The sequence below is a fragment of the Rhinatrema bivittatum genome, chromosome 13 (assembly GCF_901001135.1).
Source record: "Rhinatrema bivittatum chromosome 13, aRhiBiv1.1, whole genome shotgun sequence".
Lineage (NCBI taxonomy): Eukaryota > Metazoa > Chordata > Amphibia > Gymnophiona > Rhinatrematidae > Rhinatrema > Rhinatrema bivittatum.
Genome location: NC_042627.1, coordinates 28,897,651 through 28,969,739, shown reverse-complemented (window position 1 = coordinate 28,969,739; position 72,089 = coordinate 28,897,651). Strand labels below are relative to the sequence as shown.

The 72,089-nt window shown below is 43.3% G+C and overlaps 1 protein-coding gene across 1 annotated transcript; it reads left to right on the top strand.

The window, feature by feature from the left end:
- The first annotated feature begins 47,908 nt into the window (after positions 1-47,908).
- Positions 47,909-52,125, top strand: LOC115075383 (C2 calcium-dependent domain-containing protein 4C-like). Its single transcript, XM_029575716.1, has 2 exons — positions 47,909-48,149; positions 50,654-52,125. The coding sequence occupies exon 2, from the start codon at positions 50,715-50,717 to the stop codon at positions 52,056-52,058; it is 1,344 nt and encodes a 447-aa protein (XP_029431576.1). The 5' UTR covers positions 47,909-48,149; positions 50,654-50,714; the 3' UTR covers positions 52,059-52,125.
- Positions 52,126-72,089: the final 19,964 nt, after the last annotated feature.

Sequence of the window (72,089 nt, the reverse complement as noted above, 5' to 3'; positions counted from 1 at the left end):
AGGGGAGCTGTTCCATTCCCCTTATCATTTTGGTCGCCCTTCTCTGTACCTTCTCCATCGCAATTATATCTTTTTTGAGATGCGGCGACCAGAACTGTCACAGTATTCAAGGTGCGGTCTCACCATGGAGCGATACAGAGGCATTATGACATTTTCCGTTTTATTCACCATTCCCTTTCTAATAATTCCCAACATTCTATTTGCTTTTTGACTGCCGCAGCACACTGTACCGACGATTTCAATGTGTTATCCACACATAGGTGGTAGCTCCTAATATGGAACCCAACATTGTGTAACTATAGCATGGGTTATTTTTCCCTATATGCATCACCTTGCACTTATTCACATTAAATTTCATCTGCCATTTCGATGCCCAATTTTCCAGTCTCACAAGGTCTTCCTGCAATTTATCACAATCTGCTTATGATTTAACTACTCTGAACAATTTTGTATCATCTGCAGATTTGATTACCTCACTTGTCTTATTTCTTTTCAGATCATTTATAAATATATTGAAAAGTACGGGTCCCAATACAGATCTCTGAGGCACTCCACTGTTTAACCTTTTCCACTGAGAAAATTGTCCATTTAATCCTACTCTGTTTCCTGTCTTTTAGCCAGTTTGTAATCCAAGAAAGGACATCGCCACCTATCCCATGACTTTTTACTTTTCCTAGAAGCCTCTCATGAGGAACTTTGTCAAACGCCTTCTGAAAATCCAAGTACACTACACTTTACTTGACTAAATGGCTTTTGAAAATTGCTACAATAGTATATTACATTTACATAATAATTCTTTTGAAAATTAGCCTCTTAGTAATGCAGGCTTACAGTCTGTTGCGTTCGTGCCTGTTCTCGCCCTCGCTCCACCCTTTCTACCTTTGTGGCAACTCCCTTCGGGTCTGACGGACAGATGCTGCCTCGGCTTCTCCTCGCCTCTTTGCCCCAGAATCCCCGGGCTGGCCTGACACTGAACCAGGGGGTTCACACATTAAGGAATCCTGACGGGATAGGGCAACTAGGGACTCCAGTAGACAGAGTAGAGAGAGGTTTTTTTTTACCTTACTCCTACCTTTTTCGGTTCCTTCAACTTAATACCTCCACAATATTAAGTTGGAGGAATCACAGAAAAGCAGTAACTTCTGCTTTTCTGTTAACTTTGGAGGCTCCTCAAGACTTAACATCTGCTCCAGGGCAGATGTTAATTTTTGAGAGTGAAAATGTGCATGTTGGGCGCACCTTTTTTTTTTTTTTTTTTTTGCATAAGTGGGTAATAGCTCATAGCCTCTTCAACATGAATCTATATGTGATGAGCACTATTAGCTACGCACATTTTGGCCATGCTAATCCTCGTATTGCATTGAGGGTTATAGATGCATGTCCAAAACGCATATCCAATCGCGGGGGATTAATGCCGTGCCCTACACCTAGCATACAATATTGCATAAGCCCGACAGTGTGTAAACAATTGACATCTTTTTTTAGATGATGTATGGGGGTTGTAGGATTGCCAATCTAGCTTTAGTAAAGGTTATGGTCTGGAGACAGCAGTAGTATCTGTAATGACTTGTTGCTATAGATAAGGGATCAAGATAACTCAGCTTTTTGATCTTATGGGACTTGACCAGTGCCTTTGACCTGGTGGACCACTGCCTGCTGTTAGAACAATATAGAGCTTTAGGTATAGAAGGTCAGGCATTGAAAGAATTAAATTGTTTCTTTCTGATAGAGTGGCAGGAGTGAAAGAGAAATAAATTTTCAAGGCCGTTCCCCTTTCAGTATGTTGTTCCATAGGGTTCACCATTGGTACCCTTACTTTTCAATATTTTTTTATATGTGTTGGATAAATGTATTTGTTTGTTGGGGTTTGAAGTTTTTATTTACACCAACGATGTACAGCTGATCTGGACAATGGGACCTGACCTTAATCTTCAATTAATCTTGTTCAAGAAAGTATCAAAATGATTGTGACTTGGTTAGAACAGAGAAAACTCATTTTAAATGCTTCCAAGACAGAATGAGTTTTTATTCAAGGGAAGGATTCTCTACTTTCATTAATACCTCTTTGTTGTGTCCGTCGGTGCCCGACGCCCTCTCTCCGCCCTCCTTACCTCTCTGGCGCCTCCCTCTCCGTCCGCGGGAAGATTGGCTGCCGCAGCGTTCTCCTGCCACTTGTCCTCGAGCGTTCCCTGACCGGCTCGACGCTGCAACCGCCATGTTTCCTGGAGGCCTAGGAGCGCACGCGCGGCGCGGCCCCAATTGAAGTACCGGCATTGGCGCGAACCTCGGGGGCGTCCCCCGAAGATGACGTCACCCATGACGGATATTTAAGGTCTCAGAATTTGCTAACACATCGAGTTAGCAAGGGTTTCGCTACCTAAGCTACTCTGTCTCCTCGGACGTACCAGAGATACCCACTCCTCGGGGGCCCTCGCTCTCTCTTTGTTTTTTCAGGTGACAATCTGGAACCGGTACTTGCTCCTCGAGGGCCCTGTTCCCAGACTTGCTTCGTATACTCTTCACTACTGCCATCTCTGATGGTTCAGTATACTGTCTAAATAAAAGAACTAGTATGTGTTTGTCTCCTAACTTTGAGCCTGACCGGTGGTCCCTCTCGGGATCTTCCCCCGGGAGCGTGGTCATCTGCCACCGGCCCAAGGATCCACCCACTACTCTCCTGAATAAATCCCAGAAAATAACACTCTTAAAATTGAGAATACCATTGTGGATCAAGTGCATAAGGTTAGAAATTGGGAGTTTTTTTGATGAAAATTTGAGTTCCATATTTCAAATGTGATTAAAAAGGTATTTTTTAAATTGTGACAACTTTGTAGAGTGAGAAGTTTTTTAAGTTTGCCAGTATTTCGAACTATGGTACAGGTATTAATATCTCCAGTATTTGATTATTGTAATGGGGTGTTGATGGGCCTTCCTGAGAAAAGTTTGTCTCCGTTACAGATTATGCAGAACTGGATGGCGAGGGTAGTTTTTTCATGGCCTCGACGTATCAGTGCAAGACCGTTGTCAATACAGCTACATAAGCTCTCAATTGAGGAAGGCATAAAATGTAAGTTCTTGACATTGTTTAAAATCAATCAAGGATCGGGTGCAACTTATCTAAGGTTAATCCATCAGTATGTCCCTAAGTGGAATCTGTGGTCAGCATAAAGGGCACTGTTTGAGGGTCTCTCTTATAAGAAGATATGTACAGCAGCCTGTAGGAAATGAGCATTTTCAGTGATAGGTCCCAAACTGTGGAATTCAGTGCCATTATCTATTAGGTTGGAGAGAAATTATGTAACTTTTAGAAAGAAAGTTAAAGGATAGTTATTCCTGAGTTTGGAGTGTTAAAGATTCTGATAGGGGGGTAGCTAATGGATTTGGCTGGATGTGGTTCCTCTAGAACAGCGCTTCCCAACCGGTGTGTCGCCAAGCACCGGCAGGTGTGTCGCGTGTTTCTGGTCTCTCCCACTGGTCTTCCTTCCCTGCTGCCGTTGCCTCTGAGCTATCAGCACATTCAAGCCCAGCGGGAACGGCAGCGGCGCTAGAAGAAGCTCTGGCACCCGCGGCTGGCCTCTTCTTCTTACCGCGCCTGCCCCTCCCCCCCGTGACCTGGAACAGAAAGTCATACGCGGTGCGCGGGAAGGAGAAAGGCCATGCTGCGTGGAAAAGTAGCAGCGGCAGCAGCAGCATCGGCCCCCCGAGCAATCAAAGTAGACAGTAATCGGGAAAGAAGACCGCAGCATGAGCCTCCCGCGACTGATGGGATTCTTCTTTCTTGGCCCGCGGGGGCTGGAGGAGGAGGCTGCTGCAGTAACATTTGTGCTCTGGGGGGGGGGGGGAGAGAAAGAGAGAGAAGCAGCCAGCCAGCCTGTGTGTAAGTGAGAGCCTGTGTGTGATTGAGAGAAACTGGTCAGAGAGCTGATGTGTGTGTATATGTGAGAGACATTGAAAGTGACTGCTTAGAGAGATGACTGATGTGTATGTGAGTGTGTGAGAGAGAAAAAGCATGGAAGTGAGAAATCTGGGTATGTGAGAAAGCATGGGAATGGGAAGCCTGTGTGTGTGCATGAGAGAGAGACTGGTTGGTAAGGTGACGGTGTGTGTGAGAGAAAGAGACTGGTGTGTGTGAATGTGAGAGAAAGAATGTGATTCAGGGAATGAGAAGCCTGTGCACGTAGAGAGCGAGTATGGAAATGAGAGAGAGACTGGTGTGTGTGTGTGTGTGTGTGTGTAACAGAGAGAGTGATTATTGGAATGAGAAGCCTGTGCATGTGAAGAGAGTGAGCATGGGAGTGAGAAACCTGGGTGTGTGAGACACAGCATGGGAGTGAGAAGCCTGCATATCTGAAAAAGAACATGGGAGTGGGAAGCCTGTGTGTGTGTGTATGCATGAGAGAGATTAGGTGACTGGTGTGTGTATGTGTGTGTGTGTGAGAGAGAGAAAGAAAGTGATTATGGGAATGAGAAGCCTGTGCATGTGAAGAGTGAGCATGGGAGTGAGAAACCTGGGTGTGTGTGAGACACAGCATGGGAGAGAGAAGCCTGTATATCTGAAAAAGAACATGGGAGTGGGAAGCCTGTGTGTGTGTGTATGCATGAGAGAGATCAGGTGACTGGTGTATGTTTGTATGTGTGTGAGAGAGAAAGAAAGTGATTATGGGAATGAGAAGCCTGTTCATGTGGAGAGTACAAGCATGGGAGTGAGAGACTGGTGTGTGTGTGAGACAGAGAAAGTGATTATGAGAGTGAGAAGCCCGTATATGTAAGTAGAACACGGGAGTGGAAAGCCTGTGTGTGTGTATGGCCTGAGAGAAACTGTTCAGGAAGGTGACTGGTGTGTGTGTCAAAGTCTGTTTGGGAAATGATTGGTGTGTGAGAGACAGAAACTGGTCATGGGGGTATGACTGGTATGGTGTGTGTGAGAGAGACATGGGCCCTAAGGAAGAGGACCATGAGTATAGAGCTTAGCCACTACTGCTACTTCTGGTGTGTGCTACGGCCTGCATGGAAGAGGAGTAGGAGAGCTGCTGGAGGGGGTAAGTAAAGGTGGCTTTTTAAGTTTATTTTTCTTGATTGACTGCCATTTTAATTATTTAATATTATGTGATGTGTCTGCTTTTTTAAAATATTTTATTGGTGTTTGGAGAATTTTTAATAGTTTTTATGAGGTTTTACTTGTTGGATGTTATTCTGTTCATAGCTGTTTTGAAACATTTATTCTGTTTATTAGTATAGTTTTACAATTATTTCTGTGTGGGGATCTATAGCAGCTTGGCTTGTTCTGTTTTCCTAATAGGAGGTGTATTGGTTTTTAGGGCCTGATTTAATATTTGTAGTGTTGCCTTTTCATAGATAGGGTTGCTCCTGTTTGAGTGTATTCCATAATACAGGTGTAACTGTGTGCAGATTAGTTTATGTGCATTACTGCAGATCCTGGGAGCATGTTAGGTCGGTTCTGTGTCTGTTACTGAGATGAGGTATTTTACTAGCATGTAAGCGTTTGTATCAGTATTATTTGTTGTATTTTCTCAAGAGGACATGCATTGGTGGTAAACTGCTGTCTTTTCATAAGTAGGGCTATTGAGCCTGGAAGTAGAAGGAGTTTGAGTTGCTGTTACTGAGATGACACCAGAACATCTTTTTTGTAGGGTGAGTTGTATGGGGAATGTCATAATTCTGCTTTACATGCATTATGTGGGTCAGGGGGGTTCCCGTGGATGCAAACTATACTTTTACATCTAGCCCCGTGATGATCATGAGTCAGTGTGTCATGCACACTGTGTCATGCACACTGACACACAGAGGTGTGTCCCGACAGAAAAAAGGTTGAGAACCACTGCTCTAGAAGTATGGCCAGACAGTTTTATGATAAAGTATTGGTAATTTGTTTTATTGATTTTATTGCATATTTTGATTTATTTTTTATTGTTGTACACCATTCTGGTCAGTCTGGTCAAGGGTGAACAGTATAGTAAAAATTTGAAATAAAGAAACAAAATGCTGTGAAGGCTCAAGTTGGATATCCAAATTAAATCTTTTCTGTAAAAACTCATAGAAAGAAATGGCACTGTACACAACAGATCTTGGAATAATGGTTTGCAATCACAGTTCTCTACGCTTTCTTTAATCAGTGCAAGTGTCTCTCAATAATGGGCCAGAGAAACTTCTCACCCTCCAGGGCTTGGCAAAGTAAGGTTTCCAAGGTAGAAAGGGGTATCCTAGATGGAAGGAAAAAAATCCAAGATACTGATATGAAAATATAAAAGGTCTCAATCTTTGCACAGTTCTCAAAGGTACCTTGCCCCAGGGTAAAAACTCTGAATGGGTGTTCTCAGAATGTAACAATAGGTCTTACAGTTCTCCACTTCAGATAGAAAAAGGTCTAGATAGCAGGAAACACAGCAGATCTCTCAGATGTCCCCTCTTCAGGGTAGGAAGGGTGGCCACAAAATTTCTCCCCAGGGCGCAATCTGGAATCCTGCAGAGAGTAATCCGCCGACGGGTTTTGGGATGGAGATTAGCAGAATCTTCCCTACCTCCTGTTGCGTCCATCGCTGCTCGACGCCCTCACTCCGCCTTCTTTACCTCTGTGGCGACTCCCTCCTGGTCTGATGGACGGTTAGCTGCCGCGGCGTCTTCTTGCCGCCTCCCTCCGGCATCCCCAGACTGGCTCGATGCTGCAGATCTGCCATGTTGCCTGATGACATAGGGCACGCATGCGTGCTCCAATTGATGTACCAGCAAGGGCGTGAACCTCGGGGGCATTCCCCTGAAATGACGTCATCCGTTTCCAATATAAAAGGTCTCAGTATTCGCTAACGAATCAAGTTAGCAAGAGGATTGCTTCGGCTTTACTCCCAAGCTACTCTGCCTCCTTGGACTTACCAGGGGTACCCGCTCCTCGGGGGCCTCGCTCTCTTTTCTTTATTTCAGATTGCAGATAGGAACCGGTACTCGCTCCTCGAGGGCCCATGTTCCTGAACACTCTGAAGATTCTCTACTGCCTGGAAGCTATCGCAGATACAGACTTTTGTGAGTTACCATCGCTCTCTCAGAGCTTTCCCTGGAACCAGGTACTCGCTCCTCAAGGGCCTAACCCTTTCCAGCTACTGAGCTTCCTTAAAGACCTTATATGAGTTTTGTCATCCAGTTCTGGCTATGAACACAGCATACTATCTATAGTTTCTCTATAGCTCAGCAACCCTGGGATCGCTGTTCCAGTACTGCGGGACTTCAGCCCTGCCAGGCATATCAGCTCACTACTGCCATCTCTGGTGGTTCTACTAACCTGTCTAATAAAAAAATTATCTGTGTCTGTCTCCATACCCAAGCCTAGCCGGTGGTCCCTCTCAGGATATCCTCCTGGGGGCGCAGTCATCTGCCATCGGCCCAAGAATCCACCTATCTACGTTCCTCTACAGCTGAGTGCCCTCTCCAAGCACTCTGCTGGTAACAGATTGCTACTCCTTCCCCATCAGGAGTCTTCAGCAACAGATTTATAACAGATTGCTACTCCGTAGTCTAAAACCTAACAGACTGTTTACTACTCCCTCTACAGGAGCTGATCAAAACAGATTGCTAACTCCTCCCTTCTTGAGGAGTAGAGCACAACAGATTGCTAACTCCTCCCTCCACAGGAGCCAATTCATAACAGATTGCTCCCTCCACAGGAGCCAATTCTTAACACCTCCTGATCTAACTTAGCTATTGAATGCCCCAAAATCCTCCAACCAGGGGTATCAGGGCTCTCACAGGAAGGAAACATCAAAAGTCCAAGTCCAAAAATCAGCAACCAAACTTACAGAATTAGCACCCAGATGGTGCTGGTCCCCTTCCCACTCTAGATGGTGTTCAGAGCCGTGAGACCTAGCACCAAGAGCAGGGGAACAAACTCTAACCCTTCTGCTCTCTAACTCAAAATGACACAGTTGCTATGCTGTTGGTGGCATTTATAAACAGTAGGAGGCTGGCCATTCCAGCAAACTCAATGGAGGACCTGTTCCAAAATGGTGCACCCATCCCTCTGCTACTTCTTCCTATCCTAGCTCAAGAAGGGATTAGAACTAATGCCAATTTTGTAAAGAATCTCACAGGGTCATTACAGTACGTACAGCATGTGACCACTATTGTCTGCTTTGGCTGGAGAAAGGCAGCTGAGGGTGAAACACAGAATCCCCAGGAGACAGAAGAGAAGGCGGAACTGTAACCTTCAGGTGCAGCTGGCATATCTCAGAGAGACTGGATTATAAATCAGTGCTTCAACTGAGTTCTGGCATGTAAATGTGAAGTAGTGTGGCCAGCTAGTTTGGTTATGTGAGATGGATTGTGTGTGTGAGTAATTTTTCCTGTGACGTTTTGATGCACTAAAGGCTGAAAATGACTATTGAGGCAGTTGAGCATCCCTTTCCCTATCTCCCTCCCCTTCCTATGCTAGGTTGGATCTATGTAGTTCAGAATTATCAGGGAATACAATCCTAGGAAGAGTAAAGTGAAGAATAAGGCTTCAAAGTAGTAAAAAGCTGCCATGTAGTGTTTTTTGGGGTTTTTTTTGAAGGGTTTGTTCCTCTTTGATGTTTATGCTGCTAATAGCACAGTGACAGCAAGGCAAAACCTAAAAATGAGACAACACATTTTATTACCTGTTATTATTGTTCTGCTTACATGTGAGCCTTCTCTGCCTTTTGTATTGTATTTAATTTCTTTTCAGTTATCATGGTGGCTTTCCCACCAGAAATAATCATTTATATTTTTCTGTTCCTATTTCATCAATGTTTCCTATGGATCAGACCCATATACTTAACTTTAAAAAAAATTATTTTAATAATATTTTTTAAGTGTTAAACAGAGGCCTTATGGGTAACCAGTTAAGAATAGATAATTTTGTAGTCCCAGTTTTGATAGAGTAATAGATATGGGGATTTGGATGGACTCAGGGAAGGTAGTTTTCCAAGGGACTTCTGTGGGTAAATTAGTACTTTTGGTCATGCAGTTTTTGAATATGTGTGTAGTATTGCATGCATGCACGTTTATGTACATAGGGGAAAGGTATTCCAGTGGGTGGAGTCTAGGCAGAGTGCGGACTTACTGTATGTGCATATGTTTATTTTATTTTACAGAGTATTGAGTAAATTTTCAAAGGGGTTACGTGCAGAAAATTAGTTATGTGCATAAGTACGCTGTTTTATAAAGAAAAATACGTGTATTTTCAGTTTCATGAGTACATTTAACTGCGCAAAAAAGGGTCAGTCTGGAGCACTTCAGGGTAGGGCCAAGAGATACACAGGGAAATTGCTATTTTGTAACGGGCCGATACAGTAAAGTCCGCAGGAGAGCGGACGAACGCCCGCTCTCCCGGCGCACGCGATTCACTATGCAAATTAGGCGGCGCGGTAGAAATGGGGGAAAAGGAGGCGCTAGGGACACTATCGCGTCCCTAGCGCTTCCTTTTTGACAGGAGGTGGCGGCTGTCAGCGGGTTTGACAGCCGACGCTCAATTTTGCCGGCGTCGGTTCTCGAGCCCACTGACAGCTACGTGCTTGGAAACCGGACGCCGGCAAAATTGAGCGTCCAGTTTTCGGCCTGACAGCTGCGGGCCGAATTCAGATTTTTTTTTTTACTTTTTTTTACTCTTCGGGTCCTCTGACTTAATATCGCCATGATATTAAGTCGGAGGGTACACAGAAAAGCAATTTTTACTGCTTTTCTTTGCACTTTCCCGGCGCCGGAAGAAATTAGCGCCAACCTTTGGGTCGGCGCTAATTTCTGAAAGTAAAATGTGCGGCTTGGCTGCACATTTTACTTACTGTATCCCGCGCACCTACCTAATAGGGCCCTCAACATGCAAATGCATGTTGAGGGCCCTATTAGGTATGCCCACGCGATACAGTAAGTAAAATGTGCAGCCAAGCCGCACATTTTACTTTAAGAAATTAGCGCCTACCCAAAGGTAGGCACTAGTTTCTGCCGGCACCAGGAAAGTGCACAGAAAAGCAGTAAAAACTGCTTTTCTGTGCACCCTCCGACTTAATATCATGGCGATATTAAGTCAGAGGTCTCGAAGAGTAAAAAAAGTTAAAAAAAAAATTTTAAATGGGCCGGCGGCTGTCGGGCCGAAAACCGGACACTCAATTTTGCCGGCGTCCGGTTTCCGAGCCCGTGGCTGTCAGCGGGCTTGAGAACCGATGCCGGCAAAATTGAGCGTCGGCTGTCAAACCCACTGACAGCCGCCGCTCCGGGCTAAAAGGAGGTGCTATAAACGTGCTAGTGTCCCTGCGCCTCCTTTTACCTGTTTCTACCGGGAGAGCGGGCATTCGTCTGCTCTCCCGCGGACTTTACTGAATCGGCCTGCAAGTAAGGTATTTCATGTGTGCGGAGTCCATAGGTTCGAACAGGGGAAACATGAGTTGTTCAAGGACTATGTTGAGGTTCCATGGAACTAAAGGTTTTGAATTTGGAGGACGAAGGTGAGTTAATCCCTTGATGAAACGAGAAAGTAGAGGGTGATTGGATATAGGGATATCATTTATTGGCCTATGATATGCCCCTATGGCACTGAGGTGAACTCTAATGGAAGATGTGGCTAGTCCAGCTGTGTACAGTGTATGTAAATAATCCATGAGTATTTCCGGTGGACAATCCAATGGTGGTACACCCTTGGATATGCACCAAGTAGAATATCGTTTCCATTTGTAGTTTCTTCTCGTTGAGTTTCCTGGATTCTAACAAAATGAATTGTGTCGAAGCAGAAACTCCTTGTTCTGTTAAAATGAGCCGTTCAACCTCCATGCTGTCAAATGGAGAGATGAGTGTAGTGGGTGTAGAAGTGTCCCCTGATCCTGGAGCAGGAGATCTGGACGGTTCGGTAGTCGAATTGGGTCGTTGATAGAGAGCCGGAGAAGGAAACTGTACCATGGTTGCCTGGACCAGGCAGGAGCTACTAGTATCATTTGAGCTTTGTCTGCTATGCACTTTTGAATTGTCCTTGTTATAAGTGGGATTGGAGGAAAGGCATTCAGAAGACCTGCGTCCAGGGAATGAGGAACGCATCCTGAGCGACTCTGAGCGGGCTGGGATGTATCGAGCAGAAGTTTGGAACTTGAGCGTTGATCTCTGTTGCAAAGAGATCTATCGTAGGTGTTCCCCATTGTATGAATATGTTTTGGGCTATCTTTGCATTGAGTGTCCATTCGTGAGGATGAAAGATTCGACTAAACCTGTCCGCTCTTGTGTTTGCCACTCCCGGAAGGTAAGTTGCTTGCAAATGTATGCAATGTTGATGAGCATGTTCGAAGATGATCAATGTCTCTTTGCACAGGGACCATGAACCGGACCGTCCTTGTTTGTGATGTAAAACATCGCTACTTGATTGTCTGTGCAGATCATGACTCTGCGGCCCCTGAGGTAGTCTTGAAAAACTTGTAATGCCTTTCGAATCGCTCTGAGTTCTAATAAATTTATCTGTAGGGTCTGCTCTGCGATTAAGAACATAAGAACATAAGAAAATGCCATACTGGGTCAGACCAAGGGTCCATCAAGCCCAGCATCCTGTTTCCAACAGTGGCCAATCCAGGCCACAAGAACCTGGCAAGTACCCAAAAACTAAGTCTATTCCATGTAACCATTGCCAATGGCAGTGGCTATTCTCTAAGTGAACTTAATAGCAGGTAATGGACTTCTCCTCCAAGAACTTATCCAATCCTTTTTTAAACACAGCTATACTAACTGCACGAACCACATTCTCTGGCAACAAATTCCAGAGTTTAATTGTGCGTTGAGTAAAAAAGAACTTTCTCCGATTAGTTTTAAATGTGCCCCATGCTAACTTCATGGAGTGCCCCCTAGTCTTTCTACTATCCGAAAGAGTAAATAACCGATTTACATCTACCCGTTCTAGACCTCTCATGATTTTAAACACCTCTTTCATATCCCCCCTCAGTCGTCTCTTCTCCATAATCCTTGTGTTTCGTAAATCTCGAGATGTGCTCCCCATCCCTTGCGAGACGCATCTGTGGTTAAGACTGCGTTGTGAGGAGGGGAACTGAATAGTGCTCCCTTGGAAAGGGTGGAGTGTAAGAGCCACCATGCTATGTCTTTTCTCATTTCGACTGTTAGCGATATTTTCTGTGTCAACGGTTGTGAATGTTGTTTCCATTGTCGTTTCAGTCCCCACTGTAGGCATCTCATGTGTAGTCTGGTATTGGGAACCATGAAAATGGCTGCCGCCATGTGACCTAAGACTACTAGAACTTGCCTCGCTGAAGGTCTTTGAGTGTGGTTCAATAGATAGAGAAGTTGACGCAGTTGTGTTATTCGTTTGGTTGGGAGGTATGCCCTGTTTCAAGTGGAGTCCAGGCATGCTCCTATAAACTGTAGTTTTTATGTTGCTTGTAGATGTGATTTCTGAAAATTGATCACTAGCCCCAATTCTTGTAAGCACTGTATCACCCGTCGGAGGTGGTCAATCAAGATGTCCGGAGTCGAGGCTATTATCAACCAATCGTCCAGATATGGAAAGATTGTCATACCCTGTTGTCTGAGATGAGCCACCACCACAACCATGCATTTGGTGAAAACCCTGAGGGCCGCCGATAGACCAAAGGGGAGAACCTTGTATTGGTAATGTTGATGCTTGTAACGAAAGCATAGGTAATGCCAAGAGGATGGATGGATTGGAATGTGTGTGTATGCATTCTTCAGATCGATGGAGCACATCCAGTCATTGGGTTGAATCAGAGGTAGGATCGATTTCAAGGATACCATCTTGAATTTCTCTTTGGTCAGGAATTTGTTGAGCTCTCGAAGATCCAGGATAGGGCGAAGGCCACCTGATTTCTTGGGTATGAGGAAATATGGGGAATAGAACCCCGAGTTCTGGCTTTTTGGCTAAATCAATGCAATGGCATTTTGTTTGTGAAGGAGAGCAATTTCCTTCCCTAGTTGTAACTGAGATCTTTGAACCTTTAGAGTGGGGAGGTGAGGTAATGTGGGTTTTGTGGTGAATTTAAGCTGGTAACCCTGACATACTATTTCCAAAACCCATTGATCGGAAGTTATTTTTTCCCAAACTGGTAGGCAAGAGTGGATTCTTCCCAGTGGTGTTAAGTGTTGTGGTGGTGGCTGTATGATGAAAAAGATGGGGTTGCTTTCACTGCGGTTGCTGGTTTGTCTCTGGTTCCGTGGTTTGCCCCTGCGTTGAAGAGGAGCATGTTGTTGTTGTTGTGGACGTTGGTAAGACGGATATGTTTGTGGGCGAAAAGATTGGTAAGACCTATATGGCCGACGGGTATAGGATGAGTGACGATTAGATGCGAAATAGCGTCGTATGCTTGAGTAGGCAGGTTGTGATTGTAAGGATTGCACTGCTAGAGCTTCGTCCTTCAATTTGCCTACTGTCTCTTGAAAATAATCGCTGAACAGGTTGTCCCCTGTACACGGGAGGTTTGCCAGTTTTTCGTGTAAATCCTTTCTGATAGTGCTAGAGTGTAGCCATGTCATCCTGCGGGTTGCTATGGCTGTTGCCGACACCCTAGAAGATGTTTCGAATCCTTCGTAAACTGAATGGAGGAGGTGTTGGGAACACTCCTCCATGTCATGGAGTGGCGGTGAAGTCTGGTCTGCTGTCGAGGAAAGCATACCTTCATGGCCTGAATGCATTCATATAGGTACTGTACCATATAGAATTGGTGGTGCATAATTCTGGCATTTAGCATTGCGTTCTGGTACATTTTCCTCCCAAATTCGTCCAAGTATCTGTTATCCTTGGTCGGTGGGTATGAAGTATGTGTTTTTGATTTTTTGAATCATTGCATCGCCGATTCTACCACAATTGAAGCATGTGGTAACTGTGGCACAGAGTACGGTGATGTTTTCCGCATACGAAACTTAATGTCAGTTGTTCTTGAAACCACCGTGAGAGAATGAGGTATTTCCCAGGATTTTTGTAAAACACTATGGAGTACCTCTTGCAGTGGTAGAGATGTGGGTTCTCCTGGGACATCAAATATTTTGAGGAGACCTAAGGTCTCTGATCTAGGATCTGACTCCTTTTGCACCTCTAGCTGTAAGATAGTACTCAACTTTTCTAAGAATTTTGGGTATGAAAGGTCTTCTGGAGGGGAGTATGGTTCCTGCGGTTGTTCCTGCGAATCCGAAAGAAATCCCGTAGATGATGAAGGAGATGTTTGTGGAGATATGGAATCTACGGGTGTGTCTTGTTTTGTAATTGGTGAGGTTGGTCGATCTGGTACTGGTGATGAAGGACGTTCGACAGATGGTTCTATAGAAAGATGAACACTTGGTTCTCTGGAACTTACAGATGGTTCATTAGTTATCTTGAAGGATGTTTCCAGGGTTTCATAGAAACCTGCTAGAGACTGAGATAGTTGCCAAAATACCTGTTTCGTTTTAGGAGGCATTTCCGATCGACCCGTTTGTTTTGGTAAATGATGTGGTCTCGGCTCCACCAGGGTTGGTTGAGGCAGTGTAGCTGAGACGTCGTGTGTCTTTCGGAACTCACCCTCTACAATCTTGGAAGAGTTGCTTGAAGACGTGGATGCATTAAAAGAAGTAACCTGCATAACTGCTTTATGTGATAAGGTTTTAATACGTTTACTCTGAGAAGAGATGGAAGTAGAGGGGCTAACATCCCACGCTGTATCTTTATGGCAACCTTTTAATGATGTGAATGATGCTTATGACGATGGGTCGGTACGGATCCCATGTGTACCCTATCCCCAGATGGTGACCGTCTCTTATGTTTTGGTCGGGATCCTCTCAAGGATGGTGAAATATCTGAGCGATGTGGCATAGAATCATGAGAGGTCGAGCGAGATAATTCTGGGGATTCAAGTCATCGCTTTAGGCCATGTCAGCTAGAGTGTTTTGACTTATGTAATATTTGTGTTGGAGGACTTAGTATATTCACTCCTTGCCCTGGCGTTGGGCTCCTTGATGCCGTCCAGTATTCTTGTTCAGTGTGAACTGATGTTCTTAGCGCCGTGTACATGCTTCGAAGTCTTCGGTGCCCCGGCCTGTAATTGAGATGGCGGCGCCAATCTCGGCGCTGTCGGTCCCGGCGCCGTTGACGGTAGCGCCCGCCCCCTTGGTGCCATCTTCTGCGCCAGTCACGGCCGATCGTATGGCGCCTTCTGTTTTAACAAGGCCGATTGATCCCGATCTGTCAGACCAGATCCCTGATCCGATGGCCTCGAACATCGTGGTACCTCCCTACCTCCAGGCCTGGAGGGACGAGGATCCCACAATGCTGCTCTTCTCTGTGAGGGAACCGGTGTCGTCAAAGGTCCCGGCAAAGAATGAGCCTCTGATGGCTCCGACAGGCTCACGAGTTCCCTCATTTTGTAGGCCCGTTGTCTCTGGGCCCTCTGGGACATGCGAGCACAAAACTCGCAGTCCGTTTGGTTATGGTTGGTGCCGAGGCAACGGTAACATCGGTCATGGCCGTCCGTGACCAACATTACCTTGCTGCAGCGACAAAGCTTAAACCCTGATTTCTTCGACATCTTCTGAGGATGAGGATGTACTACCCCTAACTAATCAAGCTTGATATTTCACTTGGATGCAGCTCCATCACTGCTCTCTACATTAATGGTGGGGGTGGAAGGGAAATAGAACCAAAGAGCTAAGAGAAACAGATAAGTATGAGAAAAAATGTGTGAAGCTTGCTGGGCAGACTGGATGGGCCGTTTGGTCTTCTTCTGCCGTCATTTCTATGTTTCTATAAGTCAGCTCCGCGTGCGGAAAGAACAGACTGAGGAAAATCTGTTACTCTCCTGTGCGGGAACACGCGCAGCTGCAGAGACTAAAAACCAAATCTCTGCTTAGAAAAGCTCCGCCTCCCGGACCTGATTGACAGATCCCATGACAGCATGGCTAATTCAGCCCTGCTATCAACGGGAAACGTGTGTATGTATGTTCAGAGCTGAACTACGCTATTTTATAAACTGTGCGGCAACACGCTGCACGATTTATTAAATATTAAGCTAAATCTCTGCGCATTCACTTACACACACAAATTCAGTAATGCAAATAGATTTCAAAGCTATCCTCTTTGAAAGTAATTTTCAAAAGGATTTACACATAGAAAACTGGGTTTTACGTGCGTAATAGACTTTTGAAAATTGCTACTTTTACTTGCGTAACTCCTTTGAAATTTCACTGGATTTTCAAAAGGTTTTATACACACAAATGAACTTTTACGCACATAACGTCTTTGAAAATTCACTCCTATGTGCATAAATTCTTTCAGTAAAACTATGCGCATCAATTAGCAGATATAATTGTGTGTGCATACTTTTGCCAGGATAATTTTCAAATAGGACTTATGCACGTACCATAAGTGCACTTTGAAAATTGATGTGATGCACATATTTGCCAGCCAACTTATACATGATGTTACAAAATTACTCACAAAATTTATTGATAAAACCCTAAATCAAATCTATTGCAAAAATGGCTTTTTTTCAAGCTACATATGGTGTACCACCTGAAAACATTTTTAGAAGCAGATGATCTGAGGTTTTTTATATAGGTCTTTGTTTTATCCAGTATAGATTATTGCAAGTGTTTATTTGGATCTCCCTGCTAAATTAAATAAAATTATGCAGCTCATATCATTTCTGACTGTAACCTTCATGATCACATTTCACCTGTACTAAGGAATCTTCACTGGCTACAGGTCCCTTAGAGGATGACATCTAAAGGCCTTATGCTTATGTTTAAAGCTACCAGGTATGGTGGTCCAAGTTTTTTGAAGCCCTTAGTAAATGGGTATGTACTGAGACAGTCTTTAAGATCTGCAAATGAAGCCAAGTTATGCATACCCTCGGTTAAAGACATGCTTTTAACAGAATCTCAAAATAGATGATTTTCTTTTATTGTGCCCAGACTATAGAATTCACTTCCTCTGGAGGCCTATGTTGACTTTGATTTTTTATATTTTAGGAAATTAATTAGGACCCCATTTTTAATCAGACATTTTCTGATATTGGTTAGGTAGGCTTAAACATTGTAGTGCTAGCTTTTGACTGTTCATTCATACATTGCATCTTGTTTTATGATGGCAATAGTAGGTAGGATTGATGTGATACCAAGACTGATGCTAGCTCTGTGGGATGATCTCAGGCAAGTCTTAGATAAGTGTGTGTGGGGGACGACGACACAGGCTTTCTTGCACAATTGGTTCTTTCATCCATATTCAGACTGGTGATCATGTTACTATTGATAAAAAGATTGGATAATTTAGGAATCGGTAGCATGGTGGTCAGATGGTTTGCTACTGACAGCCTGGCAGGCAACAGAAAGTAAAACTGGGTTTCTGTTTCTTGGAGCCATGGTCTTTATTATGTGGTGTACCCCAGGGGTCCCCATTATGACCTATTCTTTTCAATGATTTTTGAAGTTGCAGGGTGCTATTAAGAATCTAGGATTCACTAAATATAAGATGATGAGCAGATTTTCTTTCCAATGACTGGTTCCTTGGAATGTACATATCCTATACTGAATGCCTTTTTTTCATTGGTTGACAATTGAATGCAAGCTGGTCAGCTAAAACAACCCAGATAAAACTGAATTACTGTAGGTGGGCAAATCTGGTCTCCTTGTCACTAATTCTTCCTTGTTATGGGTAATGTAAACACCATTGGGCACCAAACTATCTCGGGCAGTGTCACATGGGTAGCCAGATGGTAAGGATATTAATGTTTCTGCTTTTAAAGCTGGTATGAAGACAGTTTGCACACCCAGAGTGTCTTCACCAGAAAATAAATCAAAACAGAAAAATGATTTCAGAAGCACTTTTATAATTAAATTAAAAGATTTTCTTTTGCTGGCAAAAGGATAATTTTCTAGGTTCTTCACTTCTAGAAACAAGTATAATTACTGAACATAAGAACATGCCATACTGGGTCAGGCCAAGGGTCCATCAAGCCCAGCATCCTGTTTCCAACAGTGGCCATTCCAGGCCATAAGAAACTGGCAAGTACCCAAAAACTAAGTCTATTCCATGTAACCATTGCTAGTAATAGCAGTGGCTATTTTCTAAGTCAACTCGATTAATAGCAGATAATGGACTTCTCCTCCAAGAACTTATCCAATTCTTTTTTAAACACAGCTATACTGACTGCACTAACCACATACTCTGGCGACAAATTCCAGAGTTTAATTGTGCGTTGAGTGAAAAAGAACTTTCTCCGATTAGTTTTAAATGTGCCATACGCTAACTTCATGGAGTGCCCCCTAGTCTTTTTATTATCCAAAAGAGTAAATAACCGATTCACATCTACCCGTTCTAGACCTCTCATGATTTTAAACACCTCTATCATATCCCCCCTCAGCCGTCTCTTCTCCAAGCTGAAAAGTCCTAACCTCTTTAGTCTTTCCTCATAGGGGAGCTGTTCCATTCCCCTTATCATTTTGGTAGCCCTTCTCTGTACCTTCTCCATCGTAATTATATCTTTTTTGAGATGCAGCGACCAGAATTGTACACAGTATTCAAGGTGCGGTCTCACCATGGAGCGAAACAGAGGCATTATGACATTTTCCGTTTTATTCACCATTCCCTTTCTAATAATTCCCAACATTCTGTTTGCTTTTTTGACTGCTGCAGCATACTGAACCGACGATTTCAATGTGTTATCCACTATGACGCCTAGATCTCTTTCTTGGGTTGTAGCACCTAATATGGAACCTAACATTGTGTAACTATAGCATGGGTAATTTTTCCCTATATGCATCACCTTATACTTATCCACATTAAATTTCATCTGCCATTTTGATGCCCAATTTTCCAGTCTCACAAGGTCTTCCTGCAATTTATCACAGTCTGCTTGTGATTTAACTACTCTGAACAATAATGTCAATAATTTCAATAAATAATTTCCTTCTGGTGCACAAAAACAAATTTTCCATATGTGACTCTCACTCCAACTCTTAACACAGTTTGGAATAGAAACAGGTTCCTGTACAAAGATTACTTCTTAATGAGAACTAATATTGAATTTCAACTTTAATTCAATAAATCTATGTTAACTTGTTATGACAAGCTCTTTAGGAAATTCTGGAAATCTCCAGGTAAGTATTAACAACTTTTATCTTTAACCCTTTGAACCCTAGGTTCCTATGGCGATAAACCCGTCAACCCTAATTTCCTCGGGAAAACCAATAATTTTTGTCAATGTGCTATTTTTAATATTAGTATTGGTTATTCAGTATGTGATTATACCGGTTTACCGGGATAACGGATATTGATATTAGGCCATCTGTGAATTCAGGGACAATGGGTTCAAAGGGTTAACCTGTTTTAACTCAATGACTTTGACCTCTTGTATGTCCATGTGTGTTGCACTAGTGCAGTTTATTAAAATTGTGTCACAGTTTGTTGGTGCGCTCTTATCTTTGATAGCTGGGTAATACATTTTGAGAAAGCTGCTTGTGAAAGGTGGGTAGAGAGCACTGACCCAGGAATAACGTGAAGCTTTGGTGGCTTGTGATCGAGGAATAGCTCATGCTGCTTGATGGCGCAGACTGGACCTGATCTACCACACTTAACCATGAAGTCTCAGGTTACAGTGGTTCACCTACTATACTATCTCAAACCAAATCAATAATAAAGACTGACTGTTTCACACCGCCAGTCTTCTGCAGTCTATAATGTTGCTAGCATGTGTGTCTAAATGAGACTGGAGTTCTTGCTAATAGAAATCAAAAAAATAATTATTTCAGCTCTGTCTAAGGATGCTTGCTTTGAGAGAGCTCACAAACTAACTCACCTCAAGTCAGAGATCTGGGTGTACTACTTGACGACAAACTCAGCCTCAATAAATTCATAACACCACAAAAGAATGCTTCTTTAAACTACAAGTGCTAAAGAAACTAAAGCCCCTTTTACTCTATAGGGATTTCCGCACAGTACTCCAAGCCATCATTCTAACTAAATTAGACTACTGTAATTCACTCCTGCAGGGCCTTCCAGCATACACTACCAAGCCACTCCAGATGGTTCTGAATGCCACTGCAAGGATCCTTACCAATGCCAAAAAAAGGGACCATATCACCCCAATCCTACAGCACCTCCACTGGCTCCCCATCAAATATAGGATCCAGTTCAAGACCTGCATGATGGTTCACAAGGCACTACATAACATCTCCCCCCTCAACCTAACTTTCCAGCTTCAACTACACTCTTCTAACAAACCAACCAGAAGGGCATACCAGAACAGAATGATCACCCAACCTGCAAAATCTACCCTGAGGAAACGCGCTCTATCCACAGCGGGCCCGTCACTCTGGAACTCACTACCACCGGACCTCCGCCTAGAACCGTGCCATACAACGTTCAAGGTGAAACTCAAGACTTGGCTCTTCCTTCAAGCTTTCCCAGAGAGCTAAAGCAGGAAGAACAAACTTCCAGCCTTGTCTTACCACAATAATGTAATGCTCACATTGAGTCAGTTTTTTGTTCCAAGTTGTTACCTAAGTTGATCTTAGTTGTTTCTTAATATAATATATTACACTGTATTATAGTTCTTCTGTTCATTATATTATATTTGATATGTTCCATGTAAACCGCCTACCCGGCGATAGCTATATCTGTTAAATGTGAACCGGAGTGATATGTATTGTATACAGGAACTTCCGGTATATAAAAACCAATAAATAAATAAATAAATAAATAAAATTTTCAATCACACTCTCTCTCACTCACATTCCACACTTATTTGCCAATAAAGACAGGAACAAGTTGTAGGACTTCTATATTCCAAGTTGTTTCAAAGATTTTTTTTTTCCCTCCAAGGAATCAACACATAAATACCTTTATTTACAGGTCCTGTGATTAAAGACTTTAGCATCTTTATCTATAGGTGGAGTAAACACAATCTGAAGTCTGAAGGACTTGAAGCAAATTTTCTTATGTACTTCAATTAAATCAGCTCAGAATCAGACCAATCATCCACTTTTCTCACATCCACTTACCTATCAAAGCTAGCAAACAAAAACACCACGGACCAGCTATAAGAAGTCATCCTTAATTTTAACTAATTTCTTACCTCAAAAAGGATTAGAATTACAAGAAGCACACTGTCACAACAGCTCTGCCAGCAGTCTATAACACACAGCCCTCTCTCAGACTGCACGGGCTTTCTCTCCCTCAGACTGCAACACACAGCCCTGCCTCGGGCTCCACGTGCTTTCTCTCAGACTGCACTGGCTTTCTTTGTAATTTCCAGCAGCCCTGCTTCAGATTTCCAGCACATCAGCTCTCCCTGCAGCCGCCAGACACACAGCTGTCTCTTAGCCTCTGGCACACAGATCTGCCTCATGCTCCAGCCAGTTCTCTCTACAGTCTCCATGTGCATTCTGATAAAATCCTCAAAAGAGATCCTTACTCTTCTGACATCTCAAGAAATAGTTCTCATCTACTTAAAAAAAAAAAAAAAATGTATCCACCAAGAAACCTATTAAAAACACCTTGACTAAGGAACATAGCTTTCAAAATAATTTTTAGTATGTTCAAAACATTCTTTAAAGGCAAATTGCTTCTCAGATCTTTCTGTGCTTTGCCTCAGCTTGGTATTATTACGCAGACCTAATCACTCAGCTGCCTTGCATAGACTCTGGGGTGGGCTAGTGTTACCATGGCATTGTCTATGGATGGCAGAGTTTGTTTGTTTTTTTCTCTCTGAGAGATGGAAACTGAAACCAATAAGAAAACTCTTCTTGCACAGTTCACAATCACACCAAACTTTCAGGTTAGCTACTAAATAAATGTAACAGTAGTCCTGTGTCTTGTTATGACCATAACAGCTATTTTGACATTTTTACAGCTATTTATATTTCTAACTTACATATTAAACATTTTCCCCAAACCAAGGGTTAAATCCATATTTATATGATCTCACCTGGTGACCACCACCAACAAACCTCAGTTTCTGACAGGTTTTAATTAATTTTTAAACTTTCATTTTCCTACAGGCACTGTGTAAGCAGCCTCTTGCTGACATCACTGTCTCAAGTCTGTTTGTTTGGACACCTTGGCCTGCACTGTAATCATGCTGGGGCTTTGATTATAGCACTGACACTGTCTGTTGGCTTAAGCTGGCCGAAGCAGCATTCCCAGTGCTGCTACTGCAGTGAGTGGCATTTATTAAAAAAAAAAAAAACAAAACTCAGCACAGCACTTCTGGGCTCTCTCTGGCTGTCAGGAGTTCCCCAGGCTTCCATGGCCTCAGCAACAATTGGGCAGGTATTTATTTTATTTTAATTTGACCCCTTTACAGTAATGCCAAGGTAATGTAACAGTTAAATACACGGCTGTTCTGTGGCCAAAGAGAGAGAGAGCTTTGCATGGGCTCTAACAGAGAGAGTCTGGTTTTTTTGTTTTTGTTTTTTTTTTTTTTAATTAATTGCTGACCCCCAGAGCCATCTGCAGAACCGTAATGTAAACAAAGCAGCACACAGCCAGCAGAGAAAAAAAAAAAAGCATGTGAACAAAGCCAGAGGACAAGGCAGAAAAGTCAACAAGCAGTTGAGCTGGGATATAGCTCAACCAGGAAAACTCTGCCAGAAGCAGGAAATAGCAGAAAGCCTTAGGAGACCATTGGGGACAAATGGATAGAGAGACAGGGGAAAACAAATTGTTGGAAAGAGGTAAAAACCTGTAATTTTAGCAGATGAGGGTTGTATTCTAACCCTGTGGTACACCCTACTAGAAGAAGGCTTTAAGAAAGGGTAAACAAAAGGAGAAATTTGTGTGAAAGGAAATTTAGTTAAAATTTAAATATATCAGCAGGTATGCCCAGAACAATAGACTTCTCATTTGCAACATTTTTGGTTTCATAATTAGAAATTGTTTTCTTCTCTTTTGAGTGTCTTTAGTGACATCAGAAAACATCTGGACTTTCAATTGGCAAACATTTTCTTTTCAATTCCTAAAATATAACTTTAATACCCACTCCTTATCAATATTCAGCAGGAAAGACACAATCATAGTAGCTGGTTGAGCTAATAAAGAGCTATTACTAGCAACGGTAACTTGAAATAGACTTAGTTTTTGGGTACTTGCCAGGTTCTTATGGCCTGGATTGGCCACGTTGGAAACAAGATCCTGGGCTTGATGGACCCTTGGTCTGACCCAGTATGGCATGTTCTTATGAATCTAAAATCTCAGACACATTTAAAGGAGATAGGACATGCAGTTCTTGGTCTTTTTTAGAACTTATCTTCCATGAGGGAACATAGTAAATTTGCTTTAATGGCGGAAGAGCTTGTTGAGGAATTTTTAAGACTTCCATAGCATATTTATTCCACATCTCTTTTGCAGAAATTGCTGGTAATTTCAGGAAATTAACCAGTCTCAAATTTTTCCCACGTATCTGATTTTCAAAATTCTCCATTTTTCTTGTTAAATACTAATTCTCTTTTATCATAGTTACATTTTGCTCACTTATTTTCAATATATCTAATCTAGTAGTAATCTTATACCCAGTCCCTCCTTATATCCTCCTCCATTATCTTATTAACTTTGGTTTCCATATCCACAATTTGTTTAGACAAAGGCTTCAACTGAGATACAAGATTATTATTAAGTACTACCAGTGTCTTCTAAATTGTTTCTAGTGAGAATACCGGAGGTCTTACTATAGGTAGTATGCCCATCTCATATCCCACTAGATCTTCAGAAATATTAACAGTGGCATGGGGCTGTGGCAGTCCTTCTGTTATAATTCCTTTGGAGATGCCAATTGAATTGGCCTCTACTGCAGAAGTTACCAAAGTTGTTCCTGGGTTTCCTTCTACATCTCTAATCTCTACAGAAAGCGGCGGGGTTGCCAACATAGATACAGTTCTTATTGCTGCAGGATTCTCCAGAGGTGTTCTCTGTTCCGAGGACAAAGAGATTACAGAGTCAAGGAGAGATATCATGCCTTCCTGATTCCCTTCTAGCGACACCTCACCCGGATTAATAACACCTCGCCTGATGTGGGCATCCATCAGCCCCAACACCAGGCCTGCTAAAGGGCTTTCAGTAATTGGCCTCTCACGAGCCCTATATTTACAGCCCGAGTGAGACATTAAATTTAATATAGGGAAACCAAATCAAACAAAAGGTATTTAAAATGCACTTAGCTCAGTAGGATCATGCCTTTCTGGATTCCTCCTCTTGGAGACTTCAAAGGATCGAGAGGAGCAATTAGATGTAACTAAAGAATGCAGATAATATGGCCAGATGAAATGTGCAGCTTCGGCGACGCACCAGCGGTGGCTGCGCATCGCTGAAGGGCAGATTTTAAATCCCTTCCGATGTCACTCGCCTGGTAACGTCAGGACGCTGGGCTGTGTCCTCGGCGTGCCCTGTTGGAGCCGACAGCTCTCTCCGCTCCTGGTAAGGCTGCTGGATCCTCCTCCTTTCTCCTTCCCAGCCTCCGATGGTAACAGTGTTGAAGGGCAGATTTTAAATCCCCTCCGATGTCACTTGCCTGGTAACGTCAGGACGCTGGGCTGTGTCCTCGGCGTGCCCTGTCGGAGCCGACAGCTCTCTCCGCTCCTGGTAAGGCCGCTGGATCCTCCTCCTTTCTCCTTCCCAGCCTCCGATGGTAACAGTGCTGAAGGGCAGATTTTAAATCCCCTCCGACATTACCCGCCTGGTGACGTCAGGACACTGGGCTGTGTCCTCGGCGTGCCCCATCAGAGTCGACAGCAATCTCCGCTCCCGGTAAGGCTGCCAGATCCTCCTTCTCTCTCCTTCCCAGCCTCCCAGAACAATAGACTTCTGTTGTAGTTTAAAGTTCAACTTGAATCTGTTTTGCAAATGTGGACATTTGATCAAAGGATCTGTTCAGTTAGAAGCAGGTGTTAAAAACCAGAAGCTGAAAGAACTGACTGGTAGAGATGTGCTTCGGGTAAAACTTTTGTGTCGGGCTTCATTTCGGGGGGCCCCCACGTGAATTTCATTTTTCCTGTGGTTCGGGGGTTTTTTTTCGGGGCCCCCAATTTTTGGGTTAGCACGCACTAACTCAAAAATGAATTTTTCTGAAATTTCGGAAAAAGTTAAATCATTTTTCTGTTCTTCCAAACCTTTCTGAATTAGGCAATTTCGTTGACATTGCCTAATTTGGGAAAAACAATTGCACATCCCTACTGAATGGGTCAGAGGCTTCAAGTGCTAGCTCTGCACAAGAGCCCTGGCAGAGTGAACTGCTGTTATAAAGGGGCAGATACTTTTTATAGCTGTACAGTTTTTGATTGAAATTAAATCTTCAAATTAATACTTGGGGAGATAAAATTAGGGAAGATTTCTCCGCTAACTAAGACTCATCTGTACTAGAACTGTATACCAGTGAGACTGACATACATATAATCAATGAAAGAAAAGTAAATTTGAGTAACTGACAAAACTAGATAAGGACATGTGCTTACTCATTACTTATTTATTTTTATTAATTTGTTCACAAATCAGTCCAGTGCTTCCAGCAAATGAGGCATATCCATTCTTAGACTCTCCTATGGAAAGTAACTTGAGTAAAGTGTAGATAGTTACTCTTTGATTGTGTAAAGCCTAAACTAGTAGGTGCTGTGCCAAGGACCAAAAAACTCAAGAAGGTGCACCTACACGCTCCAGCATCACCAGCAAAGACTGCAGAGCTGTGAGCCATATTGTGCACACCTGTTACAAAGGCAGGAAATTTTTAGCTAGAAACAAATCACAGGAGCACATGCAGGGATGATCAAGGAACACAGTAAGACACAAGAAAAGACTGACAGAATATACTGTTCTCACATGTTGAGGAATATTCATCTATTCTTACCTGAGTGATTTTCTGAGGAAAGAACTAGACTCCAGTCTATCAATAGAAGACCAGATTAACACAGTAATTAAGATGGCATATGTCAACCTGCAATTAGGCAACTGCATCCATTCCTATGGCACTCTAATCTTATATCGGTGATGCAACCAATGGTTCTTTCCCATCTGGATCATTGCCATCTAGTGTACCTAAGGCTTCCTGGCCCAGTTGTAATTAGTATAAAATACCACTGCTCAAGTCAAAACTGAATGGAAAAAATGGAACAAAACCATACCACTTTTGATTGCCTTGCATTGATTACCAATTCAACTGTGTATTACTAGGAATGTGCAGGGGCGAAAATGCTTAGTGCATTTGACCCATTATTTCTTGTAGGAACAATATTGACATTTTGGTTCAATTCATTTGCTGAACTGAAATAAACATTGAAAAGAAACAGAACCTCCCCTCCACTTCTGCTGCCAGGATCTCAAGAAAACCAGGGCATCCCCAAGCTCCCCTTGCTCCCCCTCACACTCTGCAAGTGAGCCAGAGAGGCCACTACTTACCCCCTTCCATGGGGTCTTCAGTGTAGAAAGGGCCAGAAACAACTGGAAGTCATTCTTGTCCCTTTTACACTGAAGACCCTGAATGGGGACATAGAGGCCCTATTTCAGTTCTGAAGGAAGAGACAATGAAGTCCACTAAGCACCGTTTTTTAATCATTAACAAATTGAAAATATCAGAAAAATATTTTTTTATATTTTTGGGGGAGGTCAAATTTCTGTTTGTTCCATTTGTAACAAACCAAAAAGTTGCAAATCCCTAGTGTGCAATTTAAAATCCTCTCAATTATATTTAGAATATATTGAAGGGATGTGCCTCAGACTCCTAAGCCAGTCATATTGAGCAATATCTTCCAGGATGGTCCTTAAGTTCTAGTCAAGACTATCATCTAGTCAAAAATGAAGGCTTGCCAGGTCACGGGAAAAATCTTTTACTAGCAAGGCTCCACAGTTGTAGAATCTGTTGCCAGCTGATTTAAGATGTGAGATAAACTTTCCGTTTTTGGAAAGAGGTAAAAACCACCTTATTTAGCAAATTTCTGAGCTCATAGGAACTTCGAGTCTCCTAGTCCTTTGATGTTTTAAATGTTAATCTTTTTAATTCAGTGTATTTACACTGTTGTTTCTTTGGTACTTTGAAATCTTGGTCACCTGTTCTGACTCTTGTAGAGTCATTATCTTGACCGATTCAGAATAGTTTATATCCCTTTGTGCTTTGGCATATATATATTGTCTTACACTTGTTTACTTTACTTAGTCAGGCCTAGCTCCTGAAGCAATTACCCTTAAATGAATTTGCTCTGGGCTAGGTCTGACTGTTCATTTTTAGGTTACTGGGCTGAGCCTGAACATTGTTGTTTTTCTTTTCTTTTTTTTTTTTTTTTTATTTTACTGTTCATTATTATGCTTATGATGTAATCTTGAATCTGGTTGTCTTTTATCTTATAAAGTTGGTTCACTTGAATAATATATTTTACTTTGTGGGTTTAAAAGTCTCAGAGAGAAATACTTCTCTATGGGACATACTCTGGTGTTGCAGTCCACCTTGAACTTGGGGTGCTTCTGTGTAGCCCTCCTTCTTAGTGTGGCAATTATCTGGGGAGCACATTCGATTCCAGGACTAAGTCCTGCAATCCTGGTGTGGGTTCTTCAAAAGGGGAAAAGGATTAACTTCCAAGACCCAATGAATTTTGCTGATAAATACCCAAAGAGAGACTTGTCACAGGTATGTTGCAAAATTAAACATCTTTACTGAAAAATAGTGCAAGTTGAAACAAGTGCTAATTTAAAGTCTTTGGCATGATGAATCTATTTATAGATACTGAGATATCAAGGGGGTGTCAGGGTCCTATCTAGTCTGCCTATCCATAACAAATATTCCACTTTACAATCCCTTCTATGTTTATGCCTTTCTTTCCTGATTCAGATACTGTCCTTGTCTTGTGTTTAAGGATTCCCATGGACAGTTGCTGGGTTCTCTGATGCCCAGGGACCAATGCCTGAATCTGTCATGCACTCTCCCCCCCCCCCCCCCCCCCCTTCTCCCTTCCTGAACCTTTTTGGATCCTGGATCATTGGCACTGAATGGGCAGCTCTTACCTTCTCTCCTCCTCTCCTTCCACACTGATGATTACCTCTAGACAGGCTCCTGATGCTCACTTTTCACTGTCTCTGTGCAGATTTGTTCACATAATCTTGGATCAGGGCCTCCTGTCCCCTATATAAAGACAGACCCAAGGTGAGAGGTTTACTCATTCAGAACAAGGATACTTCCCACCCCACTGCTGGTATCAACAGGAACCAAGTGCTTACCGTACGATGTCGGAAGCACCACCCCAGGCATCTGTCTGTATGGCTCTGTATTCTCACTGCAAACTATGGAGCAACTGCATGGAGAAATGAGACTGGATTTCTCGCTTCCCTCAACTCTTTGTTTATGAATAGAAAGTTCTTGGGCTGCTCTAACCCAGCCCAAGACTGCACCACTATGGCCATTCCCAAAAGGGAATGCCATAGCAAATAGTTTAGTCCAAGTTAGTGTTCTGCCACTCTCAATATATCCTCCATGGAAGGAGCATAAACCTACTGAAGGGATTATAGGCCCCTTTACATGTGCAAAAGCAGAATATAAATGTTTATTCTTTTTGTTTATATAGTTTAATTTTGTTACATGCTTGATATATATATACATTTTTTTAAAATATTTTTATGCATTGCTGGTGCAATTTCCAAAACTGTGTGGACAGGTGCAAAGTCAGCAGGTACATTTCTACTCAAATTTTGCACCAGTTGTCAAGGGCAGAGTACACATTTACTTTCCTTCTGAAAAAAAGTCCTTGAACCTTCTTTTTCTGTGGATACTTTTTCCAGCCAAAACAACATGCATAGTTTTCAAAATTCGTAACTATGAACATCGTTGCATCCCCCACATTAATCCCACCCACAGAAACACTTCTGCTCAATGCAAGTCCATGCATTATGGAACAACATGTGTACGTTTGCCTGCAAATATATTGAGCAATTTTCAAAAAGCCATTTTATCTGTGTAATTAGCCATTTACATAATAAATGACTTTTGAAAATTGCCCGCTGCTTTTATATTATATTGTAATCAGTCATGAGCAGGCTTTCCAGAATAGCAGGCTAAAAGTGCTCAAAAATAAATTAAATAAATAATAGTTTGTGTATGCTTAATGAGACAATGTGATGATTGATGTGGGAACGCATTTTTGGGTTCTTTTGTTTGAGCTGACATCATGCAGAGAGAATAATTGGAGTTAACAGATGTTGGAGATAGCAAGAAAACAACTGCATATCAGAAAAGGAATAATGAAGGTCATGCATATTGTAATGAAGCCCAGTAATGCTTATTTAACTTTTTAGAGAGATGCGGGCCCTCTAATATAGAAGGTGATTATTTTTTATTCAGCAAATGGCTCCCTGCCAGAGGTTTTTCTAAGTCCTGAATTCAGAAGTGAGTCTTCAGGGATTGTCTAACCGGTTTAGATTAAATATTTGCATCTGCAGTCTCATGGTTTAAAAAAAGAAAAAAAAAAGAGGCCAAAGCATATAACCACAAGTTACTGAAAACAGCAACCCGTGACCTCTCTGGTTGTCTTGTCTTAAAAATAGTTTATATTTGTCCCTAATATAATGTAGCTAGTGTCTGTAATACAGAGGCCTGGTTGTTAAAACTCTGCCCCTTAATAAAATAAAGAAAAAAAATTCATTTGCTATAATAAACTTGTTTTGCCTCACAAGGTGTCGCGGTTCTGGCCGCGAGCACCGCGGCCAGGCCCTTACCTTCGGGTTCTCAGACCCGCTCCCGCTTCCAGAGGCCTGGTTTGCAGCCTGGTTGGCTGCGTCCCCGCTGGGGCTGTGCCACTGCAAGCCCTCCCATGGATGCCCGGCCCCTAGGCGCGCGCGCGCCACTTGGGCGCTTTTCTAGGCCGTTTCCCGCCAGTGGTGACTCCGCCCAACTTCTGACGTCAGACGCCGCGGCCTTGATAAGCCGACCGCGGCCATCCAGTCTTTGCCTTGCAACGGGTTAGCTTCCCGGTTTCCTGTTGCGCTGTGCCCCGGAGTGACCCGCTTCGCTTCGTCACTCCGTTCCTGCTTCAGTACCTGCCTGGTTCCTGCCTGCTTGCTTCAGTACCTGCTGGTTCCTGCTTGCTTGCTACAGTACTGGCTGGTTCGTGTCTGCTTGCTACAGTACCTGAATCCTGCTACAGTTCCTGTCTGGTTCCAGTACCCGAATCCTGCTACAGTTCCTGCCTGGTTCCAGTACCCGAAGCTTGCTACTGTTCCTGCCTGGTTCCAGTACCTGAATCCTGTTACAGCTCCTGCCTGGTCCCAGTACCCGGTGCCTGCTATCATTCCTGTCTGGTCCCAGTACCCGAATCCTGCCACAGTTCGTGCCTGGTTCCAGTACCCAAGTCTCGCTACAGTTCCTGTCTGGTTCCAGAACCTGAACCCACTTACAGTATTGCTACTGTCTTAGTCTGGTTCCAGTTACCTGTCCTGATCCACAACCCGCCTAAGTCCCAGCGGCCGGGCCCCTACGGGCTCCTCCCGGGGGGGCTTCGGCTTCCAAGGGTGAAGCCACCTAAGTCCCAGCGGTTGGGCTCCTACGGGCTCCTCCCAGGGGAGTACCAGCTTCCAGGGTGAAGAGCCTCTACGTCCTGCCTGAACATCTGCCTCCCGGCCTGCTATTCACTAGAGACTTTGACCATCTTTCCCAGTCTCCAGCAGGTCAGCCCAAGGGTCCACTAAAAAAGACTCCCATAACAGATTGCAAGGCCATGGACTCGGCGGATGCGGCCGCTCCCTTGGACCTGCCGGGGTTGGCCCAGCAGCTGCAGTATCAATAACAGTACCTCGAGGTTCTTACCGGTTCGGTAGGGGAATTGTCGGCTCGGTTGGATGCCAGGGCCTCATCTGCCCCAGAACCAGGACTCGAGGCCCAGGACTCGTCAGTGACCCAGTTGCCCACACCCTCTCGTTACACTGGGGATTTAAGGACCTGCTGCGGCTTCTTGAACCAATTCTTTGTACGGTTCTCCCTGTTGCCTCGGCAGTTCCCCTCGGATGTGGTGAAAGTGGCATATATCTTGTCCCTGCTTGATGGGAAAGCCTTAATCTGGGCTTCTCCCCTCTGGGAAAACAATGATTCTTCGCTAACGGACTTACAACTGTTCATCACGAACTTTTGCCAGGCCTTTGATGAGCCCGCCCAAGTAACCACAGCTACGTCAGACCTGCTGCAGCTTCGTCAGGGGGCTCGCTCCTTGGCAGATTATGCAATGGAGTTTCGGACTTTATCCCAAGAAGTAGGTTGGAAAGATGGTAGTCTCAAGGCCATCTTCCTGGAAGGCCTCTCCGGATGCATTAAGGACGAAATTGCTGCTCGAGACCTGCCGGGGGACCTCAATGCCTTGATTGAGATGGCTGGCCACATTGATCGCCGCCTACAACAACGGGCCAAGGAGCAATGCTCCTCCCGCCATAGTCCGGCTCGAGGGCCAAGGCCGGTGCCTTCGCCCAAGAGTTCTCATCCAGATGCTCCCACCTGCGAACCTATGCAGCTGGGACGGGCCCCGTTTTCCGATGAAGAAAGGCAACGTCGCCGTTCACTGAAGTTGTGCTTGTATTGTGGCCAGAAGGGCCACTTCCTGGCACGCTGCCAGGAGTGTGCGGAAAACGCCAGAGCCTAGGAGATCGGAAGGAGCTCCTCCTAGGCTGTGCTACCGCTCCTCAGCGTACTGTTCCTGTTACCTTGGAATATCCCGGAGGTTCCTTTGAGACAATGGCATTCCTGGATTCCGGAGCCGGAGGTAATTTCATCCTGCAGGACTTAGTCTCCCACTTGCGTATCCCTACACTCAGACGGGAGGTCCCGTTACGAATTACCTCTATCCAGGGGATGTTTCTTCCAGGACCTGTCCAGATGTCCACGGCACCCATTACGGTCCGCACCAGGGCGATCCATTCAGAGGAGATAGCCTTCTTAGTGTTGGAGAAGGCTGTCCACCCTGTGGTGCTAGGGTTGCCGTGGTTACAGAAACACTCACCCACGATTCAGTGGGATATGCTACAGATTCTCAAATGGAGTCCTTTTTGCCTTGTATGGCAGGGCCCAAGACTCCTGCACTACCTTTGATGCACGCTGCCATGAATCCTTTGGCACCTATTGAGGAATCTAAGGATGTATTCTTCAAGACCAAGACGGAGTTCCTCCAGCAGCATCCTCCGTACAACTGTGCTATGGACTCGCTGTCTGGCACTATGATCCCCCAAGGAAGGGCGGGTCCCTTACCCATATCTAGCAAGATGGATGGCTCATTGAGCCCGTGCATGGACTATCGAGGCCTAAATTCTATTACCAACCGAGACCATTGCCCGCACCCGTCAATCCTGGAGCTCCTTGATCAGCTTCGAGGAGCAAAGATTTTCACAAGATTGGACTTGTGAGGAGCATACAATTTAGTCAGAACCCGTCCCGGAAATGAGGTGTTGCAGGACCTTCTGAACACCTGTGTAATGGTTTACCTCGACGATGTCTTAATTTACTCCCAGGACCAGCCGTTGCACCGGCAGCATGTTCATCAAGTGCTCCAGGTATTTAGGGAGCACGGCCTGTATGCAAAGCTGGAAAGATGTAGCTTTGAGTAGATGTCCTTGCCGTTCCTAGGCTACATAGTCTCTGCAGCTGGCTTTCGAATGGACCCTGAGAAAGTGGCGGCTATTAAGAATTGGCCTCGACCAAAGGGTCATCAAGTGTTGTTATGCTTCCTCGGCTTTTCTAATGTTTACCGTCACTTTATTCCCAATTACTCTCGTATTGTGGCCCCGTTAACTGCCCTCATCCGAAAGGGGGCTAACGCGGTGGATTGGCCTGCTTCTGCCTGTCAAGTTTTTGAGGTCCTTAAAGAAGCCTTCTCGTTGGATACCTGCCTTCGCCATCTGGATCCCAGCCGGCCCTTCATGGTGGAAGTAGATGCCTCCAGTGCGGCCATGGGGGCCGTACTGAGTCAGTGCTCTGATTCTGGACAGCTGTTGCCCTGTTCATATTTTTCAAGAAGACTCTCTCCGGCAGAGAGCAACTAGTGTGTTGAGGACAAGGAGTTGCTAGCCGTGAAACTTGCCCTGGAGGAATGGAGACAGTGGTTGGAAGGAGCCAACCAGCCGGTTACGATTTATAACATTCATAAGAACCTAGCTTTGTTAAAGCAAGCTCAATACCTGAATCCAAGACAAGCCCGGTGGTCGCTGTTTTTTAACCGATTTGACTTTATGTTATGCCACCGATCCGGCTTGAAGAACGTTCGAGCTGATGCGCGCTCGCGCCCCTCTGAGGTCAAAGAGACTCCTGATACACCCCAATACATGTTGAATCCTGAGAGTGTAAATCTTGCTGCAACCTTCGTGTCCTCCCAAGGGAAGACCGTCGTTCCACGTCGCTCTCGGAGGGCAGTTCTCACCTGGGCCCATGACTCCCTCCCTGGTGGTCATGCGGGTAGGAAAAGGACTTTAGACTTGTTAAACCGTTTCTACTGGTGGCCAACAGTGAGACGGGATGTCCAAGCTTTTGTGGGCTCATGCCCTACTTGTGCGGTACAAAAGCCGCCCATCGGGAAGCCCAGGGGTCTGTTGCAACCTCGTCTTTCGTCAGCATTCCATCCTCAATCTAATGGGCAAACCAATCAAACCTTGAAGACTTCCCTTCGTGCCTTCGTGAACGAACCTCAAGATAATTGGGCTAAGCTACCCCTGTGGGTGGAGTTCTCGTATAATGAACACACGCAAGCTGCTACTGGAAGCTCGCTTGAACCTAGTGCACTCTCGGCAGTGCAACTCTCAGCTCGTCGCCTTCGTTCCTTGTGGATCTCTACCCAGAAAAAGATCCATAAGGCCGCCCAGTCCGCTAAGAAGTGGGCAGATAGGCATCATCAGCCAGCACCCATCTTCTTTCCAGGAGACCGTGTCTGGCTTAGCACCAGAAATCTACCGCTACGAATTCCATCCAGACGACTAACACCGAAGTTCTGTGGACCTTTTCGAGTCGCCGAACGTGTGGGAGCAGTCTCTTACTGTCTGCACCTACCCTCCTCCATGCGCATACATGACGTCTTCCATGTGTCATTGCTGAAGCCTCTTGTGTTGTCCAGGTACCACTCCTGGGCCCCTGAACCATCGGATCCTTCAGTACCGGACGAGGTCACGTATCAAGTGTGTGAAGTTTTGGATGTCCGGTTTCATCAACACCGATGGGAATACTTGCTTGCCTGGGAGGGTTGCGGACCCGAGGATAATTCTTGGGAACCAGCCCGTAACATCCTTGACAAGGACTTATTATGGCAGTTCCATCTGGACCACCCAAGTAAACCCGGACCGGCTAAGAGGGGGCGTAAGAGGGGAGGTACTGTTGCGGTTCTGGCCGCGAGCACCGCAGCCAGGCCCTTACCTCCGGGTTCTTGGACCTGCTCCTGCTTCCAGAGGCCTAGTTTGCGGCCTGGTTGGCGGCGTCCCTGCTGGGGCTGTGCCACTGCAAGCCCTCCTATGGATGCCCGGCCCCTAGGCACGCGTGCGCGCCACTTGGGCGCTTTTCTAGGCCGTTTCCCGCCAGTGGTGACTCCGCCCAACTTCTGACGTCAGACGCCGCGGCCTTGATAAGCCGGCCGCGGCCATCCAGTCTTTGCCTTGCAACGGGTTAGCTTCCCGGTTTCCTCTTGCACTGTGCCCCGAAGTGACCCGCTTCGCTTCGTCACTCCGTTCCTGCTTCATTACCTGCCTGGTTCCTGCCTGCTTGCTACAGTACCTGCTGGTTCGTGTCTGCCTGCTTGCTACAGTACTTGCCGGTTCATGTCGGGAGGAGCTTCGGCTTCCAAGGGTGAAGCCACCTAAGTCCCAGCGGTTGGGCTCCTACGGGCTCCTCCCGGGGGAGTACCAGCTTCCAGGGTGAAGAGCATCTATGTCCTGCCTGAACATCTGCCTCCCAGCCTGCTATTCACTAGAGACTTTGACCATCTTTCCCAGTCTCCAACAGGTCGGCCCAAGGGTCCACTAAACAAAGACTCCCATAACACAAGGTGTATAATGTACAGTATTTGTTATGCAAGAAAGTTGTCTTTCTAGCAAGAGTATCGATTGGCTCCTACTCCATTTTGTTATAAAGAACCACTAGTGCGTACATGTATGTATTGTAATTATATCTCCTTTTTAGGTCTGACAACTTTTCACCCTCCCTGAATGGCATGGACTGGTGCAGATCATTGAGCAGCAGGACCCGCTACAATAGCTGCAGCCATTTTCTCTCTCTCTCTCCCTCCCCCTTTTTGTTGCCCTTGCCCTGAGCGCGCCAGTACTTAAGATTGCCTAGCCCTGACTGTCTACGACGAACGTTACCTGGGAACTCTTGAACTTCTGGGTTATGGTTATCCTGAGATTGCTGCTGTTTGGCTGGGGCGGAGAAAGAGAACAAAGGAATAATGAAGTAATCACCTTTCTCTGTTCCACCACCTTCCCTGCTGATCCATATATACTCTCACCTCCAACACCATCGGTCCCCGTCCCCCCCCCCCACACCCCACCCAAGGATGACTTTCAGCGCTCTTCCCCTTCCTCCTTCCCTCTTCCCATTGCTCCTACTCCCCATTAAGTCGCAGCTGCCTGACTTGCACACCCTCACTTTAAATCCCTGGCTGAATCACAGCTGCAAGCTGAGCTTTGTTTGTTTATTTTGATAATTATTTGTAGACCATGCAGGGGAACATAGTAACATACATAAAATAAAAAGTTCAACATAGTAGCCCCTTTACAGTTTCTCCTCACCTGCTGCTTTCAGTTTGTGTATTCCAGGCTGAGCCCCTCTTCTCTTGTTCCCTGCAGGCTTCCTGAAGGGGGGGGGGGGGGGAGCAGCTAGAGCCATAAACAGAGGCCCAGAGGGTTTTTTTTTAGTATTTCCTAGAAATATGCAGAAGAAAAATGTTCATTTCGGTTCATTCATTTCACCTGGTGTCTTATAAGCAGCTAAATATGTTTTTAAATAAATACATTTCATAGGGTACCTCCATTTGGTTCATTAGTCTCAAACGAAAACATTTTCATTTGTTTTTTTCCGTTCATTCATTTATCATTATAATGAATGAGAAAAGCACTGCAGCCTATTTAGGGCTCTAAAGTGGGCATTTCTCATCACTTCTAATGAAATTTGTGGGAAGACATCAGAAGGCTGAAGGCATTTCAACAAATCAAGATTATATCAATGTGGCACCAAATGTGGCATGAGGAGCCCAGGGACTCGCAGTGGGGCAAACCGGTACCAGCAGCAGTGGCAGTTCTCCAAGGCACCATTAGAGGAGGAAAGATGGAGCATGAGTGGGAAAAACATCCCAAGGCTTCAAAAGAGGACACCAACCATTGTGACATGAACCCTTTAAGACAACATGAGGCAAAGTGGCAACAACATCCACCATGAAGGGGGAATGAAGCAGTAAAGGTGGCAGGAAAAACCCCAGGGCACCTATAAAGGGACAAAGCAGGTCTAAGCGTGATGCCAACACAGCAAGGCACCATGGGAGGTGCAAAGCAGCCCCCCACAATGGCAAGAACACCCTATGATGTAGAGTCCGGGGTGTGGCAGCAAGACCCTCAAGGTGTGTAGTCTGGGTGAGGCATTTAGTGTTTCCCTAGATACCTTGCAAGTGATGAAAATTCCCTGAGTCTGGGTGAAATCCAGAGAGTTCCCAGATAATCTAATGCAGCGATTCTCAACTGGTGTGTTGCCAAGCAACGGCAGGTGTGTCATGGCTCCCGGTGTCCCACTGCCTTGGTTGTGCTTTCCTTCTCCCTTTTTCCTGCCCCCACAGGCCAATGGGAAGCCTCCCTTCTTCCTGCCCCTGCTGGCCAATGGGAAGCCTCCTCCCTGCCCCGTGGGCCAGTCGGAAGCCTCCACCCTTCTTCTTGCTAGTGCAGTGGTTCCCAACCCTGTCCTGGGGACCCTCCAGCCAGTCGGATTTTCAGGATATCCACGATGAATTTGCATGAGAGAAAATTTGTATGTTATGGAGGTAGTGCACGCAAATTTTCTCTCATGCATATTCATTGTGGGTATCCTGAAAACCTGACTGGCTGGGGGGTCCCCAGGACATGATTGGGAACCACTGTGCTAGTGGGACTAGGAAGAAGGGAGGAAGCCTCTGATTGGCCGGTGGGGCAGGAAGACATGGCATTCCATAGTCCAGGGGTGGGGTGCTTTGAGGGGGGCTAGGAGGAGTCGCAGTGTCCAGGCCAGTAGCAGCGAAGAAGCCCAACCCCACCAAAGCAAGGCCGCCACAGGAGCTCATCCCCTTGGTAGCAAAAAGGAAGCCTGATCCCACCAAAGCAAGGCTGCCACGGGAGCCCATTCCCGTGGTGGCAAAAAAGAAGGCCTGCCGGACTATAGCCATGGCAGAACTGGAGCCTATCCCTACGGCGAAGGAAGAAGAGATTTGGCAGTGAGGCCTGGAGCTTGCATGTGCGAATGAGAGCCTGAGTGTAGGTGTTTGTGCCTGAGTGTAGGCATTTGTACCTGAGAATGAGAGCCTAGTGTGAGCGTGTGTGTGTAAAAATGGGAACCTGGGTAGGATGTGTGTGAGTGAATGAATGGGTACCTGGCTGTGTGAGTGAGAGCTTGTGTGTGTGGTAGAATAGGTGCCTGAGTGCATGAGTGAGAGCTTGTATGTAAATGAGAGAGCATGTATGTGATTGAGAGAGTCTGGTCGGAGGTGATGTGTTTCTGTGGGAGAGAGAGACTGGTCAGGGAGGTGATGTATTTCTGTGGGAGAGACAGACTGGTCAGGAAGATGACTAGTGTGTGTGAGAGAGACCGAGACTGGTCATGGAGGTGGTGTGTTTCTGTGAGAGAGAGAGACTGGTCAGGGAGGTGACTGGTGTGCATGAGAGACTGGTCAGGGAGGTGACTGGTTTGTGTATGAGACAGTTTGGTCAGGGAGGTGACTGGTGTGTGTGAGACAGACTGGTCGTGGGGGTCTAATTAGGAATGTGTGTATGTGTGTGAGTGAGTGACTGGTTGTGGGCCCTAAGGAAGAGGACTGTGAGGACAGAGTTTCAGCAACCACTGCTGCTTCTGGTGTGTGCTTTTGGCCTGCAAGGGAAAGGAGTAGGAGAGTTGCTGGAGAAAGTAATTAAGCTATTTAAGTTTATTTTTCTTGATTGACTGCCATTTTTAATTATTGGGTATTATGTGGTCTGCTATTTGAAATATTTTATTGATATTTGGAACATTTTTAATTTTTTTGAGTTTTTAATTGTTGGATGTTATTCTGTTCATCAGCTGTTTGGAACATTTATTAGTATAGCTTTACAGCTTGGCTTATTCTATTTTCTTACTAGGAAGTGTATTAGTGTTTAGGGCCTGGTTTAATATTTGTAGTGTTGCCTTTTCACAGATAAGGGTTTTTACTTGTTTGAGTGTGTTCCATAATACAGGTGTAACTTTGTAGGGATGTGCATTTGTTTCATCTGTTTCATACGTTTCCTATACAAGCATGTAGTATGAAACGTATGAAACAGATGAAACGAATGCACATGTAATTGACATGTAATGGGAAACGTATGAAACGAATTAAAGAATGAAACAGATGCACATCCCTATAACTTTGTGCAGATTAGTTTGTTTGCATTATTGCAGATCCTGGAACTACGTTAGGTGCTATATTTCTCTTCCCATTTCTCCAGGTTTGTACTGCATGCAGAGGGGCGTTTTTTGGGTTTCCATTCCAGTTTCTGTCTCCATATTTATAATTTATGGTCTTTCTGTACTTGGTGAAGGTAGGTTCTGTGTGTGTGACCAAGGTGAGGTATTTTACTAGCATGTAGGCAATTGTATCAATCTTATTTGTTGTGTTTTCTCAATAGGGCGAGCATTAGAGGTAAATTACTGTCTTTTCATAAGGAAGGCTATTGTACCTGGTAGTAAAGGGAGTTTGTTTTGCTTTTACTGAGATGTCGTCATCAGAACCAGAATATCTTTTTTTGTATGGTGAGTTGTATGGGTAATGTCCTAGTTCTGCTCTGCACCCATTGTTGGGGGTTGAGGGGGTTCCTGAGGATGCAGAGTATATGTTTACATTTAGCCCCATGATGGTCACATGTTCAGTGTGTCATGCATTTGAGAACTATCTGTCAGGTGTGTCCTGGCCGAAAAAAAGGTTGAGAACCACTGGTCTGATGAACAGAGGGTTTGAAGCCGGACCCCATGCTCTGCAACACACAGCTCTGCAAAACACAGCTGCAAGAGTTTTAACTGGCAAAAGTAAAAGAGAACACATCATCGAAACACTGGTGGACTTACACTGGCTTCCCATTGAACAAAGAATACAATACAAAACGCTATGCACCATACATAAACTAATACATAACGAAAACACAGACTGGCTGAACACAGCCCTTCGCGTTCACATCCCCAACAGAAACCTAAGGTCAGCCAACAAAGCACTCCTAACTATTCCATCAGTCAAAACAACAAGACTAACACAAGTAAGAGAAATGGGGTTATCCTTGGCAGGCTCCATACTATGGAACTCTATGCCCTTGGAGTTAAGATTACAAAGAGACAGCAAAGCCTTTAGAAAAAATTTAAAAACCTGGCTCTTTAAACGAGCTTTTCAAAAAGAGAGGGGAGAATAGAAGCCAGGGAAGTGCAAGGTATGAACACACACACACACTATAGTAATCACTAAGTGTGTAGTTTTTAATAGATAGCTCTTCACTAAAGAAAAGTTACAATTATAAAACTAGTGTTATTCTCAAAACTGATAGAAAGAGACCTGGACATGAATTATCACATTTATCAATTATCACTGATTACAAACTATGTTACCAAACCTTATGGCACCTATGTAAACTGACAGATTTTAGTATCATTACTTTTATGTGCCTTATTGTAAACTGTTGTGACGGTACCCACCTTAACGACGGTATAGAAAAGATTTAAATAAATAAAATGAATTGAGTACAACTATTTGGGATCGGGAAAGCAGTTAATAGGAATGTTAAATAAATACATTTATTTGGCCTGGGTTGCTGGCTACAAGATGGTGAGAAATTGAAACATCTTATGCAGAAGAATCATTTTTATTTATGTATTTAGATTCATTTAACATCTTTATATTGGTAGCTCAAGGCGAGTTAAATTGTGGTACGGTAGTATTTCCCTTCCCCAGAGGGCTTACAATCTAATTTTGTACCCAAGGCAATGGAGGGTGAACAGACTTCATCATCCTTTTATTTATTTATGGCATGCTTTTTCAACAGAAGAATTCAAAGCGTGTTATATTAGCATGGCTGATTACAGACACAGTGTTTATATAGAAAAGTGGATAACAATATAATGAACAGTTGATATAATACAGATAACATTTTGAACAAGGTGGTGAGTCTTCCTGGGTGTATCAATAATGCAGATGGATGTAGGGGCTATATACAGCGTTTTCATAGGGCTCATGTTACTGATTAGTGCTGTTTGTTTTTTAAGTTGCTGACATGTAACAGAACATAGCACTCTCCCAGTAGTGCCCAAGGTCACAAGGAACATCAGCAGGATTTGATCTCTGGCGTTCAGCCTGCTGCTCTAACCACTAGGCTACTCTTCCACGCTGAACAGTAGACAACATGTTTTTCTTTTTGAGGGAGATGGCAGGGTGCTACCCAGCAGCTTTCTTATTGATCAGCTCTAGGTTTCCAGCTCCAATAGCACACACCCTAAGGGGCCAATGCAATATTATTTGCGGAAAGCAGGCGCTGACTTTTCAGCGCCTGCTTTCTTAACGCACGCATGGCGCCCGCAAGGGGGAGTGTCATGCAGTACGCAAATTAGGGGGGTTGAGCTAGCAAGAAGGCGTTAGGGTCGCTTGTGCAACATTAGTGCCTCCTTGCTAACGTGACCCCATGGTTACCGGCAGTCTGCCGGTTATGGACGCCGATAAAGTCGGCGTCGGTTTTCATAACTGCAGCCAGCCGATTATGAAAACCGATGCCAAGCATATTCTTCAAAGCAGCCGGAAGAGGGGGTTTTTTTCTTTTTTTTTACTTTTAAAGTACAGGAAAGCAGTTTTTTTCTGCTTTTCTGTACTTTATTTCAGTGCGCTCAGCTATTAACCCCTGCTCCAGGCAGGCATTAATAGCTGAGTGATAAATGTGCGTCTGGGACGCACATTTATTTTTTTTGCATTTGGAGTGAATGAGTAATAGCCTCATTCACATGCATTTGTATGTGATGAGTGCTAACTCATTCACTCCTCGTCAGATGTGCGTTAAATAGTCACTAATCCCCCTATTGCATTAGGGGGTGGATCAGCGCCTATTTTAACCCGCTTCTGACAGCGGGTTAAACAGTGTGCTCTGATGAGTGCACTGTATTGCATCGGCCCCTAAATGAGCTTAAGGCACCATGCACCTTCAAATGCAGCTGTCTCGGGATATTGTACTGTTTTTCATTTCCTGCCATTGAGAAGCACAGTCCATCCTTCTCTCTGGATCCCAGTAGAATTACTCTCAAAAGTCATTCAGGAGGTGTCACCAGCTTGCAATGGCTGGGGTTCTAATCTTCCAAGGGACTATGAACACCAAGTGGCCTGAACCATAATTGTAACAGCAGTATAAAATGTGATTTAGTAAAGCAAGACGTCTGACTATTTCAAGAGAATATTTTAAAGAAATTCAGTTTAGTGTTTGCTTTCTAAGATGACATTTAACAACACCTGGAACTCTCCCAAAAATGCCCAACATTGCCTTCATTCAGTTAGTTCTTTTCTCGTGTTATCAGTACTTCATGTCTTCTAAATCAATGAGCAATTGTTTGTATCATGTTAAGGCATTTTATGGTTTTGCATAATAGCTAATATTGGGGCCGATGTAATAACATCCATGCTAAAATCAGAGTTAAATTTTAACGTGGGTTTTACTTAATGCACATGTTAAAAGTAGGGGTCCCTGCCTGATGCTGTAAGCTAATGGGATGCAAATTGAATTTTGTTTAAAAAAAAAAAAAAAAAAAAAGCGTGCTAAATGAAAAAGCACTAAACTGTAAGTTACCTGAAAATTATGTAGTAATGCATAAAAGTGCTTTAAAAAATGCTTTAAAACAGGAATAAAGATGAAAGTGCTTGAAGTTGGAAAGAGTGTGACTAAAATTACCTTGGATGCAAGATTGGCACTAGGCATCCTGACTTGGGCACAATCTTGCATGCAAGTCCATTTGAGCACTGGATGGCCGGCGCCATTTTTAAAGATGGCGCCGGCCATCCAGTGCTCCCTCCATGTGACAGGGGCCGGCCAATGGCACGGATACCCTGTCACATGGTAAGGGCAAAGGCCATCGGCGCCATTTTTATCAGTGGCAGCCGACAGCCCGAGAGTGGGAGATCGCTCCCGGGACCCCCACTGGACCACCAGGTACCTGTAAAATGTTTTTGGGGGGGTCGGGAGGGTGGGGGAAGCTAAGGGATTAGTTTTAAAGGGTCGGGGTGGGATTTTTGTTTATCGGCTCGGGCGCAGCCGATAAACAAAACTGCAATCGGGCCGGACGAAAAAAAACCCCACAATGTGAATCGGAACCGGAATCCAAACCGATTCCAGTTCCAATTCACATCTCTACCCTTTACTTTCACTTGGCATGCCTTGCCCAAATGGCTTTGCGTATGAGATTGTGCCCAAGTTGCACTGCCGAACGCCATTCTTGCATGCAAGGCCATTTTGGTCACACTCCTTCCAACATCAAGCACTTACCTCCTTATTCCTGTTTTAAAACATTAACATACAGTATGGATTTTCAAGTTAACTTCTTGGCCTGAGGTGGAGTAAAAGTGAACTCATATTTCTGGTGACCATGATATTCTATTGCTGTACCCATGCTGTAGCGTTTAGCTGTTTCTACCACACTGGGTACATCAATAGGATAACTTTGGCCACCAAAAGTGTGAGTTTACTCCACGTCAGACCAAAGATGGAGCTACATTTCTGTCATAAACTCTCATGGGCTTGCACCAAAAGCTGTACAAAACATAAGATCTCTGGGGCAGGTATCTTCAGCTGAATAATATGCACTTTGGTGTTGTGCATCCCACCTTTGGTCTACTGTTCAGCTGTCGGTGCCTTCCCCAGAGAGCTTATGCATTGTTAAGCTGTAGATTCCAGCCCCAGAGAGCTTACATTGGAAATTTAAGTCCTTCCTAGATTTGAGGTGGAGTACCACACTGGACAATAATAATAGACAAAATTGGCCACCAGAAATGTGAGCCTGCTCCAGCTCAAACCCAGGAGACAGGCAACAGTTACATGTTTTCTTTGTTTTCCTGAACAGCTGGACAGCATGCACACAAGTAATGCTAAAGTATGTACTGTTAAGCTGTTGGTGCTCACCCAGACAGCCTGTGCTTTGTTCATCCAAATGTAGGTGCCTTCTCCAGAGAGCTTATTTTATTTTACTGCAATTCCTTGTCAAAATGGCCTTAAATGAGAGAATGTACCCACAAATTGGGATGCACAGCATCACTCACATACAATACCATTTTTTGCAAATGGCAAGAAAAATGAAAGCATAGGCTGTCTTGAACAGGCACCTTCTGCTGAACAATAGTATGCATGTTGGTGCTGTACATCTGAGAATATAAATAAATAAATGTTGATGCCCTATTCAGCTGTAGGTGCCCCGCCCCCGAGAGTTTATGCTTTTTTAAACTAGCTGTAAGGTGCCCACTCTAGAGAGCTTATGGTTTTGCTTGCCATTTTCATTGCCAAAATAGTCGTGGATGCAGGAATTTGCTCTCTGGAGTATGTACTTACAGATAGCTGAGCAAAGTGTAAGCTCCCTGGTGTGGACATCTACAGTTAAGCAGTGTGACAAAGTTGGGATGTATGCCTTCAGAGTTTACACTAGAAATTAAACTCCTGGGTACAAGGTAGAGTAAACTGACATTTCTGGTGGCAAAGTAATTCTATTGCTGTGTGCAGTCTGGTAGAAGCAGCTAGACACAAGCAATAGTGTAATACGGCCATCAGAAATGTGAGTTGTTTTACTCTTGCTCTTGCTCTAACCCAGGAGTTAAATTTCCAGCATTAACCCAGGAGTTAAATTTCCAGCATTAAGAAAATGTGCTTTAAGCATGTCTTAGGAGTTAAAATCCCTGTTAAATACCAGAGTTAACTTACTCCAGAAAAATGTGCACTAAAGCAGGAATAAAAACCTGTGCTAGCATTAGCATGCCTTGTTACATAAGACTCTTTGGTGGAATATTTTTCCACGTATTTTTTAGAATCAATACACTTCCAAAAACAAGTTTATTTTCTGAAATGAAAGTAAATAGGTCATTAGAGTGAGAGTAAAAAGGAGGAGATTATGTAATTTGCAGTCTTGGAAGCTGCATTTATAAACCGTCTTTTCAGCCAATCAGCACAGTGGGTCTGTATGTTCTGGCAGGACACATTAGTCTGCTGTTGAACATCATCATCAAGGAGTTCCTTCCTTTATTTCAAACTGAATACATTTAACAACTGCAACAAATGCTTTAACTTTCATAATATTACTAGCTATGATTTGATTAGTTTACATTCAAAAAAGGGGTTCAGTCAGCATAAGTCTGAAACTTGGAAGCAGCGAGCTTCCACCATAGCTCCTTGGCCATTTGCACATCTTACCAAAGCATTCATTCTTCACTTATCTTTTTCTAAAAACAATTTAAATGTACCAAAAGTAAACCTAAATTTTTCATTCACTCACTCCATGCTTGGACTACTGAAAAAAAGAGTAGGCAGATTGGATCTGAGCTCCTTAAGGGAAATTTGCAGAGGAATGGGATAGTGGGGGGGGGGGGGGGGGGGGGGGGGGGGAGCCAGGGACTATCCACAACCCTGCCAGGATGGAGGAAAAGAAATGGAAGGAAAGGAGGAGAGAGAAATGAAAGCAGGAGAAGATATATGCAGTTGGCAGGCATGTAAGAGGCTTACTCAAGGCTCCTGAAAGTCTGGCCAAATAACTCCTAAACTGCCAGCAATGGGACAGAGCTAAGTTGCCACTCTCACCGTGCAACAAATATATTTTTTTACATTTTTAGTATCAGGATAATCAAACTGAGTATCTTTTTAGCAGGAGAAAATAATTAAAAATCCCAAATAGCTCTTTATGTTCTCCCACTTATTCACCACCCAGAATTTATGGGTGGACATCAGAGAGCATTGCCCTCCCAGTTTCAGGCAACAGTCCCTTCCTTCTAGTAGGGGGCAAATACCTGCAGCTTCTCTCTCCTCTCTTTTTTGATCCTGGGCTCTTACCTTCACTGCTCCTCACTCCTAGGTCTCGTCTCACCTCTCCCTGATTTCTCCTCCCCACATCTCCCTCCCTCCCTCCCCAGTCCCCCTGGCCAGCAGGAGGAGCGTGGCATGTCATACCTGCAACATCCTTCTCTGCAGTGATGGTCCAGTTTCATGGTAAATAAATGCCGCAGTACTTCCATAAATCTTGCAAAACCTGCTGGCGTTGTATAGTTTATACTGCAAAACTGGACTTGCATGGCAGAAGAGGCTGCCACAAGTATGAAATGCCACTCGCCTCCTGCCAGATGAGAAAGAGGAAAACAGGATTATGGGGGTAGGGAAAGGGAGGGAGTGACGATATAGACATGGGGGGGGGGGTGCAGAAGAAAGAGGGAGAACGTGTCATCCCCTGTCCTGAAGTGGACAGGAAGTATTCAAGCTGGGGGAGGGAGAAAGAGGACTGGTCTTTAGTTGGTGGGAAGGGAGGGAGGAGGGAGGCAAATATGGGAAGGGATGGGTAGAAGACTAGGTACTGAACTGGGGCTTCAGCTGAAAGGAAGGAGGTGAAGAAGAGTGAGCATCAAGGTAAGGGGGTATAGGAAAAGGTGCTGGAGGGACTAATATGTCTTTTTCAAACTGAGCCCCCTTTCGTAATGGATGCCCACCCATAGCTTTCATGCTGCAGCCAGCCCTGTGCCTATTGTTTGAGAAATGTACAGAAAAATAAAAGGTTTTGGTTTTGTTTTTCATTTTTGCAAAATAAACATCAAAGGAACAGAAAACAAAAATTAAAAGGTGAAACTGGCCAGATTTCCTTCCTTGCCTTCACCAGTCCTCTGCCCCCAATGCAGAAATTACAAAATGGAATAAACTCTTCTTCCCTGTTTTCTAAACTGAAACTTTGTGTCCTTGATGTATATTCTTTTCTTTATTTTTCTGTAACAAGTATTCTTGTGGTAGTCTTTAATTAAAATAACCTCCCCCCCACGCACACACAGTTTACCCCAGATCGGGCAGGCGTGATCCCCAGTCACCTCTGCATTCTCTGGGTCACGATTTGAAACTGGTGCCATCTGCCACCCCACCCCCGAGGATATTTTGAAAACAGAATCCGGTGGGGCAGAAGCAACTGGAGATTGCTCCTACCCCCTTTGGAATAGCCGAGCCCCACGAATGGGTTAAACTACTTTGGAGGAGGAGATGGGTGGGGGACGATGTTAATATTTTAATTTTTTCACGCTTAGGGGAAGGGGAGCTTGCTGGAGGTGACACCATTCCGGAATGAAAAGAACACCCCCCCCCCCCCCCCCCGAATTTCGTTGGTTTTCTTTTCATTTAGTTTTCTAATGAAACACAAAGCACAATCAAGTTTTGTTTTATTTTGTTTGTTTGTTTGTTGCGTTTTCATTTCCTTCTTAGACAATGAATACACACCCCCTACACATTGTAACCTGGTAATTCTATTAAGAAAACTAAATCAATACGTGTACAGATAGCTATTATTAAAAGCCTCAGTAAGCTCAAAAAGCCTTGTGATTGTAGGGGGACCAGCTGTTGTAGAACATAAGAGTTCTCTCATTGCCTTTTATACCACTTGCAGTCTGGTGCATTACAACATTTTGCATTAGGGTTTTACTATGTATTATGATTTAAATGACCAGCCTGTGAAGTGGTTTCAAGCTCTGCTTCTGAATGGCTGCATTCAAGCTGTATTTTTAGGATAATCACAATAAATATTTTCTTTGCATAGAATGTTCTTTAGCTGTGAAGAAGATAGAGCTCCGCTGGATCTATATAGCATTGTAACAGGAAGTAAATCGGGCATGCTACATGTGCCTTAGGGTTCTTATCTGCCATCTCCACCTTCAAAAAGGTTTAGGGTTGGTGAGCTAGCATAATTTGATTGTCCTGAAAATGAAGTATATTTGTAGCCTACAAGGACAGAAGTTTAATATCCCTGAACTAGCATGCCCTAGAATCCTTGGGCTACAAAGAGTGTCAAATGTCATACTGAAAAATTAAATTTTCATTAGCATGGTTTTTACCTTGTAAGTCAAACCTACTAAGTATCCAATATAGTAGCTAGAGAAATGAAATTGTATATGCACATCCTTGAAAACATATGGCTTTGTTGCGGGTTAATTTTGTACAAATTATTTTCAAAGTACATTTTACAAAGTTCAGGACCTATTCATTTGTGATAATTTTATTTTTCATTTTTGTTCAGGCTTTAAAGAATCTCTCTTTTTTCTTGCTTTCAACATTTTTTCTCTAGTCTAAATAAATTGCATAACACTTTGGTCAACATAACTATATACCAGGATTAAAAACATGACACCTCAATAAAAGTAAATTATCTAGTAGTACTTAGGTGTTTCAACAAAGAGCCTCTTCATCGTGAATTAATCAAGGTTTCAGGCTCCAAGGTTGCTCGGAAATAATATGGTGCTTGTTAAAATATGCACACTCGCAGTAATGAAACGCAATATTTAAATATAATGCAAAAATATAATTCTAACAATGCTCCAGCCCATGCAGAATTTGCAAAGCGCAAGGAAATGGCTCGTTCCCTTCTCCCTGCCAGCGGTTCCGCCCCACTGCAGACGGAGGGAGAAAACGGCGTTTCTTGACATCACGGAATACCTGCCTCTGTGGGAGGAGTCTGAGAGCGGGGCACGTCAGACCTCCCCAGACTGAATCACTTAGCACTGCTACGGAAGTACCAGGCTTCAGCGCTCTCTCCGCCACGGAAAAAGTCCCGCTATGGGGGGGAATCGGCGGGGGGTCTAGGGAGGCGTGGCTAGAAGGCACATCGCGATTTCTGATTGGCTGCCAAGCCAGTTGATAAATGGGACGAGCCGGCCGCGCTTAGGCAGAGCCAGTACTGGTAAGAAGAGCCGTGGGAGTGTAATAACATCAGGCTACTTCAAGAGCGTGCGAGTAGTTTCCCCGGCACCCGTTAAAATTCAAGGTACGTGTTTACACTCCTTAAAGATCTAGAAATGTAGGTATGCTTGAGAGAAGTGTTTTGCTGTCCTTGTCTTCCTTCTATCACCATCACTAATCCTTTTTTTTTTTTTGTTACAAGCAGACCACCCAACTGGTTCTCCCTCCCCATTCCTCCCTGTCTTTCGCTTGTGTCTGCTTTCCTCCAGGATCTGCTCACAGGCTGAATTTCTCTCCTGCTGTAAATCTTTTTTTTTATTTTCTGGGACACCTCCTGAAGCGGCGGGGACAGCTGCGTGGGCAGGCACTTGGAGGACTGCATTGCAACCACTGAAAGGTTTTCTCTCTTCCCCGGTGGTGGTTTTCTCCCGCTTTTGGAGCAGACTAAACTCCCCCTTCCCTCGTTCCCTCCCCAGATTCCCCTCCTTAGTTTCCCTTGCCTTCCTCCGTTTTCACCATAGCAATTTTCACATCACAAAGCTTTTTCTGGACCCAAAACAGTTTTCTCTTTCTTCCTTCCAACCAGCGGGTTTTGTCTCTTCCCCTTCTAAGTGTGCCGGTGTGTGTTTGTGCGGTGGTTTGGCTGGCGATTTGCCTCACCCTTCCTCTCCTAGCACTCCATGCTTGAGCAGTCTCCCGAAGAGCTGAATTAAAGCTCTTATAAATAAGCTAGCACAAATTCAAGCCTGCTTCATCCACTGTGTGAAAACACGGGAGGATTGCTTTTTCTTCCCCATGTGCAGTTCATTGCCTGAAAACTAAGGCAAGCCTCACCAGCACGTTCTCTCTTTTTTTTTTTTTCTTCTAGTATTTAAATGAGGTTTGTGCGTCCCTAGTGCTCAAATGCATTGGGTGCCCCCAGTTGCAATGGGCACTTAATACGAGTGTCCGTTTATATCCCGACGCTTCTTACAATTTTACTGAGGTTGCTGAAGACACCCATAGCTATGCACCCCTTACTATGGGCATCTAAATTCTGCATCTAGGTTTTAATATACATTTATTTTTCAACACTGCAAACAGTGAATTTGTGTTGCAACAGTACTAAGAGGTTCAACAGAAGACCGTATCTTTTAATTTCTCCTGAGCCCTTGACTTGTAGATTGACTTTCCACTACCTCCGGGGCTGAAGTTAAATTTGCCATTTTTAAAAGTGTGCGTTGGGCACCCAGTGATTTTCTGCATCATGGGGTAATAGCAAATAGCCTCATCTGCATGGAATTTACAAGCGATGAGTGGTATCAGCTACGCATTTGTTTGGGTGAGGGTTTGGGATGAGCTAATCTTCTTGCATCGGGTGCTCGTCTAGTCCAAAACACGCATAAATGCGTGTGCTAAACTGCACACGCTTTATTGCAACTCCCTGGCTGCAAGCTAAGCCAGATTTTAAGTTCCTCCTTTTTCTTCTCTCACCACCTCTCCCCTTTACAACTTTTTTTTCTTTCTTCCCTGCCCACCCTCTGGAATTCTTAGTCATATAGGGCACTGCACCCTAACATTTGTTCAAGACTAAAAGGCAAATCTGAACCCACAGAGGGTAGGTAATCATGGGGGGGGGGGGGGGGTCTCAGCCCCAATTACCCCAGGCTTATCTCCTTGCATTACCCTTCATGACCTGGGTCATTTTTTGCCAGAGCATTCAGGACAGAGCAATAGATTGGACAAGGCTCTTAAAAGGTGGCCCAACCTAGAGCAGCTGCACACTACCATGAAAGTCCTGTTGGACTACCTAAAAAAGAAAGGACCTGCAGTCTGTAAGGACACAGAGAGCCCAAAGGTTCTACCTGCAACTGGAGACTCTCTTGAGAGACCCCAGCACCACAGTAAACTAACCTTGACAGATGATGGCTCTGACTTTCAGCACCTTGAACATTAATGGCAGCAGGGATAGTCTCTGGGTACTCTCCTTTCTTTGGAGGGGAGGATATGCCATAAATCTCCTGCAGGAGACTCATTCCACTCCAGAGAGCGAAGCCAACCGGCTCCTTTGAGTGGCATAGCAGGGTGTTTTTCAACCACCCTGGATGTGCTGGGTGAATAGCAATCGCCCTTGGCGGCCCGCCCCAGCATCTATCAGTTAAAATAGGAATAGTCAGCTGCCTTTAAGCAGACCTAGTACTGGTAAGAGGAATCAGGGGAGTGTAATAGAACATCAGACTACGTTCAGTGTGTGCGAGTAGTTTCACTGTGCCCCTCAAAATTCAAAGTATATATTTTCATTCCTTAAAGGTCTGAAAATGTAAGTGCCTGAGAGAGGCATTTTATTTTCCTTTTCCCTTGATAGGTGAAACTTTCAAGGTTGAATCTACTATTCATAGTTTTAGTGCTTCCTAGAATGAAAAAAGAAACTGTGCTTTGTATAAAGAGGGGAGGGGGTGGGAGGACTGAAAATTGTGCATTATTTCTGTAGAAAAGTCAAGGAAAATTCAACCATCTGCCAAGATTTTGTGCATTAGCCTTATAATTGTGCTTGTGTTTTCTTTCATCGGAAAAAGAATTCTAAGTTTGTTCTCTTTTGACTTTCTGTAGGTGCAAGGAAGTGAGATCGCCGCTGACCCTGTTCTGCCGGAGCTTCTCCCCAGACCTCCTGATGTGGTTCCTGGACAAGTTGCGGGTGACAGCGGAAAGCGGCAGCCGAGGTCTGTCCTTCCCCAGTTTGGCGACGGATCGGATCGTTCTGGGGAAGGAGCCAGTTTCCTCCAAGAGGGGGGCGGCGTTCCCCAATGTGCTGACCCCCGACAAGATCCCAGAATTCTGCATCCCCCCAAAACTGACAGTGCCGCTGGGGATTGGGGTGACACCCCCTCACTATAGATCTACCCCCAACATCCGAGCTGCGGTCACGGAGCCCGGCGGCGCTCACGGGATAGCACGCGGCTTGCACCTCAACCTGCCCGTCACGGAGCTGCATGTCATCCAGATTGAAAGTGTTGATGATGCCCCTGCAGACTTTGGCTACTGCGATGAGGAAAGTACCAATGCCGATCCTCAGTCCCAGGCAGCCCTGTCTCTGCCACACTTACCCAAAGCACAGACCTCCTATGGCTTTTGCACACTACTGGAAAGCCCCCACACTAGAAGAAAAGAATCGCTCTTTCACAGTGACCCTGTCAACTTATTGGGGAAGCCCTGTCTCCATGCAAGGCCTAGATCCAACACCTATTGCAAAGGGGTTTCTTCTCCTGCGCCTGCCAGATTTTCTCCTAGAAGTATATTCCTGCACAGACAAGGAGCCTGTGACAGCGACACAACTTCTTCCACTGAATCTTCTCCCTTCAGTTCTCCCCTTCTCAAACGATCACTGCCTCGATCCAGCTCCTTATTCAAAGCTCTAAGTCAAGACCGACTATTTTCCAGGGCATTCAGAGTCAACAACAAATCTGTTACAACAAGGAACAACTCTTTATCCACGGAGGAAGGGAGCTCCACAGACAGCAGCCCAAATATAACCAGAAGGGCATCCGAGGGATTGATTGAGCTTGTATCCTCGCCTAGCTGTAGTTTTTCACCAACTTCCATTTTTCCACTGGACCTAATGTATAGTAGAGAAAGATTTATCAGGGAAAACACAGTCTATCTGGATAGAGGAGGAGTGCTGAGGCTGTCTGCTGAATATTGTCCACACAATAAAAGACTAAGAATTCGCCTGATTAGTGCTGAAGGACTTTACCATACATCTGTGGAGTCTAAAAGTATTAACTGCTGTGTTAGCCTTTGTCTTGGGCCGGGTAAAATACAAAAACAGAGAAGCACCATCATTAGGAAAAGCAGGAACCCAATTTTTAATGAGGACTTTTTCTTTGATGGTGTCCACCAGGAAGACCTTTACAACAGATCTATAAAGTTAAAAGCTGTGAATAAGGGTTCCAGTATGAAAAGAGACTTCCTGTTAGGGAAATGTGAACTTCACTTAATAAGTATCTTGCCAGCATGAAATGGATATATTTATTTTTGTATTAAGCATAGCCATATGTTTTTTAATAAAACAATTTTTTTGAACAGTTGTGACTATTTCTGCCTTTGCTTTCCCAGTTTCTAATTGAATATTTGCATTGCAATGAAAACATAGCTGCTATATTTAGTGCCTGAGTCAGTAATTCACGTTCTCAACAAGGCACATGATAGGTAAAGATCAAATAGTTTTTCATTTATTGAATAACCCTCATAGTAAAACGTGTTGCTGTAGATAAACTATTAATAAACCCACTGTTAGAGTAAAATAACTACAATTTATTTTTGGAAGCAAGCTAACTTAATATTTCTATAGTTTTGGACAATTTCCATCTTACTAATACTGTAAGCAGGTTTTAGAATCCAGCAGTTTTAACATTTAGTGCAGTAACTAAAGATGAATTATTTTATTTATTTATTTATTTAGAGATTTTTTTCTATACCGCGGCACGTTAATAACATCACCTCGGTTTACAAAAAACAGTAACATTAGCAACAAGCTTTACAGATAAAATGAACTAATGTGTACAATTTAAATATTCATTAAGAACAGAAAAATAATTAACACAGAACAATTAAATTAATGACAATAATAATTGAATGTTAAAATTAAAATTGAAACACATACCCACTACTTTCCTAATAACCTATTGTATAAGAAGCTAAAGGCATTTATTGTAAATAGCAGCCAAACATCTTTACAAGAAACTGATTCAGAGAAATGGTAAACATCCTTTTATTGTGCTTTAATTTTTTTTTTTTTACCAAAACTTATTCAGTTTCATTTAGCTATTGACATAATCCTAAATTCTTAACGTCTATAAATTCTGAAGTTCAGTAAATTTAATTTTTTTGCTAAGTTATTTAATTGCAGGTAATATTAGACTTGTTAAAAGAAATAGATGTAAAAAACAAATCTGCATGCACTAAGATACTTGTTACAGTAGTTTTCAATTCTAGATGTATATTTACAGTCATTTATAGTCTCATAAAGAGAATCTCCTGAGCGGGGTACAATATAACATAAAACAAAATTGCAAGCAATAAAACATACTTAAGTAATAAAACATAAAAAGCAAATTCAACTGTTTTCAAAACTGTTTATAATTTACCATGGCTCAAAGTTCAGGTGGGAGCTCATTCTAAAGGGATGGACCCACTATGGAGAAACAGTCTCCGCCTTGTAATTTGTAGATGTTATTCTTTGAAAGATGGAATAATAAGAAGCTGTTTGCCTAAAGAACAGCTATATTCATAAACCACTATTGCCTGTGATGAGAGGGATTTGAGCCATACATGTAGGAAAGCCTTATGTGTGATTCTTAGAAATTCAAACTTAGAAGAACTTTGATTAAAAATGCATCATGAATATACAGTATCATTTATAAATAGCAATGATCTTGAAAACCTTCCCTAAACATGCACATTTAAAATGTATTTCATGGCTGCATTTCAAAGGAAAAAAGTCCGCTTCTCTCTGGAAGATAGGTAACTATTTACAGCCCACTGACCAGTGACAGAAGCTTGGCTATATCATTTCTCTGCTTATGTGTCTACAGTACTTTACTATGATTTCAGCATCCATTCTGAAAGGTGAATATTTGACAGTAGCTTATCCATCCGTTTGGCAATCACCTTGCCTTTCTTTGCAAACTTTAGTAGAGTGCTGAAAGAATTCTGCTGTCCAGCTGGTTACAATAGCAAGTAGAATATTAATTTGGGTTTATTACTATAACTTTAATTCCGAGTTGGTTCCAAATGTGGTTTACAAACTGAATACCACACAAGCATGCATGCCACCAAAATTAAGGTAGAAAATATGCAACCAATTTTGATAAATGATTCTGCATGAAAATTTCCTCAGGCAAAAAGAATTACATAGTATTGTTATTACCTAGTCTGAGTCAAGTAAGTTGGGCGCAAGGTAAAGTGATCTGTCAAAAACAATATTTGAGCTCATGAATCCCAAGAGTTCACCTTCCCTATTTTTGACTGGAACACATTTTGCATGTACTAAATAGTGAAGTGCCCATTAGTGTTAATAGCTATGATCTATTATGGCACCTTTTTTTTGGGGGGGGGGGGGGGGGGGGAATGTTGAGAGGTACCAAAAAACAGGTAACCCTTTTTCTTTTGAAAGTTGATTTTATAATGGAAATATTGCCCAGCTTCACAGTTAAGTAAACTAACTATATAATTGGATTGGGAATGTGCAATTGTTTAAAATTACTTTTTTCATTTTCAACCTGATACACAAAAAAATAACATTTTCATTTCACTTTATTTCTGTGTTTAAATGCAGTCTGAAATGTTCTAGCACTTGCCAAATGGTTTTAATGCATGCTAAAACAATTTTAACATGTACCAAAATGCAGAAACAAAAGGAAATATAAAAACTGCAATAATAGTAAAAGAAACAAAATGAAAGTTTTTTCCCTATCCCTAGACAGAATTAGAGTTCTGGTCTTTGCATTAAATCTTGATCCATTCCTTGGTAAACAAATCCTTGTAAGATGCATTCTTCATTTAATAACTAAGCTACACATAGGAATTTCCTGACAGCTAATAAAAGGAAATTTAGTCTCTTACCTGATTAGTCAAAACCTTAAAGAACAGGAAATATCCAACCCAAAGGTTATTACTGCCACTACAACATGCTGCCAAATTTTAAACAAGACTTGGAGAAATGGCAATTGATTTACAATAGTTGGGTTAGATCCAGGGCATAAAGTCAAGTTTGGATTTAGGCATAAACAACTATGTAGGGTGCCAAATTTATTTTTATTTGCCTTCACTTGTGAAAGAATAAGTACATAAGGAAATATATTGAGAGAGAAACAATACTTAACAGTACTTACCTAACCCCGTAAGCTAGAACCAAAAGAAAACCCCCAAAATGAATGGAAGGATCCCACAAATAAATTAAATGTTATTTCCTATTAAAATCTGTGGCCTATTGAAGTCTATGGTTATGTACTGCTGAGCAAAAAAGACTGGTAACTCTCATGACATCCACAGTCTTGTCAGAGCGAAGGCAGAGCAAAGTGGCAGTGAAACCACACAATGACCAAATTGCAGTGCAACATCAACTAGCCTATAGCAGCTGCTTCTGAATCAAGTAATACCTACTCACACTGTAAACAGTGAGCATGTGCAAGAATCGCTGTTTTTTCTCTCTAGACAAGGTAAGAAGTAAAAATTTAGTTGTTTTTGTGGGTGGCTTTAAAAAAAAAAAAAGGAGAAAAAGAAATTGGCCTTCCTGAGTCTTCCTGCATCCACCACCTGAAAAATAGGTTGGGACCAAGATCCTCCCCAGTTCCCACTTACCTGGTCAGTGGGGGGTCTGATGATGAGGCTTAGATCCAGCCTGAAGCCTCTGTCTTGCGTAGGCCTAGACCATGGTTGGTTGCTGCAACCTTAGCCTAGGCCCTATACAAGGCCCAGGCTTTGACATCTGGTCCTGATGCTGGGGCTTTGGCACAGGCCTGACAGCGGGGACTAGTTTAGAGGCTGGGACCTGACGTGTAGGCCAAAACCCAGGCCCAATGCCAGGGCCCAATCTGGCGGCTAGGTCCCGACTCCTAGGCTTCTCCAAGGACTGGACTCATGCCTGATACCTAGGCCAAGGATTGGTCCTACCCCTGATGACAGGGCCCAGCCTGGAGGCCAGGTCCTGACATTAGGGCCTCAGCTTAGGCTAAGATCCAGACCCAGGCATAACACCAGAGCCATATACCAAAATGTCGACTGCTGAAGAGGGAGGCACTGCCAGCTGATGCCATCATTCTACAGAAGAGGACATAGCAAGAGGCCCAGGCTCTGACCTCTGGGCCTGGGTCGAGGCCCAGGCATTGGAACCCATGGTCTGGGCCAAGGCCCACTTGAGACCCAATCTCTGGGCTAGATCCTGGACCCAGGCCTTGGCCTAGGCTGTGGCCCAGGCATCGGCACCCAGACTCTGAGCCAGACCCCAATATCGTGCCCAGGCATTGGCTGCGCTCCAGTGTGGGGCCTGGGTCTGGGCATTGGCCAAAGCCCAGACATCTGGATCCGGTCTCCGGGTTGGACCTCAGTGTTGGGTCTGTGCCTGGGACGCCATGCTGGATCCCCAATGGAGCAGGTAAGTGGACATTTTTTGAGGTCTTGGTCGAGGCCCAGGCATCACATTCAGATCTAGGCCATGGTTCCTGCATCAGGCTATGACCTGCACCTAGGCATGGCCCAAGCTCAGGCCCCATCCCCAGTGTCTTGCTCAGGCATAGGCTGAGGCCCCTACTTTGTACCCTAGCCTATTCCCTAGACAAGGCCCCGACAGAACACTATTTTTGTTTGTTTTCAAAACAAAATGTGAAAACCAACAAACCAAACAAAATTTAGTCTGATTTTCAATCATTTTGTTTTGAGGATGAAATGAAGCAAAATAATTTTTGTCTTATTTCTTATTTCATTTCTCCTGAATGCCCATCCCTACTCTAGTAGTTGGTAGAGAAGGATGTATATGGAGAAACCTTCAGACTAAAAAGAAAAAAAAAAGCTAGAAATCTTTACTTTTGATATTGGTAAAGGACTGCTTCTCATCTTCTCTACTGTAGTGGTCTCACTCACAGTGTCCAGGAAGATAGAGACAATGGCACTGTTGCTGGTTGTTTTTATTATTATTATTATTGTTCTCCACATTGGCAGAGAATAAGTTTAGGAGACAGTGTTGTAATTGCAATAGTGCTAGTGATTTTTTTTGTCTGTCCGGAAACCAGTGAGAGAGCACAGTGACAGAGTGAAGAGAAGAAGTCTTATCTGGCTGCCAATCTGTTTGGATCTATTAGTGTTTAACATTTTTGGGTGTGGATTGGAAAAGGAGTAAGAACTGAATGCACACAGCACATGCATACACTGTATTTGTATGTGTGAGGCAGCTCTTCATATTGTGACTGGGGGTACAGTTAGAGTATCAATATGTAAATTGTATTATAATATACAAGCCCCCAATAGGCAGTGAACTTCATCAAATTGGATCATGTCAGGAAAAGGGAGCCTTGGCAGGGGCAGAGGAATTGGTGGTGAGCCAGCCCAGGCTAGTAGCAAGAATAAAAAAAATAAGTAGTCCCCCCTAAACTGAAGAGAGGAAGGCAGCCCAAGGCAGAAGCAAATTAAAGTTGGAGAGCATATGCCACAACTGCCTGTTGCTCTTGTTTTGGAGCAGTGGGAAACAGCAGGAGAGCCAGCCAGAACTAGCATTAGTAGGGCAGGGGTAGCAGGCCTGTAACAGCCAGAAACAGCAGCATGCTTCTCTAGACTGTTTACTACTTCTGAGGCAGTGGTGGCATTACCTTCAACAACTGATTCTGAGGAAGAACCTTGTCTGGGATTCCATGAATCAGAAATTGAAGTTAGCTGAAGAAAATTTGAAAGGATTAGTCAGTAGCATCTTAGTCTCCAGTGTGGTGATGGGGAAGATAGAAGATGATACTGAAAGTGAAAGAGCAGCATAGGTAGAGAGAGTGATGACCCTGGCATTTTTGCTTAGGATCCACCTTAACCTCAACTCAAGTGCCAGCATCAGCCTCCAAAGATGTAGAGAAGAGATTGCAAAAGAATTCCTGATCTGGAAGTCTTTAAAGTGAGGGAGGACCCACTCTGCTCAATGTATTCACTGCAATAAGGATATTAGTCAAGGGAGGCAATTACAAAATCCCCTCCAGGACTACATTTAGAAGGCAGGTTATTCCCATCCTCTGCGATCAGTGCCTTACTAGCATACAGTTGTAGCTGGCTAAGACAGAGGGGAGTAACATGCATTTCACTAGCGATATCTGAACCTGTACAAATGCTACATTGCTTTTCCTGATAGCACACTGGTCGGACCTGGCAGAAGCAGAGTCAGGTAGCAGTTCTAGCAAGGACTGAGCTATTCTAGGAGAAAGCAGAGTTGCTTACCTGTAACAGGAGTTCTCCTAGGACAGCAGGATATTAGTCCTCACGAAAACCTCCCACCTCCCCTGGAAGTTGATTTCTCCATGTATTAGCTATATCATGGACTGAGGGACTCTGCCTATGGGGCAGGGTGATGACTACAGCTGCACATGTTCAGTAGGGCATGCTGAAACTAGATTCTTTGAGATCAGATCTGTGCCAGCTCCATCCAATAATGTCACCCATGTGTGAGGAATAACATCCTGCTTTCCTAGGAGAAAACCTGTTTCAGATAAGCAGCTATGCTTAATGGGGACAATATAGACCCTGAGTAATGCAATATTCAAGTTGGCGAGGGACAAAGCAGAAATTACCTAGCACTTTTCTTTGGATATGATTATCAAGAATGATTTACACCAACAGAGCACTGTCCTTCACAGCTCCAACACAGTCTATTCTCTAGAATAAAGTGATTGACTGTGTCAAAGGCAACATTCAAGAAAATTGCCAATGAAGAGGCCCCTTTTTCTAATGTTCTTAAAACATCATTCATGAGGGCCACCACAACCATCTCAGTGCTGTGTTTCTACCAGAAACCTACTGATGATTGTCCAGGTAATCTATGTGCTTTGTCAACTGCAGAGCCACAGCACACTCAATCAGCTAAGAAAGAAAGGGCAAATTGAAGATTATTTGGAAGTTATTTTAATCCTGCAGTTCCAAGAAAAAATTCAATAATACACACAACTGCTTCTTTCAAAGAATATGGTAAAAAGGCCTTCCTCAATAATTATCCTCATTCATTCCGACATTCCATAACCACTTCCCCAGCACCTTTAATCAATTGTGAAGGACATAGGTCTAATGTGTACAGGTTGTGGATTTGTATTTCTCAAAATCTCCCAAAGTTTCCTTTGCTACCACCTAAAATTCATTCATTTCCCTTGGTGAAATTAATTGGGGAGACAAAAAAAAGAGTCATTGAGCTAACTTTACTATTGTATGGAAAATGCAAACCACAAATGTTTTAGAAACAGAACTCATAAGAACATGCCATACTGGGTCAGACCAAGGGTCCATCAAGCCCAGCATCCTGTTTCCAACAGTGGCCAATCCAGGCCATAAGAGCCTGGCAAGTACCCAAAAACTAAGTCTAGTCCATGCTTCTGCTGCCAGTAATAGCCGTGGCTGTTTTCTAAGTCAACTTAATTAATAGCAGGTAATGGACTTCTCCAAGAACTTATCCAATCCTTTTTTTAAACCCAGCTATACTAACTGCACTAACCACATCTTCTGGCAACAAATTCCAGAGTTTAATTGTACACTGGGTGAAAAAGAACTTTCTGCACACCATGGTAGCATAATTAGTTTGACTGACAGGTTCATCAAGCTCTGTCTTCTTCAAATAACCCTCCTCGTATGCCTTTTTTTTTTTATCTTCCATCTTGGACCCTCCCAAGCCCAAGGGTTAAAAGTGATGCCTCCTCCAAGATGCAACCTCAGCAACCCTTTTTGCTAGCAGGGACCATTGCTGTACAGACAACCATCTTACCTTCACGCCAGGTCTGAGTGCACCACCTTTGCAGCATGCTCAGTCCCAACCTGTCCTAATGGATGAAGGATCCAAATCCGGATCACCTGCACCTACATCCTGAGAAATGGGGCCAGCATTCAATGGGTGTTTTGAATGACCCACAGGAAGGTCACTGCAGTACATATCAATTATGTCCCATAGTTTAAAAATCATACATCCGGGCTTCAAAAATATGATCAGATTCTCTCCTCATCATTTTCTATGAATTCAGAATTGCTTACATATTTATTGAGAGTCATAAAATAACTAGTGCTAAAGAAATGTGTCTAAGCATGAGAAACTGCTGACACAAATACTTTGCCCTTTTCTCATGGATATTCTGTCTCTTTCACAGTCTGCTGCTGCACATTATTTCCAACCTGTCTGTCCTGATAATAGACATCTTTTCTTCACTGCACTTAATGTACTCACAAACAATGCAATGTTAACCAAATTAAGTAGTGAGGTTATCTAATGATGGAGTTTCCATAGCAGTGTGGGGGTTGAGTCAGACATTTTATACTTTTTTGCTCTAATAGTGCTCAACTATTGTATTAACTCTATGCAGTTCTAACCAAAATCTAGCATTGCACATTCGCTTTTCCAGTGGCAACCAGTGATTGCATTCTTGAAAAGTTAAATATCTGAATTAGAATACTCATACGTTACCATGGATGTTAGCACCCTGTTTTGGATGTAAAGCTTTCTATTTGTTATGGGGGTAATTTTAAACGTTTATCCTCATAAAATGTGCTTTTTGAAAATTATCCCATAGCTTATATGTGAACATATGCTCAGAATCAGTGAAGGAATGGAGACATAGCCTAGTTGTTAGAACAGTGGGCTATAAACCAAGGAAGCCAGGGTTCAAATTCTAATGACATTCCTTATGACCTTGAGCAGGTCACTTCGCCCTCTGTTGCCTTGGTACAAATCTAAAGATGAAATTTAAAAGCACAGCGTGCGCCAAAACCGAGAGATATGTGCACAAGTCAAGCTGGCACATGCCAAGCGTATTTTAAGGTGCCCGCGTGTATTTGCCTGTACGTACACAAATGAAAAGTTCAAAACAAGGGGCATGGACGTTCCTGGATTTCATATTGAAAGTAGCACGTAAATACTTAAGCCCAAAGGTGCACGCCAGGGTCCCCAGCCGCATAACTTTACTTCTGCTCTGGATGACATGCAAGTATTAAAATGAAGCAAAGACAGATTGGTGGGGTTTTAAGGGTCAGGGCTAACAGTGGAGAAAGGCTATTAAACTAGAGGGGTTTGGAAGTCCTATTCCTTATCTGGGCAAACTGGGAACCAACTGGAAAAACTGATAATGGCATCAGTGAGCATGTCTTAAAATCCCCCCACTTCTGCAGTAGAAGCGGCATTTTGCGCGTTCAGGCGCGCGTCCACTTAAAATTGCGCACATGTGCACGTGGTCAGGCTGTTTTATAACGTGTGCATATATGCGTGTATGTTATAAATAGCCGCGTCGCTGGTCGTCAGTTGACGATCGCACACACCTGTTTAAAAGTTACTGTCATTAATTGTAAGCTCTCTGGAGATAGGGAAATACCCATAGTACCTGAATGAATATAATCCACTTTGAAGTGTCAAAAAGCAGAATATAAAAAATAAAAATAAATACTGCAAACAAGTATTCCTGGGGATAGAGTTGGGGCAGGGAAATAATTTACATGCATACATGTTTGCATGAACATTTTCTCTGCCTCCTGGCAGATGTAAAAATGTGTGCCTATGCCGCACAAAAGTGCACCCAGACCTGCTAATTTTCAAAATTCAGGCTGAAAGTCAGACTTCAGCTATAAAATCGTGCTACCTATCAATAGGCCCAATGACAACCTGAAATTGAAAAGATATGTTTCATTTTGTTGTCATGAAATGATGTTTGTCAAATAATATCTGTACATAGTATATTGGCTACACTGGAAAACTGCAGTGGAAAATTGTCCAAACAGTAAAAATGAGATGGGGGAGTGGGTTATGATCATAACCTCTAGAAAGGCATGCATAGGAGATCTTATTTTGTGTCCTTGTGTCATTTCAGTTTTATGATGTTTATATTTTTCATGTTTCTCCATATATATATATATATATATATATATATATATATATATATATAGTTTTCATTTGAATGGGTGCCCTGTTTTTCTACCTCACATATTCTACAACATTTTATTACAATGTACTAACTTTACTAAATTTTGTGAATAAACAATATTTCATTAGTTTTTTGTGTCATTTTGGATGGGAACCAATATTCAATGTTAGAACAAATGTTGATATTTTTTTTAGATGGTGGCACATTTTTACAATTCTTTGGCACTAGAACCCTATAGAATTCACATACTGCTTGAAATCTTTTTACCTGTTTCTCCTGCTGGCTAAATCATTTTGTCTCTTTCTTCTCATCTTATCGAAAGCTCAAGCCGAGGTGGAGAAATATTAAAATCACAAAAACTAAAATCTTAATCAGCAATACAAATATAAACAATTAATAAATCACCTTAAAACAAAACATAGATGTAGCCAAAAACAAAGAATCAATACCTATCTATTTTCTGCACTGTTGCCCTGCTGAATCCTCATCCTTTATTCTATGGGTGGCCAATTCTGGTCCTCAAGAGTCACAAACAGGTCTGGTTTTCAGGATAATCACATTGAATATGGATGAGAAAGATTTACATGATCTGCTTCCATTGTATGCAAATCTATCTCATGCATATTCATTGTGGAAATCTTAGGGAAAAAAAAGGCCTGTTTTGTGGCTCTTCAGAACCGAAATTGGGCACCCCTGCTTTATTCTGTTTTTCCTGTGATACTGCTGCTGCAGTGATTGGATATGCAGCCTCCTACAGGATGCTTTCATTCATCAAGTTCTCACTTGTACCAAAGGCCCATTAGCTCAAGTGAAAAAAAAATACAAAGAAAACCTGCATCACAGACTGTAGTCCTCCATTTTCTCTCCTTCCTCTCATCCCTTCATTGACTGGCAGAAAAATTAAACAAAGGCAGACATGGCTTAGCGTTGACTTGAGACCCAATTATGAAGCCCCATCTAGAGAAGAAAGAGGAAAGACCTGCTACTTCGGCTGCTGGACACTTACGATGCAGCAGATTATCAGCTCATATTTGACAACTGTGGGAAATGTTAGGAAATAGATCTACTTTAGGATCTGCCAGGTACCTGGGCCACTGTCAGAGACCCTGCAAAGCATTTCTAATGTCCTTATGTTCTGTTCTGGTTGATGACAATGTTCCTTTCATTTAGAAAGGAAACCCTCCGTTTCAAAGATGGGTTGCAGTTTTGTGCCCAGGTTGAACAACTATATGAACAAGAAGAAGCAGACAGGATATCGTTTCACGCCTCCAAGATTTCTTTTATAAAGCAAGAATAATAAGACTTTAATGTGGCTCCTGGAGGGAGTGAAGTCCCTTTGGAGGAATTAATCTTCTACAAAACAGTTCTTAACTTGCTCAAGAGGCCAACCATACTCTAGTTGACTGACAGTTGGATACATTCTGCACAAATCCCACGTAGGCAATGCTGGCATTCTTTTCGATAAACAGTGTGACAAACAAACTTACTCAGAAAGACTAGGGCTTTCTGAAGTATAAAAAAGGTAGTTGGTGGAAGTGTACTTTAATTCATATAAAAGGCTATAATTTACAGCAGATCTGTCTGTTAAAAAATTGTTTTATGTATGATGAAAGAAAAAACGTGTAATATTGGCACTTTTTTTTAAAGCACAGTTTGCAAAAGTTTTTTTTAATACATGCCTTGATTCTTTTGGCTTGTTATTTACAGTTAGTGGTGTTCTTGTGAGAGCTAAATAAAAAATACACAAGGCTATAGTACACGAAGGAAATAAGCATGCTACGTGAAGAGGGCAAACAGTTATCAGACATCTAATTTACCCAGGCAAATGGTTTTGAAAATTGTCCTCCATAAGGTACTGCTTTCCAGTTTAACATAGTGCCGTGCTCACATGTTCTCTTTAAAAAGAGCAAGTGTGTTAAAATTTACATTCCAAGGATGTGTGAATGAGGAAAAGTGCGAGACTGGGTGCATGGAAGTGTGTTTAGGAATTTAGATACTTGTTCTGAGAATTCAAACAGAGCAGTGTTATCAATGAAGCACTGAATTTTTCCTAAGTTTCAAAATATTTTAATGTTGTTCATCCTGCATGTGACACAGTTCTTCTCTAAGGGCTTTACTGTAGACATGGAGGTCTGCAGATCTTAACTAGATCTGAAGGGAAGATGGGTGCTAGATGGGGAAGATAAGAAAATATGAACTTCTTCTTTTTAAAACCCGATTGTTTGAATAGGTTAAGCTGTATGGTGTGTGGGGTTTTTGTTTTTTTTTGGGGGGGGGGGGCATTTTCTTGGATATGAACAAACAATTCATATGCTTCAGCATTCGTGGGAAGTTGGGATTTGAGTTCTATAAGGAAAATGAAAATATTAATGGAGATGGCACAACATAATAGAATAGTAATCCTGGTCTGAACCTACCAATGAAAGGTGGTTATTGTTTGATAAAGCTTCTTTATTTATTTATTTAAAATTCTTAGAAGCCACTTAAAGCAAAGCAATTGTACTAAGCTGTGGACATAATAACATAAGCAGTATTAAAAACAAATTTAAGACATAAACAAAAATAGAAAAAAGAACAGAAACACCCATAGTGAAGCTTAAAGGATTCGTCATGCCACATGAGCAAAGACTTCCTGAAATAATAAGGCTTTTAACAACTTAAAGTTACACAATCTGCTAATTAAAAAAAAAAAAAACACACATCTTAGGAAAAGAAATGAAGTTTTATTCAAGGATAAGCATTTCCCAGGGACCTGGTTTGTTTCACAGCTCTTCTGCTCCTTGGGTTGGCTGCAGCCGGGGATGCTGCAGGGGCATCATGCACAAACACCATTCGGGGAAGTGTGTCCTAGTCACTGTGGAACGGTAACAACCAAGTGGCCAGATTGCAGAGTTATGCAAGGAGCTCTGGTGCACTGCCCCAGACTGAGGCATTGTCTGCCATGACTGGACTAAAAGTAAATTGGAAGGCGATTATAAATTAGGTGGAACAAAATCTCTGGCTAATTGTGACTAAAGAATCATAGATGCCATAAGACCAAAACATTCGCGATCTTGAAGGCATTATTAATTATCTTTCAGAAAACAAAATGGAGACTCAGTGACTCGTGCAGAAGGAGACGACAAATGTAGAATACCAGGGTGAGACAATGAGTTTTATGCACGGTAAACCTGGATAAAGCCATGTACTAATTTTTTTATTTGCACTGCTATTACAATTACAAACAGTAATCCATATATAGCGAAATAAAATTCATTACAACTGGAATAACTGCAAAATTGGTCTGTGAGTTCGTGAAAGAATGAAAAGAAGAAAAGTACTGTGAATTGATTCATCTGAAGTTTGTGTAGTTCGGAAGTTTCAAGTGTGCAAACAGATTTGTTGTTTGGGATTGTGAAGTCTGATTGTATGTAAGTTTATTATAAAAACAAATGGGAGTCGCGTAGTATCTCTAAACACTATGGAAAATCTTTCTTCCTGTGAACTGGGCATTCAGAGAATGTATTGTAGTGATCCAGGTCTACGTGGAAGCCTTGAAGCATTTAAGTATAAATGTGAACAACTTAGGGCTTCCATAGAAAATATGGAGAAGATATGAGAACATTTGAAATACTGGTTATTATCTACGGCCACACGTTTAGGCATTATAGCTGTGAAAATATGTTGTATTTCATGTTTTAAAGAATATGCTGGGTTGATGATTGGGATCATCTTTTTTTTTTTTTAAATTGCTTTTAAGTTGTATTGATTTATAAAGGCAGTATATACATGAATAAAATGATATAAAAAATAAAATGTTTATTGGCCTAAGAGTGACAAACTTAATGAGGGGTCATCTGTTTTGGAGGTATTTGTGTTTTACATACAAGGCTAAAGGAGGTAGTTGGAGAATTTTGGAGAGATATGAGCCCTACTAAATGTGGGAGTGAGAAGAACGTCTGTTCATTGCGTGCAAACATTAATGATATGCTTTGTGAATTTGTGACTATTGATGAATCTGTGCCAGGGACTCAAGAACTTCTATGTGAATTTAACTGTAAACAAGTTTAGAATTGCATGGCAACTTAAAAGAGCATGTTTTATGACTCATTGACCTGCGTGTGTGTGTTATAGAAACTCCAGAAGTGTGTGTTTTGCAGTTGCATTTAGGTGGGGGTGGGGAAGAAGGGGGAGGTGGTATCAGGGGGACCAGGAGGGTAGAATGTAGGAGACAGCAGTGGGTGTTAGGAGAGTGGGCAGATAGGGAGGAGTGTGGGTGTGCTTTTCTGGGGGATTGTTCTTTTGTGTGTAGGGGTTTGTGGGGCAATGGAAGGTATGTGTGATTGGGGATGGTGGGGAGATATGGTTGGGAGGCTGTGGATTTGGAGTTTGAGAGTGGTGACACTCTTTTCTGCCCACACTCTTTCACCATCTTTATTCCTCCTTGTCCACTCTTCTCTCTCCCTACTCTTTTCTCATTATTGATACCTCCTCTTTCCAACCCCCCACTCTCCTCCCTCCCAACAGCTGAGTTTACCACTCTTCCCATCCTCTCTCTCTCCTTCTTCCCCACTCGCCATTTCCTCTCCTTCCATTCCTGCAGCCTCCATCATAGCTGCTGGCTCTACCTCATCTTCAAATGGCAAGACTTGGCAACCTTTCTAGACTCTCTGCTCTGCTCATCCAGCACTTCCACCTCTTCTTCAGATGCTATATCCTGGGATCCACACCAGCCGTGTTGCTTCCTCCACTGCCAATTCTACATCGTTTTCTCCTAGTGGGGCCTGGGTTTCCTGCCAACCCTGCTTCTCCTTCTCTGGCAGCTCTGCTTTTTCTTTGGCTGGTGGAACATGGAAACTCCCATCAGCCCTATTGCTGCCTCTGCTAGTGGCTTCTCCAACAGAACCTATCTTCTGGATTTGTCCACCTGCTCACTACTGCATCCCATCTATAATGTCTGTGTCATTAACGGATCATGGATAAACCCAAACATAAGTGCATCTTTTTGTTATTGAACATGTTAAAAAGATGAAGTAACTCAGTTGCTTTGTTTGCAAAGTATGAAGCCTTCCAGAGAGTTCATGGTATGTGCAGAAAATACATGGAGTGGCAATGGTTCATGAAACTGCTAGTCAACAATTCTCTTGACTTTAAATGTGATGCTCTAAGCTTAATTATGGCCATGGCTTCATTTCAGAATTTGGAGGAGAGGGCTTGGAAATGCACGTTGTAGTGGGATTTGATGTTTAGGGCCGTGTTTTATATTATGGGGTAGTATAGATGTTTGAATGGGTCATAACATAAAGGGGGATAGCACTGGGGAATCTGAGGGTTTAATCTGTAAGATTCTTGGAGGTACATGGCCAAGCATCTGTTATGCTTGGCCATGTAACTTACAACATTCAACTAATCCATTAGTTGAATGTTGTAAGTTAGATAATGAGATGTACTAAAATGTTGGGATCTGAATGAGATGGAGCAGTCTCAATACTAAGTGTATATAGTACGTTTGTTAAAATGAATAAATGGATTTATATGAAAAGATGGATGTTTACAGAGACAGGAAAGAAAAAAACTGACATGTCTGGATTAAGTGAACTAGTAAAACTGGAAAGTTAATGACAAAATTGAGGTAATTAGTTTTCTTAAGAAATGCTTCCAATGTATAGGCAGGGCCGGCGCGTCCATTAGGCAAACTTCAGCAGTCGCCTATGGCACCGAGCCATAGGGGGCGCCAAAGAGCAGCCATGTGGTGCTGCAAGCGGCAAACAGAAATAGAGACTGTGTGCTTCTCAGGGCCGCGAGCAGCGCGCTGCCCACAGCCCTGAGAAGCACACAGTGTCGCGCCCCCCCCCCCCCTTCCCTACCTGTTTCAGCGCAGACTGTTTCTATTTCTCTTTGCCGCGAGCGGGATAGGCCCTGCTTGCGGCACCATGTGGCTGCTCTTCAGCACCCCCTACGGCTCGACGCCCTGAGAAGCACACAGTCGGCACCGAAACAGGTAGGGGGGGGCATGAATGGGGGGGGGGGGGGGGCGGCAGCGCAAGGGTCGCCTAGGGCGCCCAATACCCTTGTACCAGCCCCGTGTATAGGGTCTGATTTATCAAGGTTTTTACCATGGTCACAGAGTGGGAAAGGATCCTTGATAAGTTAGGCCCTAAATATTAGAATCCTGTTTTTAAACCTATTGGGAGGAAATAAGTTCCTTTGTGGGAAAAAAAATTGAACAGATCCCTCTTACAGTTAGAACTGTGGACTGAGACACAGGGTAGCCAGGATTCCAGTCCTGCTTCTGTTATAGATGTTCCTTGTGACCTTGGGCAAGTCACTTTTCCTTCCATTGCCCAAGTACCATCTTAAATTATAAACCCTTACTAGGGCAGATGCATACCTATGGTACCCGAATTATAGCGCACTTTGGGAGCAGGTTCAGAAAGGCCAGTAATTAAATCCCAAACCCAATCCAATTTACAGGGGTCATATGTTTGTTCTAGGGTCATTCTACAGTTCATTCTTTGATCTGGGAAGATACAACTTCAGAAATCACAAAAGGTTTGGTGTATGTTGGTTGCTGATACTAAAATTATGTTGTAGAAATAAACTATGTTGTACAAAATATTGGTAGAATCCTTCCAGATAAGTAAATATTGGGCCAGATCTTAAAATCTACGCCCAATTTTATAACATGCGTGTGCTGCCACACGCATGTTATAAAATCTGGGCTCGGCATGCACAAGTGGGTGTACACATGTGCACCTTGCACGTGCCGAGCCCGAGGGGAGCCCCGATGGCTTTCCCCGTTCCATCCAATTCGGAGAGGCCTTGGAGGGAACTTTTTTCCCGACCCCCCCCACACCTTCCCCTCCCTTCCCCTATCTAACCCACCCCCCATCCCTAACTAAATCCCCCCCCACCTTTGCTCCAAAAGTTACGCAGGCGTAACTTGCGCGCTGGCCGGCTGCTGGCACGCCATGCCCCGGCACAGGCCGCTGTGCCGGAGCACTTGACCCCATCCCCGGACCACCTCCAGACCGCTGCCATGCCCCCAGACCACCCCCGAACCGCCCCTTTTTCGAAGCCCCGGGACATACTGTATTATGAATTAAATAAAAATATTTGAATAGTTCACAAATCACAACCACCTGTTTTCAACGTGTACTCATACAACTCTAAGTTTACATCTTAAAGTATACACTGTAACATACCCTGTTTCCCTGAAAATAAGACATCCCCCGAAAATAAGACCTAGTAGAGGTTTTGCTGAATTGCTAAATATAAGACCTCCCCCGAAAGTAAGACCTAGCAAAGTTTTTATTTGAGAGCATGCCCGTCGCACAGAACACCAGAGCATGCAGCTGTGATTTTTTTACCCTGCAGGATTCACAGTTAGTTGTCATCACAAACCAGCATAACCAGACAACTATTCAGAATATAATAAATGTTCATTTTTTTGTTCAACAAAAAGGGGGTCATTTTCAAAGGAGTTACGCATGTAAATGTGACATACTATCGTAGCAATTTTCAAAAGCTATTTACTAGAGTAAAGTGCACTTACTTGAGTAAATCCTATGGACAATTCAATGGCATATATTGTAGCAATTTTGAAAAGCCCACTTACTTGAGTAAAGTGTATTTACTCGAGCAAAAACCAGTTTTGCTCGAGTAAATGCTTTTTAAAATCTACCCCTATATGTGAATTCTTCTTCATGGAAAAATAAGACATCCCCTGAAAATAAGGCCTAGTGCATCTTTGGTAGCAAAAATTAATATAAGACACTGTCTTATTTTCGGGGAAACAGGGTATGTTGAACACATGAGAACACACAAAGACTGAAACTTGTCAGCATGATGACCTATCAAGAATGCTGACAAATTTCTGAGTTCATTAAACTTTTTTTTTGGATCTCTAAGTTTAGACAGTTTAACATTCTAAATAATTTTATAAATTCTTTTTAGGGTACTGTGCGGTTTCAGCGCATTTGTATGTTATGATGCCACCTGCTGGTAGCTGCTAAACTGTCTTAACTCTGTATATATGCCCCTAGCATTGAAAATTACACACTGGTTCCTAATTGATTAGTTGGGATCTGCAGCAGGAGCCACTGTAGGGTAATTTTACCTCTCTGTGATAGTGTTGCCAATTTAGCAATTTTGTCAGTAAATTTGGCAAGATTTTCAACCCAATGGAGATTTTAGAAATGTGAATGTGATGGGGAGCTAATTTAGTTATTTTAAATAAATTCAGCAACAAAGTTCATGACTTTCATGTTTCTCTATTAAGGTGTTCAGGTTCTGTATTAACTGAGCATGACTAGCAGCAAAAAACTGAAGTTGATATTCAGAAGGACGGTGAGTGGGAAAGTTACCCAGATAACTTTACCTGAATATTTAGCAGAACATAGCTGGATAAATGTTCTGCTGAATATGTCCGGTTAAAGTTACTTGAATAATGTTATACGGGTAACTTTAGGACAGGTGTTTTTCCAGTCAGACTTACCCAGCTAACTATAGTGCTCACCTCCTAGAATTTGCTCCTGTAATGCCTCCATCACTGCCTCTTTTCATGTGGATAAATTTTGTGTGGGTAATGAGTTATCCATACAAAATTTAGCTGGACAACAGGGAAGATATATTCAAATCTCAGGTTCTGTCCAGGTAACTCAAAAGGTCACCTACACAAACCCTTTGAAGGTCTACCTACTACTGTGTGTTTCACCAGCACCCTGTCTCTTTGGGCTTCGTGATGTTCATTTCTACTGACTAATTCCATTTTTATGTCTGGGAACTCTCAGGATTTGATGTGTAGACTCCAGAATTCCAAAACAATTGCCGGGTCTCCAGGCAAATGATAGAAAACTCTAGATGCCTAGAGAAACTGGCCTGTACAGGCCGAGGAAATTACCTGGGCCCATGCAGGTGGGCAGAAGGAGAAGGAGTCTCATCTGCTGCTGTCCCTGGTAGTTTTGGGGCTGGGAGGGGTGGAGGGAGAGTGAGTGGGCAAGTGTGAGCATGCATATGTGTGTGTGTTTGTGTGAGGAAGATGGAGACAAGAGAAATTACTACTTACCTGACAATTTCCTTTTCTTTAATGAGGACAGATTAATTCACACCAGTGGGTTATGAACCACTACCAGCAGACAGAGATGGAGCAAAGCTGACATCACAATATATATATATACCCTTGCACCGACATCAGCCTACCAGTATTCTCCGCAAAAGCCAGCTGTGAACAATTAAACAATTCATGACTATAACTATTAACAGACAACCATTCAAGCACTCAGTTAACAGGAAAACACTGAGCTCAGACAAAGAATGTAATATCGCTAAACTAGGGACCGGATCTGACACTTACCAGTAATCCCTGGGAACGCAGCCACTCACGGGGGTCCATATCATCACCATACAGCAGTGAAGGGCGGGAAGGTGGATTAACCTGTCTTCATTAAATAAAAGGAAATTATCAGGTCCTCCCAGGCCTGCACATCCATGCAGTAATGCCTGGCAAAGCTATGTAAAGAGGACCACGTCGCAGCTCGGGAAATCTTGACGGGAGACAATCTAACCTCTGCCCATGACACTGCTGAGCTCTGATGGAATGAGCCCTCACCTGACTAGGCAATGGCTGCTCAGCAACCACATATTCGGCCATGATTACCTACATAATTCCGCGGGCTATCATAGCCCGCGATGCCAGCTCACCCCGTTTACTCCCACCGGGCAGTATAAACAGCCAGTCTGGCTTCCTGAGAGGTTTAGAAACCTCCAAATACCTCATGATATGCCTCTTGACATCCAAGGTCCGAAACAGGCAATATTCATCCGCATCTCTCTCTGCCTGGGATCAGCAGGGAAATTGATTGAGTCAAGTGAAAATCCAAGACCATTTTTGACAAAAGGGATGGGACAGTACACAGTTGTATCACCCCTGGAGTCATTTGCAGAAATGACTTCTGGCAAGACAAGGCTTGCAGTTTGGAACATCTACACGCAGAACAAATTACCACAAGAAACACCATCTTCAAACTAAGTAACCTCAAGGAGAGGCTACACAGTGGTCGAAAAGTGAGACCTGCAAAAATAATCCAAAACCAGATTAAGACTCCACAAGGGAACTTGTAACCGTAAAGGAGGACAAAGATGCTTCACCCCTTTTAAGAACCTGGTCACACCCGGATGGGCCGACAAGGTTCCATCATTTACCTGACCTCGAAACAGGCAAATGCCACCACCTGTACTTTCAAGGAAACAAGGGCCAACCCCTTAATCAATTCATCCTGCAAAAAATACGATATGAGCGGGATCTTGACTAAACGAGGATGAACCTCTCGTTCCTCACTTCAAGCCTCACTCACCAAACCTGAACATAAGCTAAGGAATTGGAAAACGTTCACGCTTAAAGCAATGTAACAATCATAGCAGTGGAGTATCCACCC

Coding starts and splice junctions, on each gene's coding strand:
- LOC115075383 (XM_029575716.1), top strand. CDS start 50,715: ATGTGGTTCCTGGACAAGTTGCGGGTGACAGCGGAAAGCGGCAGCCGA.